The 72,089-nt window shown below is 38.3% G+C and overlaps 4 non-coding genes across 4 annotated transcripts; 3 read left to right on the top strand and 1 right to left on the bottom strand.

Annotated features, from left to right (window-relative positions):
- Positions 1-29,808: 29,808 nt before the first annotated feature.
- Positions 29,809-29,916, bottom strand: LOC112730814 (small nucleolar RNA R71). Its single transcript, XR_003166622.1, has one exon. It is a non-coding gene; the product is annotated as a small nucleolar RNA R71 (small nucleolar RNA).
- Positions 29,917-40,877: 10,961 nt separating this feature from the next.
- On the top strand, positions 40,878-40,981 carry LOC112731222 (small nucleolar RNA R71). The gene has a single exon (XR_003167010.1). It is a non-coding gene; the product is annotated as a small nucleolar RNA R71 (small nucleolar RNA).
- A 9,041-nt stretch (positions 40,982-50,022) lies between these two features.
- Positions 50,023-50,129, top strand: LOC112730844 (small nucleolar RNA R71). Its single transcript, XR_003166650.1, has one exon. It is a non-coding gene; the product is annotated as a small nucleolar RNA R71 (small nucleolar RNA).
- A 14,595-nt stretch (positions 50,130-64,724) lies between these two features.
- Positions 64,725-64,832, top strand: LOC112731897 (small nucleolar RNA R71). Its single transcript, XR_003167647.1, has one exon. It is a non-coding gene; the product is annotated as a small nucleolar RNA R71 (small nucleolar RNA).
- The last annotated feature ends 7,257 nt before the right edge of the window (positions 64,833-72,089 follow it).

Genomic DNA, 72,089 nt, shown 5'->3' with positions numbered 1-72,089 from the left:
TATTGTTGATGATTTTGTGGAAGTTGTTGAACCTTCTTCCAATGAGCTTGAATTTGGTGTTGAGGAGGATAATGCGCAACCTCCTAAGCATATAATAAATGATGAAGAATTGGAAGAAGGTGAGCAAATAACAAATCTTCCTCTTGGAGATGAGCCCACACCAACACATGATCCTTTGTATTTGAGGAATCTTCTCCTCTTGAAATTGAGGTGGATGTTGAGACAAGTTCCACAATACCTCCAAGTTATGATATGAAGAATGGAGAAGAGCTAGAAAAGGTTGGTGAGGAAGTAATTGGACATGAAGAGCCTTGTCAAGAGGTGAAGGTGGAAGAAGCTTACCAAGAGGTGGAGGTATTCAAAGAAGAGCACAAGGGAATGGAACTTACAAGACCATTGGAGACGTCCCTTCCTAAGTCACCATCCAACATAACATTCAAGTGGGTAAAATTCTTATCTCTAGTCTTTACTTTCCCACTTGAATATGGTTTGATTGAGACGGATGGGCAACTTAGAGCTCTTTGTGGGGTTAAGAGCAAAAAAGAATTTATTAGTGGGTGGAAATGCCAATCAAGGTTCCTTATGGTTGGAAACTCAAAGTCTAAGTGCAATGGTTGGTATAGTTCTCAACTAAAGGTGTCTTGGAAGATGCTTTGGTGTTTACTTGAGAATTCGGATCACTTCTCACCCAATTGGAATTGTGATGATCAACTTGAAGATGGGTGTAGAAACAAGATTTGGGATCCAGAAATATATGAAGATCAATTTTGGAAGCCCTTAGCTTGTGTAGAACTTCATCAAAGCTTGGTGCCATTGCTTTTGAATTTTGGAGCTTACTTGAAGTCCAAGCATTGGTGGAAGTTTTAAGATGAGTACAAGCATAAGCCACCATGACAAGGAGCTTCCCAAATGTCCAACTTAAGGACTTAAAATAAAAGTGCTAGGTGGGAGACACCCCACCATGGTAACCTCTTTCCATTCTCTTGTATATATAATCAATGAAGGAATTGAGTTGCCATTGTAGGTAGTTTTTGTTATTTTCTATACTTTTATACATTTTTCTTTGATTGATTAGTTGTTTCTTAGTTTGTTTTGATTAGTTTAGTTGTTGTTGAATTGCATTTTGCTTGTAGTATAAGTTTTGTTTTTTTAGTGTGTTTTGAAAATTTTTCAAAAAAAAAAAAAAACCAAAAAGATTTGTTGTTGAATTTTAACTTTAATTGTTTTAGAATGCTTGTAGATTAGGAGAGTGCACTGTTTCTCTAAAAAAAAAAAAGGGCATCCGCACTCGCGTCGGTGGTGCACTTCACACTCCTGCTACAAAAACCAGAGAGTTGTACCAAAGTTGTGCCTATTCTGCGCCGCGACCTGACGCGCAAGCGTACATGACGTGTTCGCGTCGGTCGCCATCTTCACATCCACGCATATGCATGCTATGCGCGTACGCGTCGCTTGTCCTGCCTACCCACCCACGCGCACGCATGCTGTGCGCGTACGCGTCGCCCTCCACGCCCTGTTTTTCCCCTGTTCTACCCTGTTTTCTTTCTTCCTTCTTCTCTTCTTGTCCTTCTAGTTTCTTCCTCTTTCTTTCTTCTTCTTTCTTCCTTTCTTACTTTCTTTTCAAATTTTTACTCTTTATTTTTCTTATTTTCATCTTCTTTTACATGTTGCATTTTCATATTATCATTCATTGCATTTTAATTTTGTTTTTATAGCTTGTTCGTATTTTCTTTTCTAAGTTTCTTGTTTTAAAAATGGTGTTGAATTCTCTTACTCAATTGTTGAGACTTTCTTGGTCAGTATTGGTGCTCTGTGACTTGTTGCATTCATTGTAATATTTGCTCTACACAACAAGATTAGTGCTTTAGTCCTTCTTGATTCATGATCCCTTGTTTTTATACCTCATCATCATTGAGTTAGGATGGGACCAAATGCTCTCATGCTTATTACTAATCTTGTTTGTGTCAATTATTGATTAAGCTTGATGCAACATGCTCTTCATGTCATGTACCCATGCTTTAACTTACTCTTGCATCAAGTATTAGTTGATATGCCCTTTGCCTATATTGCTTTCTCACTCACATGCATAGCTAACATGTAGTGAGAACCTTACTCTTATTTGGCATTAGCCCCCACCTATGTTCTAATTGCTTTGATATCTTTGTTGTAGGCTTAATTTTCTTTCTTTTTCTTTCCTTTTAGGTTGGCCACCTAGGAGGAAAGGAAAAGCAAAGCTTCTAAATGGGGCAACAAACAAGTTCACCTGCACAACCTTTTGAAGGAGCTCATCAATTGTAGCAACCCGTCCACCTTGCTCTTCTTTGCATGCAACGAGGACGGTGCAAATTTCTAAGTGTGGGGAGGTTCTCCGACCGATCTCCATAGATAACAATTTCTTTCTTTCAACACCAATTCTTGATTTTCTTTGCTAGTTAGTTGTTGCATTGCATGATAGGTTGCATGCCAGTTAGAATTTGTATATATTTTTACCACTTTCTTTTTATGTTAGGACTACTTGGTTAGGGTGATGATTTCTTTTCCAAGAAACTGTTTTTAGAGTACCCTAACAATTCGAAAATTTTTTTTTATGAACTTGCTTGAAGAATTTATTTTGGAACATAGTTTTTGAGCTAAGAACACAATCATGTGAGTTTTGAGCCTAATTGTGTGGTTACATCTTATAACTACTTATTTTCATTCTTGTGTGCATCATCTCTTCCTATGATTGTGATCTTTGATTTGTTTGATTCTTTATGTCCATTGTTCCATGTATACATGCATTTATATGATTGAGGCCATCATTTCATTTAGCTCACTTACCCAAATATCCTACCTTTCATCAACCATTGTTAGCCACTTTTGGGCCTATTTAATCCCTTTTGTTCTTAATTGTAGCACATCACTACCCATAAGCGAAAAACAATAAATGTCCTTAATTTGGATCTTTGATTAGCTTAGGCTAGTGAGGGTGTGTATCAATTGGGTATGGAAAACTTGGGACATTGGTTGAGGTAAAAGTGTAATTTTTTATTTTTGTTAAAAATATTGGGAATTGGGTACATATTCATGCACTATACATAAAACTATATGCATTGATACGTTTGTATATGCTTTAGAAAAAAAATAAGAAAGAAAAAAAAACATATATATGTATATAAAAGAAAAAAAATATAGAAAAAGAAAAAAAGAGAAAAAGAAATAAAAAGGGGATAAAATGCCCCAAAGTAAAGTTCAATAAAAAAAATTAATGCATATGGAATGTTAATTAAAGAGAATGCATGAGTATGTGAAAAAGTGGGAATCATGGGTAGCTAGTTTGTGTATTAGAATTGTATAGGTTGTTACATGTGTTAGGTGAGAGCTTAGGCTAATCAAAGATACAAATTTCAAGCTCACTTGACCATATGCATCCTTACCTTTACCATAGCCCCATTACAACCTATGAATAAGTCCTCATGATGAATGTATGCATGCATTGAATAATTGTTGATTGTTAGAAGAAAAACAAATCTTGAAAAGCATGATTAGAGGAGAATTGAGTGAATCGACCCTATACACTTGAGCGACTAGAGCGGATACACTTCTGGTGAGGGTTCGATGCTCAATTTCTTGTTCCCGGCTTTCATGAGCTTTTCTTCTTGCAAGTCTATTTGAACTTCATTTTGATATTTGAATTGGTAGAGTTTGTGAGTCGTCATATGACCTTTGCCCTACTTGCTTATACATGTTATTGGAGATTGATTTACTTTTGACCAAGTAGGTAGAATCATTTTGCATTTAGTTGCATTCATATAGATAGGTGCATATAGTTTCTTTACATTGAATAAATGTTCATACCCCATTTCTTATCCTTCTTTATTCTTAGCATGAGGACATGCTTAGTTTAAGTGTGGGGAGATTTGATAAACCCCGATTTTGTGGTTTATCTTGTGCTTAATTTGGGGGATTTTATCAACTTTTCTCACATTTATTCAATGAAATAGCATGGTTTTGCAATTCTCCCTGAATTTGTGCTTAAGTGTGAAAATATGCTTTTTAGGCCTTAAAATAGCTAAATTTAACTCACTTTAATTCCATTCGATGCCTTGATATGTTTGTTGAGTGATTTCAGGTTCATAAGGCAAGTATTGGATGGAAGAAGTGAGGAGAAAAGCATGCAAAGTGGGAGAACTCATGAAGAAATGAAAGAACCGTAAAGCTATCAAGGCTGACCTCTTCGCACTCAATCGACCATAACGTGAGCTACAAAGGTTCAAATGAGGCGGTTCTAGTTGTGTTTGAAAGCTAACATCCGGGGCTTCAAAATGATATAAAATTTACCATAGTTTCCTGACGTATAGAGGCGCACACGCACCATTTACGCGTGCGCACCGATGGAGCACTTGGTTCACTAAAGTGAAATCGTGGCCAGCGATTTTGTAGCTCATTTTGGGCCCAATCCAACTCATTTCCGATGCTATTGAACCCAAGGATTGAGGGGGGAATGAACCAAGTAGTCATAGTTTAGTTTTCATCATGTTTTAGGGTAGAATTCTATCCTCTCTCTAGATTTAGGATAGAAATTAGGGTAAAGTTAGGTTAATCACTCTCAATTTTCTCTTTCAATTCTTGTTTTGATTTCAATTCTCTTTACATTTTAGTGTTCTATTGTCTTAATCTTCTTAGTTTCTCTTGTTAGTTTCTTGTTTTGCTCTCTTTTATGTTGATGAACCATTGTTGGATCTTGATTTCTTTTAATGCAATTTTATGTTTCCATGTCTCTTTTATGTTGATCTTGATTGTTGTTATTGATTTCTTGCTTATGTTAATTGTGGGTTTCCTTTAATTCTTTCATTTGGTGATGTTTACTTTTCTTGCACGTTAGGTGTTTGATGGAATGTTTCCTTTAGTTTTTTAGTAGTTTTCTTTACTCTTGGCCTAGGCTAAGGGAATTGAGTGACCTTGAGTCATTGGGTCTCAATGATTTGGTGATTTGAGAACCCTTAGTGATTAATTTGATACTCATTGACACCAACCCACTACTGATCTAATTAGTAGATAGGTTGGGACTTATGGATTGATGTTATCAAGCCTATTTGACATACTTCATGTAACTATCCAACATCCAGAACGTCATGATCGTACCGAAAGTAAGGCGTTACTAACCTGCTTTCCTGTATTAACTATTTACTATGGAGCCTTTAGTTTGATATTGCGTTTCAGTTTTTAAGAAAATTCCAAAAAATTTTGTTTTCATTTCATTAAAGTCATATATTAAAGATCACCAAGTAATAATAATCACATAAGTATTAATAATAATATCTGTCATACAAAAGATTTCAAATAAAACTCAGATACAAATTCTATCCCTCTGTATAAAATAAAAATTTTAAGCAATAAGGGCGAGGGAACTCTATGAAGCAAATTAACTCACACTTAACTCATAAATAAATTCTATAATCGCCCGCAACTTCACACTGTGTCCTCGAACCTGTGTCACTGAAAAGGTGGAAGATTTTGGGGTGAGAACAAACCATAAGTTCTCAGTAGGGAATGGAAATGCCATAAAAGTAATGAAATAAAATGCAAATAATTAACATACTCAAGAAAACTATATTTAATCAAACCTTTTGAATATACTCTTAGCTTTACTTTAACTAATTGATCACCTCTTCCTAAACTCAAAACAGATCTCAATGACAAGATTAATTATATCAATCATTTCAGTCACTTAATTAATTCTCAATCACAACGTCAATTATTAATCTCTTTAAAACATTCAGAAACTAAAAGTACAAGCAAGAGATTTAATTCAACATACAAACAAATTACAACAAGACAAGCAGCACAGTTACAAAGAAATAAGACAAGCAGACATAATCAAATGTAGATGTGCAAATAAGGATGATGCATGTCTAGCCCTAGTGCAGGTAATGAGCTCATTTGTCAGTTACATACCCGCTCCCGACGTTACCCAACAACCTCTGTCTGGATAAGGCTTTCCTGCTGGCAATACCTACTGCAAGCAACCTTTGTCTTGCAGGGCAGCACTTATTAGCCGATATACGCCCAATACACTCACTGTAAGCAACCTCTGTCTTACAGGAGCACACTAATCTTGATACCTCTGTAAGCAACCTCTGTCTTACAGAAAAGCATTATAGCAAGGTATCCCAGGAAAGCACTCTCAGTGGTTGTACCACCATCTATCTGACTGCCTTCATGCAGCAGATCATCACATAATCATTCTCATTATCATCATTCATTATCACTTTCACATTCTTAGGGAGTACCTCTTTCGTTCTCTGTTCAATTATACTATACAAACTCAATCATACTATACAAACTTCACATCTTTCACTTTTACAACATCTTAGCTCAAACAATTTCTCTTTATCATTTGGATTCAAATATTATAAAATTCACCAAACTCCTGAAAAGTAATCCTCTATTTCAAGCCCAAAGCATAACTCTTTTCATATTAAATTGAATTCAAAACATAATTCCTTTCTTAAATAATTCAAACTTGAAACATAAACCTTTCCTTGATAATTCCAAATTCTAAATAGTATAATTCTTCTCTTATTTAGATAAAACGCAAATAATATAATTTTTCAAGTTCAAATCTTTTAAAATGACTTTTCGAATAAAACCTCGGATTTTTATAAAATTTTGACAGCACCTCCCCTAAAACCCAGACTTAACCACCCTTACGGGTTCCCTCTTTCTCAACATCTCATCAAACTTTTCTCAACAATTGTCACAACAATATATCCTCAAAAATATTTGATAATAGTATAGAAAATCTATTTCTCAAATTCCATATCCAAGTAATCACCAAAACAACATCAGTAGTCTAATTTCAGTTTTATTTTTAAAATATCAAACGAATTCGTAATTACGATAACCTTGTATCCATGTGACCGTCTCGGATTAAGCTTTCTATTAAATCAAAAATCACAATTTTTTGCTGGCTCTAGCTTCGGGAATATAAGCAAAACCGTGACTGCTCTGTAGTGCCTTAAATCCAGAAGACAGCAGCAGCGTACAACATTCGAAATTTCATATAAAATCCAAATTAAATCCAAACACCTTCAAAATTAATGTGTTTAAACATAACTTATCCAAATTTCTTTTTCAATTGATTCCAGGGTCATACCATTTTTAATGAAGGAGTTACGTAGCTTGGAAGTTAGGTAATTTTCTGCTGAAGTCTGTTTTACAAATCATTGAACACAACCTCTTCCAAGTCCCATAACTCACTTATTAAAACATGGAAAACTCTGAAATTTAAATCATATATACTGAACATACTCAACTTTCACCTCCAATTGGTTTCATCTCAATATCATTCCAGAATTAAAAATTATAAAGTCTCAAAGTTACTGACTTAGAAAACAAAACCTGATTTTTACTGCATAATACATCTTACTTCAAAAATCCATATCTTTAAAACCACATCTCTAAAAATTCTAAATTTTTATGAAATTAAAGTATTAGGAACAGAGTTTCATTTAAAATTAGTTTCATTTCAAAATTCAAACTGGTGAATTTCTAATAGAAGAAACAAGTTGCTGCTGTGTTAAGCGTTCTGCAGAAAACCAGATTTGACATTCATAATTCAAAAATTCACCATAAATCATAAACTTAATGAAAAAGTCTCAAATTCACCAGTCCAGCTTCCTATAATCCCAAGCTTAAGCCAGACTTGGTCTCACGCAATTCCGATCATCACAAAATTAGTTATAGATTTTCAAAGTCTCCAGCTTCATTTAAAAGTAATGCAGAAAATTAAGTTTTACATTTTAACTTTGAAAAATCATAACTAGTTCTATAGTTAATTCAAACTTCTCAAAATTGAATCCCAACAACAACTTTTATTACAGTTTACTCAGCCTTTACTCTCATATCATTTCGATTATCGTTGAATAACTGATTCACTTCTAAAGTCATCTTTTAATTTCAAAAATCAGATTTTCAGCAACTAGTTCAACATTTTAAGATTCAGTCTTCCAATTATTCCTTAAGCCCAACTTCAATTAATCACTAACTAAGTCCATTACAGTAAACCAACTCAATAGCAACAATTTTAATTTGACCCATCAAAATACCGAAATCACAATAATCTCTCATCAAACAATTTATAATTCAATTTCACAAAATCAACGAATTCAACCAAAGTTCCAATAAAAATCTCAATCATTCCAATCATAATTTCAGCCACAAAACTCAACTAATTCAGTATAATCACATAGAGTCAGAACTTTGCAACAATTCCATCAATATCAGAGAAAACAATATTAATTACAGCTTCAAACACTCACAACAAAGCCCAAAGACACTCACAGCCATAACCTGAATTCAATAATCCAATTGAAGCACTAAAACAACATCAAACTTAGTCCAAATTTCACAACCTTAAACAAAGCTTATTCCTATCAAATAATCATATTTATGAATTATTTGCAATTACTCACTAAACCTCATTGGCATTCATAAGTTAAAACTGTTAATTTTGAAATAAATCCCCTACCTCAAGGTCGAAACTCACAGAAATCACTAAACCCAGCAGCTCCATTGGTAGTTCTAACACCCGTTCCGCTCTCTTGGCAGCTACCATTATGATTCTGGGCAGCTCCAGTGATGGTGAAAGGTCTCAGCATCAGCAAAACAGCGGCAGTAACGGTTCAGAGTGGAGCCAGAGCAGGGCCAGAGAAACAGCAACAGCAACGGTAGCTCCAGCAGCGGCAATGGCTTTCTGGTCAGATTCCAGAAACTAGAAGCAGAGGTAGAACTGGCGAGCGCTCCTCCTCCAGCGGCGGCTTGGTGAGATGCGGCAGCAGCAGATTGCGACAACGGTGGCGCCGCAGCTCAGTAAGGGCGACGCGGTGGCAGCTCGTAGGGATGGCGACGGCAACCCGCGGCGCTGACGGTGACAAGGCTGGTCGCGGGCTTCTCTTCGTGCGTCTCTCTCTTTGCGATTATGTCCCCTCGACGACGGCTTGTGGACGGATCGACAGTAACGCAAGCTTGTGGCTCCATGGACGGGACGGCGCCGTGAAGCAGCTCGACGGCGAGCTCCAGGGCGGCGACAGTGACGGCAGTGCGAAACACTCCCTTCTCTCTCGCGCCTTCGCTCTCTCTCTCTCACTCCACTTCGAACCTCTGTTTCCCTCAGCTCGATGGTGACGGCGGCGAGGCCCCCCAGCCAGCGCCGTCTCCTTTCTCCTCTTTCTCTTCCCTTCCCGCATCTCCTCTGTCTCCCTCTGTGTTCAGTGTGCGTGTGTATTGGGTGAAGGGTTAGGGTTTCTGATTCGGGCAAAAATGAGCGAATTAAAAATTGTTAAAATATATACATTGCAAGTATAGTTCTTAACTCACCAGAAATCTGCCTATCAATTTAAAAAGGTGTCACAGAGAAAATTTAAATTAAAATACTGGGAGTATGAGTCCCAGGTCGTCTCCCAACGAGTTGCAGAAAAGTGTGCTATTTTATTAATCAGAGGTTTTCAAAAAAGTTTGAGTTGAGTAAACAGTAAATTAAATTGGTGAATTTGAATAATGTAAATAAAAGCCTTGACTGGGAGTTGATTAGTTGGAATCCCTATTATTGTTAGAATACTCTCAAGATTAATTGACAATTAAAGGTTGTCCTGTTTAGTTATCCTTTACTAGGTAAGGAAAAGTCAAACAAGTTAGAATGCTACGTCTGTTCACAAGTTGCAATCCACTTAATTAAAAGAGATTGGTGTTAGTGACTAGAAGGCAATCCAACCATAAACCCAATTACAATCTTTCTTTTAAGCTTCCCAACTCAAGGGTTCCTTTCAATCAACTCCCCATCAAGTTAGGGAACTACTCACTCATTGTGAACATAAAATTCATAGCATATGAAAAGGAATTAAAGAAAGACATTGTAAATAAAAATTAAAATAGTCTATTAAAAATAAAAGTGATCCTTGTATTAAATGATCCTAAAAATATTCCAATGGTAAAATTAAACAAAGCAAAGAACATGGAAGAGTAAAGCCAAGTAAAGAAAACGAACTAGAATGACGAAGTCTTGATGAGGTAATAACTCTTCTCAGTGTTCCAATGCCAAAAAGTAAGAGAAAATTAAATCCTAAGAACTATGAATGTGTAGAGAGAAAACCTAGGGGAGGAGTAAAAACTAGATCTAAAACTAAAACTGTGTAGAATGAATGTTCTCCCTGATTTCTGCATGTTCTCTGGCTCTATTCTACTTTTCTGGGCCGAAAACTGGGTCAAAATAGGGCCCGAAATCGCCCCCAGTGATTCTGCAAATTATGCAGATCATGTATGTCACGTGATCGCGTCGCTCATGCGGACACGTCATTCGGCGTTCTGCTTTGCCACGCGGTCGCGTCATCCATGAGGCCGCGTCACTGCGATTTGCTCTTCTCCGCGCGGTCGCGTCATCCATGCGGCCGCGTCGCTTCTCGCTGGTCATCTCCTCAATTCCTTGTGTTCCTTCCATTTTTGCAGGCTTCCTTTCCAATCTCCAACTCATTCATGCCCTATAAAGCCTGAAACACTTTAACACACAGATCACGGTATCGAACGGAATAAAGGAGAAATAAAATACATAATTAAAAGTCTCTAGGAAGCAAGTTTTCAATCATGTAATAACTTCAGGAAGGAAATATAAATGCATGCTAAATTAACGAATAAGTGGGTAAGGATCATGATAAAACCACACAATTAAACACAATATAAACCATAAAATAGTGGTTTATCAACCTCCCCACACTTAAACATTAGCATGTCCTCATGCTTAATTGAAGGAGATAAAATAAATAAGTATGAACATGTAGAAACTCATGCAATGCAATGCAATCCTATATATATGAATGCAACTATATGATTCTTGTCCACTTGATCAAAAGTAAATAAGCTCTTCAAAACAATTGCAAATCAAATTCCACTAATTCTATCATTATACAGTAAGACAGATAAAAGTGTAAAAAGATAGCTCATGAAAGCAGGGAACATGGAAATTCAAGCATTGAACCCTCACTGATGATGTATGTACGCTCTAATCTCTCTAGTGTATAGGGTAATCACTCTATCCTTCTCTAGTCATGCTCTCTAACTTTTGTTCTTCTCCTAACCAATCAACAACAGTTAATATACCAATGCAAATATCATGAGGTCTTTCCAAGGTTGTAATGGGGCCAAGGTAGAGGTAGGGATACATATATGGTTAAGTGAGCTTATAAATTGAATCTTTAATTAACCCAAACTTTAACCTAACCTATGTATTTAGTGTAACCTTAGAATTCATACCTAGCTACCTAGAATTCCCTTTTACATTCCATACTCATGTGTCAACTTTTTATTTTAATTTTATCATATGTGCATTGATCTTTGAATTCTTAATTCAGCATTGGGGTAATTTTGTCCCCTTATTTATTTATTGATTGATTTTTTTTATATAGACATAAAAATAAACATAGCTTATCAATGCACATAGATTTTTAATTCTTATAGTTTCACATGAGTAGGTATCCAAATTCCCATTGTATTATCATGACACATTCCCTTAATAACTTTTGTTCCCACAATTTCCCATACTTAACTGGCACACACAATTCTATCTTAAGCTAACCAAAGATTCAATTTGGGATATACAATTGTTTTTCCGCTTAAGGCTAGTTATGTGGTGAAATATAAAACAAATGGGATTTAAAGGCTCAAAGTGGTTAACAAAGGTAATTGAAAAGGGTAGGCTTAATTTGGATAAGTGAGTTTAAACAAATAATGGCCTCAATCATATGCAAGCATACAAATATAATAAATATTGGACATATAGGATGAAACAAAATATAGATTACAATCATAGAGAAGTAAACACACAAGAATAAAATATTTATGGTTAAATAATGTAACCATGCATAAAGGCTCAAATCCTCACAGGTTGTGTGTTCTTTAGCTCAAAAATCATGTTCCAAATACAACTTCAAGCAGATTTATCATAAAAAATTTTAAGAATTAGTGAAATTTTGTTCCAAAGATAGAGTCTTAGAAGAAACTTATTGTCTTTTCAATCAAGTAGAGCATGCATGCAACTAACCTATTACTATGCAATTTATCCTATTCTATAAAAGAAAGAAAATCTAACTAAAATATCCTAATTTATTGGTGCTAGGGAAGAGAAATTACCTCCGGGAGTCAGGTACTGACCGACCTCCCCACACTTAAGGCTTTGCACCGTCCTCGGTGCCATCTGTCAGGAACAGGGTGTAGAACCTATGCACAATTACTCAAGAGGGGGGGTGAATTGAGTATTTCAACAACAATGAATCTTTTTGCGAAAGTTAAAGACAATATACAAAAGTGTTATTGTACTAGTATTTTTCCAAGAGCTTAACTCAATTGCTAAGCATTTATAAGGAGCTTTTACTTTCCAATAGACACCAACTCAAATAAATTGATCAAGCTTTTCACCAATCGGACTTAAGCTATTTCTTAAGTACTTACGAAGCTACTTTTCAATCACAATTTATTTGCTCAAAGGTAAAAGACAATAATATAGAAGAGATGAGTTTGGAGAGATGCAAACGCTATTTAGAGTGGTTCGGCACAATCCTTGTCCTACGTCCACTTTCTTTCTCAATCGCTATTGAGAAGTTCCACTATTGCCAAGCTTCAAGGTGCTCGCGCAAAACCTTTACAATCCGAGTCCTTAGTTTCTAAGACCTCACGGTATATGATCACCACTCGTATACTAACCCACTCCACTTAGAGACTCCTTCTCTAAGATTTGCCTTGAGTACTTAGTATACTTCTTTGGTATCCTCACCGACTATAGTGTTTATAACTCTTGACTCAACCTTGGAGATCACACTCCAATTTACAAAGTGTTACAAGAAAACAATTCTCAAAGAATTGTTGAGATGAAATGAGTACTCTCTAGAAGAGTGTATGATTACAAGTTTAGCACTATTGAACCAATTGATATTGCTCTCTCAAATTGTGTATTATAACACCTTTAAAATGTGTAGAATGAAAGAATATGAACAAGATAGTTTGCAAATACTCACATGTTTGAAATAAGGCTTTAATCCATCTATTTATAGACTTCCCAAACCTTAGAAACGTTTGGGAGTTAATGGGATGGAGCCGTTTTGTTAAAACTAGCCGTTTTTTTATGTTTTTGAATCATTTGCATCGATGCATAACACTTTGCATCGATGCAAATGTGTCTTTGAAGCTGAAATTTGAATTTTCAGCTAGGTTGCATCGATGCAAACATCTTTGCATCGATGCAACAAGTCGTTGCATGCTTTGCATCGATGCAAGATGAGTGTGCATCGATGCAAACCTTAAAGAATGGCTTAAAATCACTTCAAACTACTTAGGATTGATCTCAAACTTGTTGGAGTCAATTCCTATGCTTTTGTACCTTTGAAAACAAGTTTTTAAACCATTTGGCTAGCATCGAATTGCAAGATGTGCATCAAAACATTTTGTGAGTGTGTGTTGAGAGATTTAGCAATTGGTTCTTAACAAGAAGTTACCTAAGTCCTAAGACACTATACTTGTCTTCAAATGTTGTGGACTTGAGTTTCTTGTTGTTGTTGTGTTGCTTTCAACTCTTCATTCCTCAACGTTGAATGTTGGTTGATCTTTCAATATGCTTGTTCATTCAAGTTGTTTGTTGGTTTGTCTTTCATGTCGTTTGTTGGTTTGTCATTCATCAAAACCTATGAATACAAACTTCGCATACAAGCAACATGATTTACAATTTCCCCCTTTTTGATAATGACAAACCAATTTTGAGGATATGCATTTATAAATGATTTTGAAAGCAACAATAATGCACTTTGTTTTATAGAAAGCTTTGGAGAAGACTTCACAAAAAAAAAATTTGCAGGAGTTCCCCCTAAATATGTGCATTTGTTCCCTTAATGGGCGTTTATCAAAGAAAACAATTTAGATATCAAAGTTTTTGCTTAGCGGAAGTCTTTTTGAAAAAATTGTTTCGCAAACTTATTTCTTCTTTTCAAATCCTTAAACTTCTTCTTTTTTAAAAGTTTAAAATTTCAAATATCCTCAAACTTCTCTTCCCCCTTTTGATATTATCAAAAAGAAAGGATTTTGAAATGTGTCATAGAAGCATGCATAAAACAATGAAAATAGATATTTCCCCCTTTCAAAAAGAATTTGATTTCCTCTTTTTATATATAAAACGAGCATGCATAATTCCCCCTAAATAAGTGAAATATATTAAAGCATGCTCATTAACTTAAAATAGGGGTACCAAGCCTATTTTGAGTTATTCACCAAATAAGCATACAAGCATTAATCATTAAACAAAATTATGAAGAGCATATCAAAATATTAAAATCATAATAGAAATCCTTAGCTTACTAGGAGTTAGTTTAACAATTCATATAATGAAATAAACATAAAGCAATAAAAAGTGACTTGATGAAGAGGAGACAATCAATCTTGGTCTTCATCATCATCAGTGTCCTCTTCATATGGTAGGTGGATCCCGAAATGCTCATATAAGTCATCAATACGACGATCCAAGCGACCCGTGCGACGATCTACACGAGACACACGACGATTAAGTGCTTCAAGTTGCCTACCATGCTCTACGTCAATCCTTTGGATGTTTTGGTTGATGGATTGTAATTCTCTCATTATATCAACCAAGGAGGGTGGTTCCTGAGCTTGAGGTGCTTGTGGAGGAGCTTCCTCTTGAGGACCTTGTTCATCAACATTTCTTCTTCCCATTTTGTTGAGAATATGAGTGTTGATACAAGATTGAGGAGGTACTTCCTTGGTAATCTCATTTGATACATCAATACCAACATAATCAAAGACTTTAGACCATAGGCAAAGGAATCCTAATCCACCATTCCTATCCTTCATCTTGAGCCTAACCATATGTTGTATTATAAAGTATGGCCAATTAATCTTAATTCCATTCATCATAGCCCACATGACAATCAAATCTTCATCATTTACATTCGCATGCCCGGATATTCTAGGTTGCAATACATAGGTGACTAGATATAACAAAGTTCTATGTTCCGCACTCATTGAATTGCAACTAATTTTGGAATGAGCTCCTTGTACAAGATTGAACAAATGCATGGCATTGTCCTTTGAATAACCCCATTCATCAATTGGGGTTTTACCACCTTGAAACAAGTCACCTTGATTTGGCAGTTCCCAAATGGTGGCTAACTCATCACCATCTAGCCTATAATCCTTTCTTCCTATCTTGAAGAATAATGTGAAACTTGATTCATCTTCCTCATCAATCTCAATCATGAGTGTACTATAGGCTATGGCAACTAAATCCGGATAAAATTTACTCTTAATTTGAACAAAATCCATGAGACCTTGATGAACTAGAATAGCCTTAAGAGTATCAAAGTTATGAATGACAAGAAGGGTCGGATCCAAATACCTCGGAGGAATTTCCTTTCTTCCGGCGAGCCTTGCCTCATAGAATTGAAGATCTTCATTAGAAACAAAGTACCTTGCCAAAGGATGATTATTTGGAGGTGGAACCACACTTGAAGAACCTTTTGACTTCTTGACGGTTCTCTTGATTCTAGGCATTGTGGTTGATTTTGTTTTATGGGTTTTGTAGAGGAGAATGTGGGGACTTCAAATATGTAATTTGTTTGTAGTGGGTATCTAAGTTTTGTGAGTTGTATGAAGCTATATGTGAGCTTGTTTTGGAGGTAATGGAGGTTTGGAGGTGGAGATATGAGTTGTGAGGTTGAAGATGATGAAAAAAGGGGGTTTTGTTGCACAAAAATGCCAAATTTACGTGTTTTTATGCAATTTGGTCTTGTTTGCATCGATGCAATGGGCTTTGCATCGATGCACATAGCACGTCGTGTGCTTTGCATCGATGCAAAGCTTGGTTGCATCGATGCAACATGCATCATTTTGCCCAAAATCACCAAATTTTCATCCTTTGGTGGTTCTTTCTTCAATCCTTTGAGTTCCATCATGTATATACTCATTTAAACTATTATAAACTTCAATTTGTTGATCCTCCATTGTTTATAATCTTCAAATTCTTCAATCTACCTCAAGATTAATCACTCATTCATCAACTCATAAACCTACAAAACAATGGCTAATTGGATATCTCCAATGCTTAAGTTAGTAAGAGATAAAATAGCAATATAAATACAATGAATTCAAACAAATCATATTAGATTAGAATCCAAGATACCAAGTTTCATTATTTTTACTAACAAGGCATTTCACATCATTTGAGGAAACTTCATCTAGATTAATCATGTATACATTGTCAACACGGTGTCCAATTAGCACAATTTCATTAGTGTCTTGCCTTTTTATCAAACAACATTTTGAATCAAAGGTAACTAAGTTTCCTTTGTCACAAAGTTGGCTAACACTAATGAGATTATGTTTGAGACCTTTGACAAGTATAACATTATCTATGGAGGTAGAAGAATTTTTACCAACTTTTCCAACGCCGATTACTTTGCCGGTGTTGTTGTCTCCATAGATCACATTTCCTCCGTTTGTAGGCTCTATTGCGGTGAACTTTGATTCATCGCCGGTCATGTGTTTGGAGCATCCACTATCAACATACCAATTTGTATCCTTAGCTCCAACACGTACCTACAAAACAATTAAAATTGGGATTTAGGTACCCAAGTGAATTTGGGTCCTTGATGGTTAGTATGAGCATAATGCCCATAAGGTGCCCATCTCGTATCTTGACTACGAAAGTTTATATGTTTAATTCTTGTAAAGCATACGGGTGCTATATGACCTACTTTATTGCAATAATGACATATGACATTTGGATTATGCATCCTATGCATGTTTCTAAATGGTTGCCTAGGTTGTTTCCTAAATGCAACATCTTTTGATCTATATGCATTGTGATTATAATTTCTAAATGAAGCATGTTGAGGAGGATGTTTAAAGGCTTCATTCCTTTTAGGCATGCTTGCCTTTTGGGCTTGCGGTTGCCTAATAGGAGTTTTAGTATTTTTAAATTTTCCTTTTTCAAAACCTAAACCTTCCTTATTATGAACATGCTTTTGATTTTTCAACATTTTATCTAAGTTCTTTGAAGATTCATTGAACTTAGCTAAAGTGTTCTTAAGATTTGTAATTTCATTTTCATGCATTTTACAAGATTTGTATGGATCACTACTTGTGCTACACTTATCTTTTCCAAGATTGATATTCTCATTTTTCAACATCTCATTTTGTTTTAAAAGATCCATATTCTTTTTCTTTAGGAGAGAATAATCTTGGGTAAGTTTTGTGTACACCTCAAGTAAGGCATCATATTCATCTTGTAAATTAAAAGAAGTGGAGTTGTCATTACTAACCTTTTCTTCGCTTGCCATTAAGCAAAGATTTGCAACCTCGTCGTCATCGGAGTCGGATTCATCCTCGTTCTCCCATGATATGTATGCTTTCTCCTTCTTCTTAAATTTCTTGTTTTTGTCCTCCTTTTGAAGTTTTGGACAATTGGGTTTAATGTGTCCAACTTCTCCACACTCATAGCATTTTGGTACCTTTGTTTTGCTCTTGAAGTTTTTCTTCATTGCAAACTTATTGAATCTTTTTAATAAGAGTGCAAATTCTTCATCTCCTTCTTCTTCATTATCATCACTCTCTTCTTGTAGTGATGTTGTTTTAAGGGCGAGACTTTTCTTCTTGCTTTCTTCACCTTTTTGTCTATTTAGCATAGTCATCTCATAGGTGAGAAGATTACCTCGTAGTTGATCAAATGTAAGTTGATCATAGAGCCTTCCTTCCACAATGGCGTTCACTTTGGAGTTCCATTTTGGTGTAAGGCTTGTAAGCACCTTGGTCACAATTTGTTTATTATTGTATTTTGTGCCAAGCATGCTTAGGTTGTTGAAGATCTTGGAGAGTCTTTCAAGAGCTTCTTCAATGCTCTCTTCATCTTTCATTTTAAAATTTTCCCATTCATGAACCAACATAAATACCTTTGATTCTTTAACATGGTCGGTTCCTTCGTAAGTGATTTGGAGTTTATCCCAAATCTCTTTAGCGGTTTCACATGTAGAGATCTTCATATAATCATGCTCGTTAAGTGCACAATGGATGAAGTTGATGGCTTTATCATTCATTGCCACTTTCTTCCAATCATCGTCACTATATTCATTTTCTCCTTTCGGTACTTGCTTTAAGACGGAGACTTCTCCTTCTTTAGCACTTGTTGTCTTTGTTGGAATGTGATTTCCATTCTCAATAACTTTCCAAATTCTCACATCTTGAGAACGGATCCAAATTCTCATCTTATTTTTCCAATAAGAGTAATTTGTTCCGCTAAAAAGAGGAGGTCTAGCGGTTGAGTTACCTTCACTAGTGTTGTTGTTGTTAAAGCTTGTGCTTGCCATGATCTTTTCCCTTAAACGGTTAAGTCTTTCAAAGGGTTAAGCTCTGATGCCACTTGTAGAACCTATGCACAATTACTCAAGAGGGGGGGTGAATTGAGTATTTCAACAACAATGAATCTTTTTGCGAAAGTTAAAGACAATATACAAAAGTGTTATTGTACTAGTATTTTTCCAAGAGCTTAACTCAATTGCTAAGCATTTATAAGGAGCTTTTACTTTCCAATAGACACCAACTCAAATAAATTGATCAAGCTTTTCACCAATCGGACTTAAGCTATTTCTTAAGTACTTACGAAGCTACTTTTCAATCACAATTTATTTGCTCAAAGGTAAAAGACAATAATATAGAAGAGATGAGTTTGGAGAGATGCAAACGCTATTTAGAGTGGTTCGGCACAATCCTTGTCCTACGTCCACTTTCTTTCTCAATCGCTATTGAGAAGTTCCACTATTGCCAAGCTTCAAGGTGCTCGCGCAAAACCTTTACAATCCGAGTCCTTAGTTTCTAACACCTCACGGTATATGATCACCACTCGTATACTAACCCACTCCACTTAGAGACTCCTTCTCTAAGATTTGCCTTGAGTACTTAGTATACTTCTTTGGTATCCTCACCGACTATAGTGTTTATAACTCTTGACTCAACCTTGGAGATCACACTCCAATTTACAAAGTGTTACAAGAAAACAATTCTCAAAGAATTGTTGAGATGAAATGAGTACTCTCTAGAAGAGTGTATGATTACAAGTTTAGCACTATTGAACCAATTGATATTGCTCTCTCAAATTGTGTATTATAACACCTTTAAAATGTGTAGAATGAAAGAATATGAACAAGATAGTTTGCAAATACTCACATGTTTGAAATAAGGCTTTAATCCATCTATTTATAGACTTCCCAAACCTTAGAAACGTTTGGGAGTTAATGGGATGGAGCCGTTTTGTTAAAACTAGCCGTTTTTTTATGTTTTTGAATCATTTGCATCGATGCATAACACTTTGCATCGATGCAAATGTGTCTTTGAAGCTGAAATTTGAATTTTCAGCTAGGTTGCATCGATGCAAACATCTTTGCATCGATGCAACAAGTCGTTGCATGCTTTGCATCGATGCAAGATGAGTGTGCATCGATGCAAACCTTAAAGAATGGCTTAAAATCACTTCAAACTACTTAGGATTGATCTCAAACTTGTTGGAGTCAATTCCTATGCTTTTGTACCTTTGAAAACAAGTTTTTAAACCATTTGGCTAGCATCGAATTGCAAGATGTGCATCAAAACATTTTGTGAGTGTGTGTTGAGAGATTTAGCAATTGGTTCTTAACAAGAAGTTACCTAAGTCCTAAGACACTATACTTGTCTTCAAATGTTGTGGACTTGAGTTTCTTGTTGTTGTTGTGTTGCTTTCAACTCTTCATTCCTCAACGTTGAATGTTGGTTGATCTTTCAATATGCTTGTTCATTCAAGTTGTTTGTTGGTTTGTCTTTCATGTCGTTTGTTGGTTTGTCATTCATCAAAACCTATGAATACAAACTTCGCATACAAGCAACATGATTTACACAGGGGTGGGCTGGTAGCAGTATCTCCACAGTCGGGACCATCATGGCTCCCTGTGCTGGTAAAAGAAGTGGAGTCCGGGGTGTCTGAGTCCTTGAAGTGTCCCTTGAGTAGCTCCTTGAGGTGTTTGAATCAGCGCTCGTTACAGCGCTCTCTTAACTTCGCTTTCTGTTCTTGCCGATCCAACCTTTCGATTATCTGCTGGAGCAGTTCATCTGTTATAGGTGCTTGTGGTGTTGAAGAAGGAATGTCTTCAACCGGTGCAGTAGGAAGGCTTGTAGTGGCTGCTGGAAGTCTGAGGTATTTCCCGTTAGGGACATACTGATCATCCTGTGGAAGCATGGCTTTGGTGTCCCCAGCTCTGTAGGAGACTCCGGCTGCTGAGACAAGATCTGAGACCAAAGCGGGAAAAGATAAGTTGCTCGCAATTTGTACGTGTCCTATGACATTCCGGATATGTCTTGGTAGATTCAGAGGTTGGTCTGTAAGGATGCACCATAGTAGAACGGCCATGTCCACAGAGAAGGAAGACTCGTGAGTGCTCGAAAAGACATAATGGGACATGATCTGTGCCCATACGCGAGCCTCCAAGGTAAGTGATGAAGCCGATATTCCCTTAGGGCAGGTACGATGGTATCCGTAGATCCAACGGCTGCCAGGTAGTGTGATAACTCTGAGAACAGCTTCCCAGTCAAATTGGTACACCTGGCGCTTGAGTGTGGCTTCTTGAAAGGCGTTCAATCCTTCTGGAATAGGGGGAAGACCTAAAGCTTTTTGAATAGCCTCTTCTTTAATGGGGACTTGCTTCTGGCGGATAAAGACAGACTGCAGGGTAGGCAGGTAGAAGTTAGAGTAGAACTCAACTACCCAAGAAAGATTGACCTGCCTTGGTTGTCTCTGTAGGAAACCCCATTGTCTTCGTTCAATTTGCGGCTCAACAAAAGTAGCAATATGGGGCGGGAGGATAAGAAGGTGTTCGTTGTTGTAGCTCCTTTCAGCGAGGATGGGAAACATCTGCTCACAGTAGCGATTGGGAAATCGCGCAGTGTCCTTTGCTTGAAAGGCTTTCTCCTTTTCATCAACCTTTATGATCCTCTTAACTCTCTTTGTTGAGGGCTTGACTGCAGTTGAAGAAGGCTCTGCCACTAGTGTTCTTTTAGTTCCTCTTCTTCCTGGTGGTTTGGGAGTAGCTTTCTCTTTTCCTTTCTTGGTGGCCATCCTGAAAAAGGGAAGGGAAAGTAAATTAAATTCAAAGAGATAGAGCAATGAAGAGAATGGAAAATGATGGTTATAAATGCACATTAAAAGGTAAATGACGTTAACACGCGCTCATGAGTACATGTGAAAAATCATTAATGGAAAACAGTTAGTGCATATGATGACAAGTGAATGCAAGGTGTTTATTGGCATGCCGGAAAAGGGCATGAGTAGCATAGATCAAGCATCACTTTGTAGCAAACCATTACGTTTGTATTGACAATTAAATTTAATTAATAAAATAGTAGAGGGAGTTTATGAAAAGCAAGCATTGAATAGTAGAATAGAATAATGTAGAGAGGTGCATAATGCGATATGGGCTTTTTCACAAACACATAGCATGCATGGTGAATAAGGTATAGAAAGTATTAAAGTGAACATGCAAGCAACCCTTTAAAGAAAATAATATATAATTGCCAAACAATTTACAACAATCTACAAGCATATAATGAAAAATAATGACTCAAATAAAATTCTAACACCATGTAAAAAGGAAAGAAGAAGAAGGAAAATATAAATAATGAAAAGAAAAAGAAAAGAAAAGAAAATAACATATAAAATAAGAAGAATGGTAAAAAAGCAAAAAGTGAAGAAGAAAATAAAACCTTGTTAATGGAGGTGAAAGAGAGAGAGAGAGAGAGAGAGAGAAGATAGAAGGAAGAAGGGAGAAGGAAGAAATAAGGAGGGAAAAGAGAAATTAGGATTTGGAGAAGAGGAAGATAAGATAGTTTGGCAATTAAGTTTGAGATGTGCGGCGTAGGCGAAACGGCCGCGTGGGGCACGCGTTCGTGCGATTGCTCTGCAAGTAAGGTGACGCGGTCGCGTCGGTCATGCGGTCGCGTGACCCATGTTGTGCTTCTGGTGCAAGTACAGCTTCGTGCCTGCACAACTCTCTGTTCGAATTGATATTTTTGCCAAATTTAGGGTTACGCGATCGCGTGGGACACGCGATCGTGTGAGTGGGCTTCAGAAAGGAATGACGCGGACGCGTGGGCCATGCGTCCGCGTGGGTAGAGTTGTGCGTTCAGCACCAATCCAGCACCACTCTCGCACAATAATTCGTTGTGCACCCTTTTTACATCGAAAATCAGGGCATGCGGCCGCGTGAGTCACGCAGTCGCGTGGGAGGCCATTATGCCCATACAACACGGACGCGTCAGCGACGCAGTCGCGTGGGTCGATTTGTGCCACTGGCACGCCTCCAGCCATGCTCCAGCGTGACTCTCTGTTCGCTTTTATTTTTCTCCCCTCTCCTTGCGACGCGGACGCGTCGTTGATGCGGTCGCGTCGCGTGGCATTTTTTTTTTAATTAAGAATATGCAAATGCAGATGTACGAAAGTACTGATAAAGAGAAGAGTTATTGAATATGAAAAACTAAAAATAAAGAAAAGAACGATCATACCATGGTGGGTTGTCTCCCACCTAGCACTTTGCTTTAATGTCTGTAAGTTGGACGCTCCACTAGCTCAATCTTCTGCTATGTGGGGATCTTCCAAGGGGAAGATCTCAAGCTCCTTGTTTTTTTGCATCTTCTCGCCATGGTATAGCTTCAGACGTTGTCCATTAACCTTGATAAGTTCAGAGCTTGAAGGATGGCTTAGGTGATAAACTCCGTACGGTTCGGCCTTTTCTACACTGTATGGACCTTCCCATCTTGATCTCAACTTGCCTGGCATGAGCCTCAGTCGAGATTTGTAAAGGAGGACTAAATCCCCAGGTTGGAACTCTTTCCTCTTGATGTGCTGATCATGTGCAGCCTTCATCTTCTCCTTGTATAGTCTTGAGTTCTCATAAGCTTCTAAGTGAAGGCTCTCCAGTTCTTGCAGTTGCAACTTCCTTTCAGCTCCGGCTTTCTCCATTCCCATGTTGCACTCCTTGACTGTCCAAAAGGCTCTGTGCTCTACTTCAACTGGGAGATGACAAGCTTTTCCATAAACTAAGCGGAAAGGACTCATCCCAATGGGTGTTTTGTATGCTGTTCTATATGCCCAGAGTGCATCTTGTAGCCTGGTGCTCCAGTCTTTTCTATGAGGTTTGACTATATTCTGTAAGATACGCTTTATTTCTCTGTTTGACACCTCGGCTTGCCCATTGGTCTGAGGATGGTATGTTGTCGCAACCTTATGAATTATCCCATGCTTCTTCATTAATCCTGTTAGTCTCCTGTTACAAAAATGGGTGCCTTGATCGCTCACGATTGCTCGTGGTGATCCAAAGCGACAAATAATATGGTTTCTCACAAAGGAAACAACAGTGTTAGAATCATCAGTGCGGGTAGAAATTGCTTCCACCCATTTGGAAACGTAATCCACAACTAACAATATATAAAAATAACCATTAGAATTTGGAAAAGGACCCATGAAGTCAATGCCCCAAACATCAAAAATTTCACAAAAAAGCATAATTTGTTGAGGCATCTCATCCCTCCTGGATATATTACAAAATTTTTGGCATGGGAGACAAGATTTACAAAACTTAGCAGCGTCTCTAAAAAGAGTAGGCCACCAGAATCCACAGTCTAAGATCTTTCTTGCTGTTCGTTGAGGGCCAAATTGCCCTCCACTCTCAGATGAGTGACAGGCCTCTAAAATGGACTGGAATTCTGATTGAGACACACAACGTCTAATTACCTAATCAGCGCCACATCTCCATAAATATGGATCATCCCATATATAATATTTAGACTCGCTTTTCAGCTTGTCTCTTTGATGCTTAGAAAAGTTTGGAGGAAATGTGCGGCTAACTAGATAATTAGCTACAGGTGCATACCAAGGGAATACCTCAGATACTGCTTGCAAGTTATTAAATGGAAAATTATCATCTATAAGAGTAGAATCATCCTTAATGTGCTCAAGGCGACTCAAGTGGTCTGCCACTAAATTCTGGTTACCATTCCTATCCTTTATTTCTAAATCAAATTCTTGTAATAGCAGTATCCAACGTATAAGCCTTGGTTTGGACTCCTTTTTAGCTAATAGATACTTTAAAGCTGCATGGTCCGAATACACCACTATTCTAGTACCAAGTAAATAAGCTCGGAATTTATCCAGAGCAAAAACAATAGCAAGAAGCTCTTTCTCAGTAGTAGTATAATTGGACTGGGCAGCGTCTAAAGTCTTAGATGTATAAGCAATAACAAAAGGATCCTTACCTTCACGCTGAGCCAGCGCTGCTCCTACTGCATGGTTGGAAGCATCGCACATGATTTCAAACGGCTGGCTCCAGTCTGGTCCTCTCACAATTGGGGCTTGAGTCAGGGCGGCCTTCAGCTTATCAAACGCTTGTTTGCAATTTTCACTGAACTTGAACTCAATATCCTTCTGCAGTAATCTGGATAAGGGAAGTGCTACCTTACTAAAGTCCTTAATAAATCTCCTGTAAAAACCTGCATGGCCAAGGAACGAACGGACTTCCCTCACAGAGGAGGGATAAGGTAAACTAGAAATAACATTCACCTTTGCTGGGTCTACAGAAATGCCATTATTAGATACCACATGTCCTAATACAATCCCTTGTTTTACCATAAAATGACATTTTTCAAAATTTAATACAAGGTTTGTATTAACACCTCTATCTAATACTCTAGATAATCCATCTAAGCAAAGGCTAAAAGAATCACCATAAATGCTAAAATCATCCATAAAAACCTCCATACAGTCCTCAATAAGATCAGAGAAAAGACTCATCATACACCTTTGGAAAGTAGCTGGTGCATTGCACAAACCAAAGGGCATTCTCTTGTAAGCATAAGTCCCAAAAGGACATGTAAAAGTGGTCTTTTCCTGATCCTCAGGAGCTATATGAATCTGGAAATAACATGTGTAACCATCTAAAAAGCAATAATGTGATTTACCTGACAGGCGATCCAGCATTTGATCAACGAATGGAAGTGGGTAGTGATCCTTACGGGTGGCTTGGTTGAGACGCCTGTAATTAATGCAGACTCTCCAAGCATTCTGAACTCTAGTTGCTATGAGCTCTCCATGCTCATTCTTCACTGTAGTGATTCCAGACTTCTTGGGCACCACTTGTACTGGGCTAACCCATTCACTATCTGAAATGGGATAGATGATACCTGCTTCCAATAGTCTGGTCACTTCCTTTTTGACAACTTCCAAGATAGTGGGATTCAATCTTCTTTGGGGTTGACGGACAGGTCTTGCTCCCTCTTCTAAAAATATTCTGTGTTCACATACTTGAGGGTTGATGCCTACTATGTTTGCCAAACTCCACCCAATTACCTTCTTGTGCCTCCTCAGTACATCAAGTAACTACTCTTCTTGTTGAGAAGTGAGTTCCCTTGCAATGATAACTAGAAACTTCTGCTCATCTTCAAGATAAGCATATTTGAGATGTGGAGGGAGAGGTTTTAATTCCAACTTCTGATCATGGGCAGGCTCTGGATTGTCTGGAGCTTGTGAAAATGCCGAAGTGCCCTCATTGTCAGTCAAGAAGGTCCCCACACTTGGACCTTGTCCAGTGTGTGATGAGCGGATAATTTATACGCTTTTTGGCATTATTTTTAGTATGTTTTTAGTAGAATCTAGTTACTTTTAGGGATGTTTTTATTAGTTTTTATGTTAAATTCACATTTCTAGACTTTACTATGAGTTTGTGTGTTTTTCTGTGATTTCAGGTATTTTCTGGCTGAAATTGAGGGACTTGAGCAAAAATCAGATTCAGAGGTTGAAGAAGGACTGCTGATGCTGTTGGATTCTGACCTCCCTACACTCAAAGTGGCTTTTCTGGAGCTACAGAACTCAAAATGGCGCGCTTCCAATTGCGTTGGAAAGTATACATCCAGGCTTTCCAGCAATATATAATAGTCTATACTTTCGCCGAGTTTAGATGACATAAAAGGGCGTTGAACGCCAGTTCTACGCTGCTGTCTGGAGTTAAACGCCAGAAACACGTCACAAGCCAGGGTTGAACACCAGAAATACGTTACAAACTGGCGTTCAACTCCAAGATTGACCTCTACACGTGTAACATTCAAGCTCAGCCCAAGCACACACCAAGTGGGGCCCGGAAGTGGATTTATACATCAATTACTTACTTCTGTAAACCCTAGTAACTAGTTTATTATAAATAGGACTTTTTACTATTGTATTAGAGATCTTTGATCAGTTTTATGCTATCTTAGACTTTCATGGGGGCTGGCCATTCGGCCATGCCTGAACCATTATCACTTATGTATTTTCATACGGTAGAGTTTCTGCACTCCATAGATTAAGGTGTGGAGCTCAGCTGTTCCTCAAAGATTAATGCAAAGTACTACTGTTTTTCTATTCAATTCAACTTATTCTGCTTCTAAGATATTCATTCGCACTTCAACCTGAATGTGATGAACGTGACAATCATCATCATTCCCCCACAAACGCGTGCCTGACAACCACTTCCGTTCCACCTTAGATTGAATGAGTATCTCTTGGATCTCTTAATCAGAATCTTTGTGGTATAAGCTAGATTGATGGCGGCATTCATGAGAGTCCAGAAAGTCTAAACCTTGTCTGTGGTATTCCGAGTAGGACTCTGGGATTGAATGACTATGACGAACTTCAAACTCGCGAGTGCTGGGCGTAGTGACAGACGCAAAAGGAGGGTGAATCCTATTCCAGTATGATCGAGAACCTCAGATGATTAGCCGTGCTGTGACAAAGCATTTGGACCATTTTCACAAGAGGATAGGATGCAGCCATTGACAAGGGTGATGCCTCCAGACGATTAGCCATGCAGTGAAAGCGCATCGGACCATTTTCCAGAGAGGATAAAAAGTAGCCATTGACAACGGTGATGTCCTTACATAAAGCCAGCCATGGAAAGGAGTAAGCCTGATTGGATGAAGACAGCAGGAAAACAGAGGTTCAGAGGAACGAAAGTATCTCTATACACTTATCTGAAATTCTCACCAATGATATACATAAGTGTTTCTATCCTTATTTTCTATCTAATTATTATTTATGTTCGAAAACTCCATAACTATTTTATATCCGCCTGACTGAGATTTACAAGGTGACCATAGCTTGCTTCATACTAACAATCTCCGTGGGATCGACCCTTACTCACGTAAGGTTTATTACTTGGACGACCCTGTGCACTTGCTGGTTAGTTGTATCGAAGTTGTGAATGAAAAACAATTTATTAAGACGTGCGTACATAGTTTTTGGCGCCGTTGCCTGAGATCACAATTTCGTGCACTAAGTTTTTGGCGCCGTTGCCGGGGATTGTTCGAGTTTGAACTACTGACAGTTCATCTTGTTGCTCAGATTAGGTAATTTCTTTTTGTTTTATTTTCAAAAATTTTTCAAAAACCTTTCAAAAATTTCTCATCTATTTTCAAAAAAAAAATAAATCTTTTCAAAAATATATTTTTCTTCAGAATTTTTAAGAATGAATTCTAGAGTTTCATGAAGCATGTTGAAGCCTGGCTGGCTGTAAAGCCATGCCTAATTCTTTTGGATAAGGGCTTCCAACCATCAGCATAGAGGCAAGTTAATTGGAATGTCAGCCGTGGCATGTCTGAGTTACATACTAAAGCTTGGCTGGCTATTAAGCCATGCCTAACCCTCAGATTGGAGCTTTAGACTAAGAATACAAGATTCCTGGGATTCATATTAAAAAATTTTGAAATCCTTATTTTCTTTTTCCTATATGTTTTTTCGAAAAAAATATACAAAAATCCAAAAAAAAAAATCATAAAAATAAAAAATGTTTCATGTTTCTTGTTTGAGTCTTGAGTCAAGTTGAAAGTTTGGTGTCAATTGCATATTCATCTTGCATTTTTCGAAAAATTCATGCATTCATAGTGTTCTTCATGATCTTCAAGTTGTTCTTGGTAAGTCTTCTTGTTTGATCCTGATGTTTTCATGTTTTGTGTCTTTTCTTGTTTTTCATATGCATTCTTGCATTCATAGTGTCTATACATGAAAAATTTCTAAGTTTGGTGTCTTGCATGTTTTCTTTGCATATAAAAATTTTCAAAAATAAGTTCTTGATGTTCATCTTGACATTCAAAGTGTTCTTGGTGTTCATCTTGACATTCATAGCATTCTTGCATGCATTCATTGTTTTGATCCAAAATTTTCATGCATTGCATCATTTTCATGTTTTTCTCTCTCATCATTAAAAATTCAAAAATCAAAAAAATATCTTCCCCATTTTCTCTCTTAAAATTTCGAAAATTAGATTTGACTTTTTCAAAAATTTTTAAAATCTAGTTGTTTTTATGTGTCAAATCAAATTTTCAATTTAAAAATCTTATCTTTTTCAAAATCTTTTTCAAAAATCAAATCTTTTTCATTTTTCTTATCCATTTTCGAAAATTTAAAAAAAAAATATTTTTCAAAAATATTTTTCTTATCTTTATCTCCTAATTTTCGAAAATAACATCATCAATTAATGTTTTGATTCAAAAAAATTCAAGTTTGTTACTTGCTTGTTAAGAAAGATTCAAACTTTGAGTTCTAGAATCATATCTTGTGATTTCTTGTGAATCAAGTCATTAATTGTGATTTTAAAAATCAAATCTTTTTCAAAACTAATTTTAATCATATCTTTTCAAAAATATCTCTTTATCTTATCTTTTTCAAAATTTGATTTTAAAATATCCTTTCTAACTTCTTATCATCTTATCTTTTCAAAATTGATTTTCAAATTTGTTTCAACTAACTAACTAACTTTTTGTTTGGTTCTTATCTTTTTCAAAACTACCTAACTAACCCTCTCTCTAATTTTTGAAAATATCTTCCCTCTTTTTCAAAATTTCTTTTTAAATAACTAATTATTTTAATTTTTTATTTTAATTTTCGAAAAATTACTAACCTTTTTCAAAAACTATTTTCGAAAATCACTAACTCTTTTTCAAAAATAATTTTCGAAAATTCTCTCTCTCTCTTATCTCCTTCTATTTGTTTATTCATCTACTAACACTTCATCTCACCCAAATTCGAACCCCCTCTTCCATCTGTGTTCGAATTTTTTCTTCTTCTTTTCTTCTACTCACACAGGGACCTCAATACTATGGTAAAAAGACCCCTATTATTATTATTTTTCTGTCCCTCTTTTTCGTATGAGCAGGAGCAAGGACAAAAACATTCTTGTTGAAGCAGATCCAGAACCTGAAAGGACTCTGAAGAGGAAACTAAGAGAAGCTAAATTACAACAATCCAGCAAGCACCTTTCAGAAATTTTCGAACAAGAAGAGGAGATGGCAGCCGAAAATAATAATAATGCAAGGAGGATGCTTGGTGACTTTACTGCACCTAATTCCAATTTACATGGAAGAAGCATCTCCATTCCTGCCATTGGAGCAAACAATTTTGAGCTTAAACCTCAATTAGTTTCTCTGATGCAGCAGAACTGCAAGTTTCATGGACTTCCATCTGAAGATCCTTTTCAGTTCTTAACTGAATTCTTGCAGATATATGATACTGTTAAGACTAATGGAGTAGATCCTGAAGTCTACAGTCTCATGCTTTTCCCTTTTGCTATGAGAGACAGAGCTAGAATATGGTTGGACTCTCAACCTAAGGATAGCCTGAACTCTTGGGATAAGCTGGTCAAGGCTTTCTTAGCCAAGTTCTTTCCTCGTCAAAAGCTGAGTAAGCTTAGAGTGGATGTTCAGACCTTCAGACAGAAAGAAGGTGAATCCCTCTATGAAGCTTGGGAGAGATACAAAGAGCTGACCAAAAAGTGTCCTTCAGACATGCTTTCAGAATGGACCATCCTGGACATATTCTATGATGGTCTGTCTGAATTAGCTAAAATGTCATTGGATACCTCTGCAGGTGAATCCATTCACTTAAACAAAATGCCTGCAGAAGCTCAAGAACTCATTAACATGGTTGCTAATAACCAGTTCATGTACACTTCTGAGAGGAATCCTGTGAGTAATGGGATGCCTATGAATAAGGGAGTTCTTGAAATTGATACTCTGAATGCCATATTGGCTCAGAATAAAATATTGACTCAGCAAGTCAATATGATTTCTCAGAGTCTGAATGGAATGCAAGCTGCATCCAACAGTACTCAAGAGGTATCTTCTGAAGAAGAAGCTTATGATCCTGAAAATCCTGCAATAGCAGAGGTGAATTACATGGGTGAACCTTATGGAAACACCTATAACCCCTCATGGAGAAATCACTCAAATCTCTCATGGAAGGATCAACAAAAGCCTCAACAAGGCTTTAATAATGGTGGAAGAAATAGGTTTAACAATAGTAAACCTTTTCCATCATCCACTCAGCAACAGACAGAGAACTCTGAATAAAATACCTCTAATTTAGCAAACTTAGTCTCTGATCTATCTAAGGCCACTGTAAGTTTCATGAATGAAACAAGGTCCTCCATTAGAAATTTGGAGGCACAAGTGGGCCAGCTGAGTAAAAGGATCACTGAAATCCCTCCTAGTACTCTCCCAAGCAATACAGAAGATAATCCAAAAGGAGAGTGCAAGGCCATTGACATAGTCAACACGGCCGAACCTGGAGAGGAAGGGGAAGACGTAAATCCCAGTGAGGAAGACCTCCTAGGACGTCCAGTGATCAATAAGGAGTTTCTCTTTGAGGTACCAAAGGAATCTGAGACTCATCTAGAGACCATAGAGATTCCATTGAACCTCCTTATGCCCTTCATGAGCTCTGACGAGTATTCATCTTCTGAAGAGAATGAGGATGCTACTGAAGAGCAAGTTACCAAGTACCTTGGTACAATCATGAAGCTGAATGCCAAATTATTTGGTATTGAGACTTGGAAAGATGAACCTCCCTTGTTCACCAATGAACTAAGTGATTTGAATCAACTGACATTGCCTCAGAAGAAATAGGATCCTGGAAAGTTCGTAATACCTTGTACCATAGGCAACATGATCTTCGAAAAGGCTCTGTGTGACCTTGGTTCAGGGATAAACCTCATGCCCCTCTCTGTAATAGAGAAACTGAGAATCTTTGGGGTGTAAGCTACTAAAATCTCATTAGAGATGGCAGACAATTCAAGAAAACAGGCTTATGGACAAGTAGAGGATATGTTAGTAACGGTTGAAGGCCTTTACATCCCTGCTGATTTCATAATCCTTGATATTGGGAAGGATGAGGATGAATCCATCATCCTTGGAAGACCTTTCCTAGCCACAGCAAGAGCTGTGATTGATGTTGACAGAGGTGAATTAGTCCTTCAATTGAATGAGGACTCCCTTGTGTTTACAACTCAAGGTTACCCTTCTGTAAACATAGAAAAGAGGCACAGTAAGCTTCTCTCAAAACAGAGTCAACCAGAGCCCCCACAGTCAAACTCTAAGTTTGGTGTTGGGAAGTCTCAACAATGTTCTGAACATCTGTGAGGCTCCATGAGAGTCCACTGTCAAGCTAGTGACATTAAAGAAGCGCTTGTTGGGAGGCAACCCAATTTTTATTTATCTAATTTTATTTTTCTTGTTCTTTCATGTTTTATTAGGTTCATGATCATGTGGAGTCACAAAATAAATATAAAAATTGAAAACGGAATCAAAAACAGCAGAAGAAAAATCACACCCTGGGGAAAGACCTTACTGGTGTTTAAACGCCAGTAAGAAGCATCTAGCTGGCGTTCAACGCCAGAACAGAGTATGGTTCTGGCGCTGAACGCCCAAAATGGGCAGCATCTGGGCGTTTGAACTCCAGAATTGCACCCTGGAGAAGAGCTGGCGCTGAACGCCCAGAACAAGCATGGTTCTGGCGTTCAACGCCAGAAATGGGCAACAAATGGGCGTTCAATGCCCAGAACAAGCACCAATCTGGCGCTGAACACCCAGAGTTGTGTGCAAGGGCATTTTGCATGCCTAATTTGGTGCAAGGTTGTAAATCCTTGAACACCTCAGGATCTATGAACCCCACAGGATCACCTCAGGATCCGTGGACCCCACAGGATCACCTCAGGATCTGTGGACCCCACAGGATCCCCACCTACCTCTACTCACTTCTTCTCACCCCTCTTTCACACAATCCCATAAACACTCTTCCCCAAAACTCTTCACCAATCACCTCAATATCTCTTCCCTATAACCACTTCACCACTCACATCCATCCACTCTTCGCCATAAACCTACCTCATAAACCCCACCTACCTTCAAAATTCAAAATCAATTTCCCACCCAAAACCCACCCTTATGGCCAAACCTTACCTGATGCGCATAAACTTGTTATGCTACGATTTAGGAAATTGCACGATCGGCAAAATTCCTTCCGGCAAGTACACCGGTTATCGTCAAGTAAAAACTCACAATAGAGTGAGGTCGAATCCCACAAGGATTGGTTGAGTGAGCAATTCGGATTAGAAGTATGTTCTAGTTGAGCGGAATCAAGATTTAGATGAGAATTGCAGAATGTAAAATTGCATGAATTAAAGAGCGAGAAGCTAAATTGCTAAAATTAAAAGGGATGGGGGTGATTGCATGAATTTAATTGCAGAATGTAAAGAGAAAGTGGTAAATCAGAAATGGGGAGTTCATTGGGTGTTAGGAGATATTGAGATCTCCGAATCAAAACAACTTTTATCCCTTCCTCAACCAATGCATTCATTGAATTTTGCTTGGCAATCTTATATGATTGGATCCCAATCCCTTGGCTCACCAATTCTCTCTAAAAACAAACAAATTCCCAATCCCTTGGTTTAAATGTTCATAAGAAGAGATGATGCTCGATCACTGATTATACCACACAGTTTCATGAACCACAATTTGGTAGGATTACATGTCACAATATCCATCCAAACCCCAATCCAATTCACTGTGAGAAAGCTTCTCTAGCATGAATCCTCCATTCCTTTCCCAAGGTTCCGAAGGATTCCAATTATGGGCAGTTTCTTTCCCAAGACAACTACCCAATGGAATTAGATCGAGAAGCTTTCTAACAAAATTCAAGAGAAAAGATTGAAGAAGAAGATAAAACTATTATTGATTCATTGAATTACAATAGAGCTCCCTAACCCAATGAAAGGGGTTTAGTGAGTCATAGCTCTGAATTCAATTACAAAACTAAAGGAAAATGATCCAAAGTTCTCTGTGTGTAAAAACTTCTCCTAACTAACTTAAATTCTATCCTATTTATACACTTTCTAAATTGAGCTTCTGTTGTGTTTCTTGGGCTTTGAGGCCTTTCCCTGATTTCCTTTTGCTTTGGGTTTATGGTCCATAATCCTGATGAGGCTGTGATCCAATTCTGTAACATTCATTGAGCAAACTTAGTGATAAACAAGTAATGACACAAGACTCAACAAATTGAAGCTCCAGACTTATCAATCCTTCAGGCCCAATCCCATAAACCATGACATTCAATTGGGTTTCATACCATAATATGTTCAAGTTAATGTTTGTGCTCAAATGCTACTTAAACTTCAATATATTTGGCCCAGAAACCCCTTTCAAAAAGTGGCGTTTAAGTTGAAGTTTAAGTTTCAGTTTAAGGTTAAACTGAAACTTAAACGTGGAAATGGAAGAAAGCAACCCAGGAGTGTGAAATGTCGAACACGTTTAAGCTTCAGTTTAAGGTTAAACTGAAGCTTAAACGTGGAAATGAAGAAAGCAACCCTGGAGGAGCAATTGGGTCGAACACGTTTAAGCTTCAGTTTAAGGTTAAACTGAAGCTTAAACGTGGAAATGAGAAAGCAACCCTGGAGGAGGGAAATAGTCGAACACGTTTAAGCTCCAGTTTAAGGTTAAACTGGAGCTTAAACGTGGAAATGCTCCTGGTGCCTTTCTTACTTCTGGCGTTTAACCTCCAGTTTAAGGTTAAACTGGAGGTTAAACGTGGAAATGCTTCCTGGTGAGAAATTGTGTCGAACATGTTTAAGCTCCAGTTTAAGGTTAAACTGGAGCTTAAACGTGGAAATGCTCTCTTGGTGAAATTCTCATTCTGGCATTTAACTTCCAGTTTAAGGTTAAACTGGAGGTTAAACGCCAGTTTCAGCATTTCTTAGCCTTCATGATTCTGGCGTTTAAGCTCCAGTTTAGGCTTAAACTGGAACTTAAACTCCACATGTGATATTCAAGCTTCCTTTATTGATTTTGTTGCTTCCTTGCCTAGCCTCTTCTTCCCTGAAATCATCCAAACAATTGCATCAAAGTCTTGCAAAATTTCATGAGAAATCTTCCATTCATAGCATTCAAGTAATATAACTAAAACTCATGGATTTTGCATCAAAATCATACTGTTTGGATGGTTCATTGCTTTGTTATTCATTTAACCATTCTTGGTTACTTTAAGCTCAAGAAAATGCATAAGACAACTAAAACTAACAGAAAAATGCTAGTGAAACTAGCCTAAGATGCCTTGGCATCACAACACCAAACTTAATACTTGATTGTCCCTAAGCAAGTCCTGAGTTATTTGAGAAGAAAGTATGAAACAGAAAGCAATTACATTGGCTATATTAGCAAGCATTTGAAGTTCATCAGAAGGGTTTTATGCAGAAAGTTGCAGTATCACTTTTTCATTCTTATCAGGTAAGATTATCACTTTTTCATTGCATCCATCAAACACTGCTATGGCCTCTTGTTATTCTTATGTCCTTGGCACTTTTCTCTTCTTTGTTTTTCTTTTCTTTTTCTTAGAGCTCCTTTGCTCCTTATTTGCTTAGTGTCATGTGTTGCACAAGCCTTTGGCATTTTCTTTTTCTTATCAGTGCACTACACATATCCACTCCAGGCATTTTAGTTCACATTTCTTCTTGAGACATTGGTGCCCAGCACCTCTTTGTGTGACTAAATGTTTTGTATTTAGGTTGCTCTTGATAATGGACTTTTGGTTGATAATCCCGGGTTAGTTAACCCAAGTTACCAAGTGTTGAAACACTCCTCAGAACCTATTCATCCAAGCATATCCTTAATACATAAACACCACAGGCATTTGTCTCAGAAGTTCAAACCATTGGTGCCTAGCTTATTTTCTCAATTTTTTTTGCTTTTTGGTTGCCCTTTTTCAGTGGCTTTTTCTTCTTCTTTTTCTTTCTTTTTCATGGCCAAAGACATTTATTCATTAAGATCCATAGACAGTTTTCAATTTCTACACAAAAAATGATAATTCTACACTCTATTTCCAGTGATCTGACTAAACAATCAAGCATGCATACCACCACTTAATTCTACTTGATTTGTCACTAATTGAGCCAAGTTACTTTTGTTCAAACTTTTCTTTTATTTTTGGAAACAGAACAAGCATGGCAAGAATTTGTTTAAGAAGGTGAAGTTATATCCAAACATCTAGGTATTCACTTTATTCAAAGCAGTAAACAGACACTCATACTAAAAACTTCACATTCCAGAAAGATTCAACAATTACAGTTTAAACCAGAACAAGCATGCTTTTGTTTGCCTTTTAAAGAATGGTCAAGGAACACCACCACCTTGTGAAATTTCTTGTTTTCTCTTTGTTGCCAGGAAACAATTTGATTTCTCTTTCTTCTCCTAATTGTTGCTTCATGTTCTTTCTCAGATCCTTGTTTTCTTTCCTGCAAAGAGTGATGAAGTTGCTTGCTTCTCAAGCACTTGAGTGGTTAGCTCAACTATGTATGGGCAAGTGTCTGAGTCTTAAGTTGGTGTGTGAACACCAAACTTAGTCTCCTACTTACTCCTCTGTTCTTTGAATCCTTGAGTTCTCCTTGGAATGAAGTTGCTGCTAAGGGTTTTAAGCATTTCTGTGACTGCTTAGAATGGTTGTTCCTTCCATATAATTCAAAGGTTGTTGTGTTCAGTTGATCTTTATGGTGGAACACCAAACTTAGAGTCACACATTCCCCTTTGAATTATTGATCCACAAATTCATTGTTTGGTGTGAAACACCAAACTTAATTCTTTGCAATGCACAGAAACTACTTCACCCTTTTTATTGAAACAAATAAAAGAAACAGCAAAGGGGTATTACCTCAGGTTGGGTTGCCTCCCAACAAGCGCTTCTTTAACGTCACTAGCTTGACGGTCAGCTTCCTCAGTTGAGGTGATACTTAACTTTGTCCTTCTCCTCCACATCTCCCAAGTAATGTTTGAGTCTTTGACCATTCACAGTGAAGGTTCGTTGTGACTTTTCTTCCATGATTTCTACTTGTCCATATTGGGAGACCTTGGTGACAAGGAATGGTCCAGACCACCTTGATTTTAGCTTCCCTGGAAATAGCTTCAGCCTAGAATTGTAGAGCAATACTTTTTGTCCTTCTTCAAATTTCCTTGGGGCTATGTTGCTGTCATGCTTCTTCTTTGCTCTTTCTTTGTAAATTTTGGCATTCTCATAAGCTTCAGCTCTGAATTCTTCCAACTCTTGAATTTGCAACATCCTTCTTTCTCCAGCAGCTTTGCTATCCAAGTTCAAGAGTTTCAAGGCCCAGAATGCCTTGTGCTCCAACTCCAGTGGCAAATGGCAAGCTTTTCCATATACTAGTTGGTAAGGAGACATTCCAATTGGTGTTTTGAAAGCTGTCCTATATGCCCAAAGAGCATCATCTAGCTTAATCGACCAGTCCTTCCTTGAAGTTCCCACAGTCTTTTCCAGGATTCTTTTGAGTTCCCTATTAGATATTTCGGCTTGCCCACTTGTCTGTGGATGGTATGGTGTGGCTACCTTGTGTTTGACTCCATATTTTAGAAGCAATGTCTCTAATGGTTTGTTGCAGAAGTGGCTTCCTCCATCACTGATGATTGTTCTTGGAACCCCAAAACGGCAAAAAATGTGTTTTCTGAGGAAGTTCATGACTACCTTATTATCATTGGTTGGAGTTGCTATTGCTTCAACCCATTTGGAGACATAGTCTACTGCCACAAGAATGTAATTATTTGAGTATGAGGTGGGAAAGGGTCCCATGAAATCTATCCCCCATACATCAAACAATTCAAGTTCCAGAATGAATTGTTGTGGCATTTCATTTTTTCTTGGCAGGTTCCCCGCTTTCTGGCATTCATGGCAGTGCTTCACTAGTTCCTTTGCATCTTTGAAGATAGTGGGCCAATAAAAACCACACTGCAACACCTTAGCTGCTGTTCTTTCTCCTGCAAAATGTCCTCCATAAGTGGAGCCATGGCAGTCCCATAAGACTTCCCTTCCTTCTTCCTCTGATATGCATCTTCTGAGTATGCCATCCGAACATTTTTTGAACAAGTATGGTTCGTCCCAGATGAAGTATTTGGCATCATTTACCAATTTCTTCCTTTGATGCTTGTTAAATTCCAACGGCAAACTCCCAGTGGCCTTGAAGTTTGCTATGTCTGCAAACCAGGGTGCTTTGTGAATCACCATGAGTTGTTCATCAGGAAAGCACTCATTTATATGTGTGCTTTGTGCGCTTCCTTCTTCACATGGTATCCTTGATAAATGGTCTGCCACCTTGTTCTCTACACCCTTCTTGTCTTTGATTTCTATGTCAAATTCCTGCAACAAAAGAACCCATCTAATAAGTCTTGGTTTGGATTCTTGTTTAGCAAGTAAGTGTTTTAAAGCTGAATGATCAGTGAAGACAATGACTTTAGATCCAATGAGATAGGATCTAAATTTGTCAAATGCAAAGACTATTGCCAAGAGTTCTTTTTCAGTGGTTGTGTAATTCTTTTGGTTATCATTCAAGACTTTACTGGCATAATAAATCACATGTACCAAATTGTCTTTCCTTTGTCCTAACACTGCCCCAATAGCAAGGTTTGATGCATCACACATCAGTTCAAAAGGTAAGTTCCAATCAGGTGGGGCAATGATAGGTGCAGAGGAAAGTTTTTGCTTCAAAAGTTCATAGGCTAGCATGCAATTTTTATCAAATACAAAGGGTGTATCAGAGACAAGCAAGTTACTCAAAGGTTTGGCTATTTTAGAAAAGTCTCTAATAAACCTTCTGTAAAAGCCAACATGTCCCAAAAAACTCCTAACTGCCTTGACATTACTCGGTGGAGGTAGTTTTTCAATGAGTTCCACCTTAGCTCTGTCCACCTCAATGCCTCTATTAGAGATTTTGTGGCCAAGGACTATTCCTTCTGTGACCATGAAATGACACTTTTCCCAGTTTAATACTACGTTGGTCTCTTGGCATCTCTTAAGCACCAAGGCAAGGTGGTGTAGGCAGCTAGGAAAAGAATCTCCAAACACAGAAAAATCATCCATGAAAACCTCAATAAATTTTTCAATCATGTCCGAAAAGATGGACAGCATGCATCTTTGGAAAGTGGCAGGTGCATTGCACAATCCAAAGGGCATGCGTCTATAAGCAAAAACTCCATATGGACAAACAAATGATGTTTTCTCTTGATCTCTAGGATCAACTACTATCTGATTATAGCCTGAGTATCCATCCAGAAAGCAATAGTAAGCATGTCCTGCAAGCCTTTCAAGCATCTGATCCAAGAATGGGAGTGGGAAATGATCTTTTCTGGTGGCCTCATTGAGCTTCCTGTAGTCTATGCACATCCTCCACCCAGTGACAGTTCTTGTGGGTATGAGTTCGTTCCTCTCATTTGGCACCACAGTTATGCCACCTTTCTTGGGAACTACATGGATGGGACTAACCCATGGGCTATCAGAAATGGGGTAGATTACCCCTGCCTGCCATAACTTCATGACCTCCTTTTGTACCACTTCTTTCATGACGGGATTCAATCTTCTCTGAGCTTGAATGGCGGGTCTAGCATCCTCTTCTAACAAGATTTTATGCATGCATATGGATGAACTTATCCCCTTCAAATCAGCTAGGGTCCATCCAATGGCATCTTGATGAGTTTGTAGCACCTTGATCAATTCTTCTTCCTGTTCTTGGCTCAGGGCAGAGCTAATGATAACAGGATGGCTCTCATCACTACCCAAGTATGCATACTTGAGATTAGGGGGCAATGCTTTGAGCTCAGGTTTTGGTGCTTCCTTCTCTTCTTTCACTCTCTCTGGCATGCTTGGCATGGTTGTTTCAGCAGCGTTGATGTCACTAACTTCAATATCCTTGGTGAACTTCTCCTCTGCCACTACCTTTGTTGTTTCCTCAAAGGTTTCTTGTATTGCAATGTCCACTACATCCACCCTCATGCATTCCTTTAGTGATTCTGATGGATAGCTCATTGCCTTGAATACGTGAAACACCAATTTCTCGTCATGTAGTCTAAGAGTGAGTTCACCCTTTTGTACATCTATGATGGCTCCAGCAGTAGCCAGGAAGGGTCTTCCCAGAATTATTGAAGCTTTGGCTTCTTCCTCCATATCTAACACCACAAAATCAGCAGGAAATATAAAATCTCCCACTTTCACCAACAAATCCTCAACTATCCCATGAGGGAATTTAAAAGTTCGATCTGCCAATTGGAGGGCCATTCTTGTTGGTTTGGCTTCCTCAATCTTCATTCTTCTCATCATTGTTAGAGACATCAAATTGATACTGGCCCCTAAGTCACACAAGGCCTTCTCCACCATAACTTCTCCTATGATGCAGGGGATTTGGAAACTGCCTGGATCCTTCAATTTCTGAGGCAATTTGTGTTGAATGATGGCACTGCATTCTTCAGTCAACAACACAGTTTCCTCATTTCTCCAGCTTCTCTTCTTGGTCATTAATTCCTTTAAGAATTTTGCATAGAGTGGCATTTGCTCTATTGCCTCAGCAAACGGAATGTTGATTTGAAGCTTCTTGAAAACCTCCAAGAACCTGGAGAATTGGCCATCCTTTTCACTTTTCATCAAACGTTAAGGATATGGTGCTTTAGGTGTATAAGGCTTCAGGACCTCTTTTTCTTTTTCTTTTGTTGCAGACGGTGTAAAAGATTGTCCTTGTTCCTTGTCTCTCACATTTTCCTTTGCTTCATCCTCTGTGGTTTCCTTTGAGATCTCCTTTAGATTCTTTCCACTTCTGAGGGTTATGGCCTTACATTCTTCCCTTGCAATAGCCTTGGCAGCATGAGAAACGCTTGGCCCAGGGGTTTGCTTAGACAAATACACAATTTGATTTTCTAGCTTCTGGATGGCAGCTCCTTGGTTTTGCAGGTTAGAATTTACTTCTTCCTTAAAGGCTTTCAATTCGGTTATGTCTTGACTCATGGTCGCAAGCATTCCTTCTATCCTGTTTAATTGATCTTGAAATTGTTGGTTCGGATTAGGTTGGGTAGGTTGATTATTTTGGCCATGATATGATGGTTGGGAGTAGGTGTTTTGTGTGGCTTGGTATGATCTTTGGTTGGAGTTTTGGTATGTGGAATTGTTGTGTTGGTTATGGTTGTAAGGTTTGTGGTTTTGTGGTTGGGTTTGTTGGTTCCCCCACCCAAAGTTTGGGTGGTTTTTCCATCCTGGGTTGTAAGTGTTGGAATGTGAATCATATGATTGCCTTTGTTGGTTTCCCACATAGTTGGCCTCTTCCCAATCACCTCCTTCAGTGCTTACTTCCTCTTGATCTTGTGTGTGTATTGCAGCCACTTGCTTTATTTCTAATTTCCTGGTGAGCTCTGCTAGTTGCTTGGCAAACACCTTGTTTTGGGCTAAAATTGTATCAACATGGTTCAGCTCCATGACTCCCTTAGTGTTGTGTCTCTCTGAAGCATAGTAGTACTCATTCTCAGCCACTGTCTCAATCACTTCAATGGCTTCTTCCACAGTCTTTTTCCTGTTCAATGAACCTCCTGATGAATGGTCTACAGCCTTCCTTGATTCATAAGAAAGTCCATCATAGAAAATATGCAATTGCACCCAGTCATGGAACATGTCTGGTGGGCATTTCCTTGTCAAATCCTTGAATCTCTCCCATGCCTCGTAGAGAGTTTCACCATCTTGTTGTCTAAAAGTCTGAACCTCAGATCGAAGCCTATTGACCTTTTGTGGGGGGTAGAAACGTGCCAGAAACTTGCTTTCCACCTCATCCCAGGTTGTTAGGCTCCCCCTTGGGAATGATTCCAGCCACTTAGCTGCCTTGTCCCTAAGTGAAAATGGGAACAAGAGCAGTTTATAGGTATCTTCCTGGACTCCATTGGACTTCACAGTGTCGCAAATTCTCAGGAATTTTGTGAGATGTTGGTTTGGATCTTCATTAGCACTCCCACCAAATGAACAATGATCCTCCACAAGTGATATTAGCTGTGGTTTGAGTTCAAAATTGTTGGCCTGAATGGGTGGTTTCTGAATGCTGCTACCACAATTCCCAGAGGTTGGGTTTATGTATGAACCAAGAACTCTCCTCTCAGGAATGGCATTGTTTCCATCAGCCCTCTCATGGTTGTGAACTTCTCTATCCATGTTGAGATCTAAAGCTTCCTCAAAATTGTCCTCAAATTCTCCTTCAGATTCCTCTTCTCTCAGTACTCTCTTCCCTCTTGCTTCCCTTCTAATTCTATGAAGGGTCCTCTCTGGTTCGGTATATGGAGGAGTTGATGTCTCTCCTCTCCTACCTGTCATACAAGAACACAGCACAGGCACCAAACAAGTGAAATACTCTTGGTTAATGGAAGAGTATGGTTAGAGCAGTTGAGGAATTAATTCAAATAGTTAGTGAGTCAGTGAGTTAGTTGCTTGAATTTAAAGGCATAAAGAAAGAAAGCATGTAACAGAGTGCAGAAATTAAAATTCAACAAGTAACTTGAACTGAATTAACAAGGCAAGAAAAATGCTCAATCTAGTTAACTTCCAATTTGAGAATTGTCAATCGAAAACCAATCCCCGGCAACGGCGCCATAAACTTGATGCGCATAAACTTGTTATGCTACGATTTAGGAAATTGCACGATCGGCAAAATTCCTTCCGGCAAGTGCACCGGTTATCGTCAAGTAAAAACTCACAATAGAGTGAGGTCGAATCCCACAAGGATTGGTTGAGTGAGCAATTCGGATTAGAAGTATGTTCTAGTTGAGTGGAATCAAGATTTAGATGAGAATTGCGGAATGTAAAATTGCATGAATTAAAGAGCGAGAAGCTAAATTGCTAAAATTAAAAGGGATGGGGGTGATTGCATGAATTTAATTGCAGAATGTAAAGAGAAAGTGGTAAATCAGAAATGGGGAGTTCATTGGGTGTTAGGAGCTATTGAGATCTCCGAATCAAAACAACTTTTATCCCTTCCTCAACCAATGCATTCATTGAATTTTGCTTGGCAATCTTATATGATTGGATCCCAATCCCTTGGCTCACCAATTCTCTCTAAAAACAAACAAATTCCCAATCCCTTGGTTTAAATGTTTATAAGAAGAGATGATGCTCGATCACTGATTATACCACACAGTTTCATGAACCACAATTTGGTAGGATTACATGTCACAATATCCATCCAAACCCCAATCCAATTCACTGTGAGAAAGCTTCTCTAGCATGAATCCTCCATTCCTTTCCCAAGGTTCCGAAGGATTCCAATTATGGGCAGTTTCTTTCCCAAGACAACTACCCAATGGAATTAGATCGAGAAGCTTTCTAACAAAATTCAAGAGAAAAGATTGAAGAAGAAGATAAAACTATTATTGATTCATTGAATTACAATAGAGCTCCCTAACCCAATGAAAGGGGTTTAGTGAGTCATAGCTCTGAATTCAATTACAAAACTAAAGGAAAATGATCCAAAGTTCTCTGTGTGTAAAAACTTCTCCTAACTAACTTAAATTCTATCCTATTTATACACTTTCTAAATTGAGCTTCTGTTGTGTTTCTTGGGCTTTGAGGCCTTTCCCTGATTTCCTTTTGCTTTGGGTTTATGGTCCATAATCCTGATGAGGCTGTGATCCAATTCTGTAACATTCATTGAGCAAACTTAGTGATAAACAAGTAATGACACAAGACTCAACAAATTGAAGCTCTCATCAATCCATAAACCATGACATTCAATTGGGTTTCATACCATAATATGTTCAAGTTAATGTTTGTGCTCAAATGCTACTTAAACTTCAATATATTTGGCCCAGAAACCCCTTTCAAAAAGTGGCGTTTAAGTTGAAGTTTAAGTTTCAGTTTAAGGTTAAACTGAAACTTAAACATGGAAATGGAAGAAAGCAACCCAGGAGTGTGAAATGTCGAACACGTTTAAGCTTCAGTTTAAGGTTAAACTGAAGCTTAAACGTGGAAATGAAGAAAGCAACCCTGGAGGAGCAATTGGGTCGAACACGTTTAAGCTTCAGTTTAAGGTTAAACTGAAGCTTAAACGTGGAAATGAGAAAGCAACCCTGGAGGAGGGAAATAGTCGAACACGTTTAAGCTCCAGTTTAAGGTTAAACTGGAGCTTAAACGTGGAAATGCTCCTGGTGCCTTTCTTACTTCTGGCGTTTAACCTCCAGTTTAAGGTTAAACTGGAGGTTAAACGTGGAAATGCTTCCTGGTGAGAAATTGTGTCGAACACGTTTAAGCTCCAGTTTAAGGTTAAACTGGAGCTTAAACGTGGAAATGCTCTCTTGGTGAAATTCTCATTCTGGCGTTTAACTTCCAGTTTAAGGTTAAACTAGAGGTTAAACGCCAGTTCCAGCATTTCTTAGCCTTCATGATTCTGGCGTTTAAGCTCCAGTTTAGGCTTAAACTGGAACTTAAACTCCACATGTGATATTCAAGCTTCCTTTATTGATTTTGTTGCTTCCTTGCCTAGCCTCTTCTTCCCTGAAATCATCCAAACAATTGCATCAAAGTCTTGCAAAATTTCATGAGAAATCTTCCATTCATAGCATTCAAGTAATATAACTAAAACTCATGGATTTTGCATCAAAATCATACTGTTTGGATGGTTCATTGCTTTGTTATTCATTTAACCATTCTTGGTTACTTTAAGCTCAAGAAAATGCATAAGACAACTAAAACTAACAGAAAAATGCTAGTGAAACTAGCCTAAGATGCCTTGGCATCATTACCCCCCCTCCCTTCCCTATATAAAGCCCTCCATTCTTCTTCATTTTCACACAACACAACCCTCTCTTCCCCTTCTTGGCCGAATACACCCCTCCCCCCTCTCCTCCATATTTTCTTCTTCTTCTTCATCTATTCTTTCTTCTCTTGCTCGAGGGCAAGCAATATTCTAAGTTTGGTGTGGAAAAAGCATAAGATTTTTGTTTTTCCATTACCATTGATGGCACCCAAGACCGGAGAATCCTCTAGAAAAGGGAAAGGGAAGACAAAAGCTTCCACCTTCGAGTCATGGGAGATGGAAAGATTCATCTCCAAAGCTCATCAAGACCACTTCTATGATGTTGTGGCCAAGAAGAAGGTGATCCCCGAGGTCCCTTTCAAGCTCAAGAAGAATGAGTATCCGGAGATCCGACATGAAATCCAAAGAAGAGGTTGGAAAGTTCTAACAAACCCCATCCAACAAGTTGGCATCCTAATGGTTCAAGAGTTCTATGCCAATGCATGGATCACTAGGAACCATGATCAAAGTAAGAACCCAAACCCAAAGAATTATATTACAATGGCTCGGGGGAAATACTTAGATTTTAGTCCGGAAAATGTGAGGTTGGCGTTTAACTTGCCTATGATGCAAGGAGATGCACGCCCCTACACTAGAAGGGTCAACTTTAATCAAAGGTTGGACCAAGTCCTCATGGACATATGTGTGGAAGGAGCTCAATAGAAGATTGACTCCAAAGGCAAGCCGGTTCAATTAAGAAGACTGTACCTCAAGCCTGTGGCTAGAGGATGGCTGGAGTTCATCCAACGCTCCATCATCTCCACTAGCAACCGATCTGAAGTTACTGTGGATCGGGCCATCATGATCCATAGCATCATGACTGGAGAAGAAGTAGAGGTTCATGAAGTTATCTCCCTTGAACTCTACAAAATAGCCGAAAAGCCCTCTCGTGGGGCAAGGCTAGCTTTTCCTCATCTTATTTGCCATCTATGTTACTCAGCTGGAGCTTTCATAGAAGGAGACATTCTCATTGTGGAAGAGAAGCCCATCACTAAGAAAAGGATGGAGCAAGCAAGAGAGCCCATTCATGGATCTCAAGAGACGCATGAAGCTCATCACCATGAGATCCCGAAGATGCCTCAAATGCATTTTCCTCCACAAAACTATTGGGAGCAAATCAACACCTCCCTAGGAGAATTAAGTTCCAACATGGGACAATTAAGGGTGGAACATCAAGAGCACTCCATCATCCTTCATGAAATAAGAGAAGATCAAAAAGCAATGAGGGAGGAGCAACAAAGACAAGGAAGAGACATAGAAGAGCTCAAGGACATCATTGGTTCCTAAAGAAGGAAACGCCACAATCACTAAGGTGGACTCATTCCTTGTTCTTATTTTCTGTTTTTCGTTTTCTTAATGATAAGTGCTTATCCATGTTTGTGTCTTCATTACATGATCATTAGTATTTAGTAACTTTGTCTTAAAGTTATGAATGTCCTATGAATCCAACACCTCTCTTAAATGAAAACTGTTTTAATTCAAAAGAACAAGAAGTACATGAGTTTCGAATTTATCCTTGAACTTAGTTTAATTATATTGATGTGGTGACAATGCTTCTTGTTTTCTGAATGAATGTTTGAACAGTGCATATGTGTTTTGAAGTTGTTGTTTAAGAATGTTAAATATGTTGGCTCTTGAAAGAATGATGATAAGGAGACATGTTATTTGATAATCTGAAAAATCATAAAAATGATTCTTGAAGCAAGAAAAAGCAGCAAAAAACAAGGCTTGCAGAAAAAAAAAAGAAAAAAATATATAGGCGAAAAAAAAAAAAGAGAAAAAGCAAGCAGAAAAAGCCAAAAGCTCTTAAAACCAAGAGGCAAGAGCAAAAAGCCAATAACCCTTAAAACCAAAAGGCAAGGGTAAATAAAAAGGATTCCAAGGCTTTGAGCATCAGTGGATAGGAGGGCCTAAAGGAATAAAATCCTGGCCTAAGCGGCTAAACCAAGCTGTCCCTAACCATGTGCTTGTGGCGTGAAGGTGTCAAGTGAAAACTTGAGACTGAGCGGTTAAAGTCAAGGTCCAAAGCAAAAAAAGAGTGTGCTTAAGAACCCTGGACACCTCTAATTGGGGACTTTAGCAAAGCTGAGTCACAATCTGAAAAGGTTCACCCAATTATGTGTTTGTGGCATTTATGTATCCGGTGGTAATACTGGAAAACAAAGTGCTTAGGGCCACGGCCAAGACTCATAAAATAGCTGTGTTCAAGAATCATCATACTGAACTAGGAGAATCAATAACACTATCTGAACTCTGAATTCCTATAGATGCCAATCATTCTGAACCTCAATGGATAAAGTGAGATGCCAAAACTATTCAAGAGGCAAAAAGCTACAAGTCCCGCTCATCTGATTGGAGCTATGTTTCATTGATAGTTTGGAATTTATAGTATATTCTCTTCTTTTTATCCTATTTGATTTTTAGTTGCTTGGGGACAAGCAACAATTTAAGTTTGGTGTTGTGATGAGCAGATAATTTATACGCTTTTTGGCATTGTTTTTAGTATGTTTTTAGTAGAATCTAGTTACTTTTAGGGATGCTTTTATTAGTTTTTATGTTAAATTCACATTTCTAGACTTTACTATGAGTTTTTGTATTTTTCTGTGATTTCAGGTATTTTCTGGCTGAAATTGAGGGACTTGAGCAAAAATCAGATTCAGAGGTTGAAGAAGGACTGCTGATGCTGTTGGATTCTGACCTCCCTGCACTCAAAGTGGATTTTCTGGAGCTACTGAACTCAAAATGGCACGCTTCCAATTGCGTTCGAAAGTAGACATCCAGGGCTTTCCAGCAATATATAATAGTTCATACTTTGGCCGAGTTTAGATGATGTCAAAGGGCGTTGAACGCCAGTTCTACGCTGCTGTCTGGAGTTAAACGCCAGAAATACGTCACAAGCCAGGGTTGAACGCCAGAAATACGTTACAAACTGGTGTTCAACTCCAAGATTGACCTCTACACGTGTAACATTCAAGCTCAGCCCAAGCACACACCAAGTGGGCCCCGGAAGTGGATTTATACATCAATTACTTACTTCTGTAAACCCTAGTAACTAGTTTATTATAAATAGGACTTTTTACTATTGTATTAGAGATCTTTGATAAGTTTTATGCTATCTTAGACTTTCATGGGGGCTGGCCATTCGGCCATGCCTGAACCATTATCACTTATGTATTTTCATACGGTAGAGTTTCTGCACTCCATAGATTAAGGTGTGGAGCTCTGCTGTTCCTCAAAGATTAATGCAAAGTACTACTGTTTTTCTATTCAATTCAACTTATTCCGCTTCTAAGATATTCATTCGCACTTCAACCTGAATGTGATGAACGTGACAATCATCATCATTCCCCCACGAACGCGTGCCTGACAACCACTTCCGTTCCACCTTAGATTGAATGAGTATCTCTTAGATGTCTTAATCAGAATCTTCGTGGTATAAGCTAGATTGATGGCGGCATTCATGAGAGTCCGGAAAGTCTAAACCTTGTCTGTGGTATTCCGAGTAGGACTCTGGGATTGAATGACTGTGACGAACTTCAAACTCGCGAGTGCTGGGCGTAGTGACAGACACAAAAGGAGGGTGAATCCTATTCTAGTATGATCGAGAACCTCAAATGATTAGCCGTGCTGTGACAGAGCATTTGGACCATTTTCACAAGAGGATAGGATGCAGCCATTGACAAGGGTGATGCCTCCAGACGATTAGCCATGTAGTGACAGCGCATCGGACCATTTTTCAGAGAGGATAAAAAGTAACCATTGACAACGGTGATGTCCTTACATAAAGCCAGCCATGGAAAGGAGTAAGACTGATTGGATGAAGACAGCAGGAAAGCAGAGGTTCAGAGGAACGAAAGCATCTCTATACACTTATCTGAAATTCTCACCAATGATATACATAAGTGTTTCTATCCTTATTTTCTATCTATTTATTATTTATGTTCGAAAACTCCATAACTATTTTATATCCGCCTGACGGAGATTTACAAGGTGACCATAGCTTGCTTCATACCAACAATCTCCGTGGAATCGACCCTTACTCACGTAAGGTTTATTACTTGGACGACCCAGTGCACTTGCTGGTTAGTTGTATCGAAGTTGTGAATGAAAAACAATTTATTAAGACGTTCGTACATAGTTTTTGGCGCCGTTGCCTGAGATCCCAATTTCGTGCACCAGTGTGCCTCTCTTCTAATTCTTTCTTGTGAACTTCAGCTACAATTTCATCTATGACTTCACACTGGAAGATAGAATGATCTTCTGGAGGGTTGTTTATGACTCCATTCAGATTGAAGATTACTATTCGGCCATCTATTTCAAAAGAGTATGTTCTTGAAAAAGCATCCAATTTGAATTTTGATGTCTTCAGGAATGGTCTTCCAAGTAAGATTGATGATGGCTTATCTGAGTCATTATGGGGAATCTCCAAGATATAAAAATCAGTGGGAAATGTAAGCCCTTTAATGTTCACTAAAACATCTTCAGCAACTTCAGCCACTGTAATAATGCTTTTATCTGCTAACACAAAACGAGCTGCCGACCTTTTTAAGGGAGGGAGCCTCAAAATATCATATATAGACAAAGGCATTATACTAACACATGCTCCTAAATCACATATACAATCATAAATTACTACACCACCATTAGTACAACTAACTATACAAGGACCTGGGTCACTACACTTTTCAGGCAATCCTCCCATTAAAGTAGATATGGAACTACCTAAAGGAATAGTTTCTAATTCATTAATTTTATCCTTATGTATACATAAATCTTTTAGAAACTTTGCATACTTAGGTACCTGTTGAATAACATCAAAAAGAGGAACAGTTACCTCAACCTTTTTGAATATTTCTACCATTTTGGGATCAGGTTCCAGCTGCTTCCTGGGCTTCCTTGCAAGTTGTGGAAATGGAATGAGAGTGGTGTTTTCTGCAGTGTCTGTGCCTTTTGATGCTTCCTCCTGTGGTTGGGCTTCTTCTTTTTCAGTTATGTCCTGTATGTCCTCTTCCTCTTCAACATCTTCTATCTCTACTACCTCTTCAGCTGAAGCGTGTTCTGGTGAGCTTAGCTCCTCCTGATTCCTCTCTTGCAGTGTGGTTCCGGACCTTAGGGTGATGGTTAAGAGGGGATTCCAGTGGAGCTCGAAGGTTGGTTACTGGAATTTCGCATTGATCCAATCTGTGAGACAAGAGCTTGTAAAGTAGAGGCCAGACCATTCAGACTGGCATTAATGTTATTCATAATATTATTTTCCATGGTCTGTTCTCTTCGCTCAAAAGATTGTAGTAACTCTTCATTAGGAGATGAAGAAAGATGAGTAAATTGAGAGGTCTGCTGTTGGGTATTCTGTGGTTCTTGGGATTGCCTTAAGTGAGGTGCTCTGTAAGGTTGATTCTGCTGCCTGTTGTTGTTATTATTCCACCTCTGATTTCCCTGATTATCTCTGCCTCCTCTATTACTGTTGTCCCTCAAATTCTGGTTAGAATTATCCTGCCATCCATGGTTATGATTTTCACCTTGATTGTACCCTTGGTTGGGGCGGTCATAGAAGTTATGAGTGGATGCCACCATGTTGTCTTCCTGCTGGAGCTGTGGGCATTCATCAGTATAATGGCTATAATCAGCACAAATTCTACAAACTCTCTGTGGGACTAATTGTTGGCTTTGCTGTGGTGGAGAAGGTTGAGCTTGCTGAACTTGTTGTTGATTCAATTGCATTTGCTTCAGCAAGTTGGTCATTTCACAGATACTCTGAGCTAGAGCAGCAGTCTCTCTGCTAGAGGATACTTCTGCAACGGCTTTTGAATGGCCTTGTTTCTGCCTGTGGTTCCTAGTAGATTCAGCTAAGTCGCTAATCAATTGCCATGCCTCATCAGTGGTTTTGTACTTCTTCATAGACCCATTGCTAGCACTTTCCAATGTGGTCTTATCTTGGGGCCTCATACCCTGTGTGATATAGATGAGTAACACTATCTTGTCAATCCTGTGGTGGGGGCATGCTTTCAGAAGATTATTGAAGCGCTCCCAGTATTCAAAGAGAGTCTCGTTGTCATCTTGAACAATCGTGGAAATGTCTTTTCTCAGTTTATCAGTAACCTCAGATGGAAAGAATTTTTCCAAAAATTCTTTTCTGAGTGTATCCCAGTTGGATACATTCGCTAGGGGTTGAGTGTAGTACCACTCTGTTGCTTTTCCCTCAAGAGAAAACGGGAAAGCTTTCAGCAAAATTGATGTTTCATCTGCACCATCATGCCTGACAGTAGAACAGGCTGCCTGGAAATCTCTCAGGTGCTTGATAGGCTCTTGAGCAGGTAAGCCATGAAACTTGGGCATCAAATTGAGCAGTGCGGTCTTTATTTCAAAATCTATAGCCACCGCTGGGTGATGCGCTTGAAACAGTTGCATTGTAAAATCAGGGGCTCCTTCCTCCTGGATAGTAACTCTTCTGGCTGCCGCCATGTTACCTGTACGTAAATCAACCAAATCAGTAGAACGGGAGCTGGTTTCTTCCTCAAATGGGATTTCAAATCCGCCCTCAGAGAGGACTAACCGACGCCGAGCTCTCCTTATTCGTGAGATGGTTCTTTCAATCTCAGGATCGAATACTGGCAAGCTTGGATCAGGAAGTGAACGCGTCATCTAGCGAAAGAAACAAGCAGCTCATAGTAGAAAAATAAAATAAAATACAAATAAATAAATAAAAATCCAATTAATAACTTTAGCACTCTATTGCAACTCCCCGGCAACGGCGCCAAAAATTGATGTGGGCAGAAATTAGCGAATTAAAAATTGTTAAAATATATATGTTGCAAGTATAGTTCTTAACTCACCAGAAATCTGCCTATCAATTTAAAAAGGTGTCACAGAGAAAATTTAAATTAAAATACTGGGAGTATGAGTCCCAGGTTGTCTCCCAACGAGTTGCAGAAAAGTGTGCTATTTTATTAATCAGAGGTTTTCAAAAAAGTTTGAGTTGAGTAAACAGGAAATTAAATTGGTGAATTTGAATAATGTAAATAAAATCCTTGACTGGGATTTGATTAGTTGGAATCCCTATTATTGTTGGAATACTCTCAAGATTAATTGACAATTAAAGGTTGTCCTGTTTAGTTATCCTTTACTAGGTAAGGGAAAGTCAAACAAGTTGGAATGCTACGTCTGTTCACAAGTTGCAATCCACTTAATTAAAAGAGATTGGTGTTAGTGACTAGAAGGCAATCCAACCATAAACCCAATTACAATCTTTCTTTTAAGTTTCACAACTCAAGGGTTCCTTTCAATCAACTCCCCATCAAGTTAGGGAATGACTCACTCATTGTGAATATAAAATTCATAGCATATGAAAAGGAATTAAAGAAAGACATTGTAAATAAAAATTAAAATAGTCAATTAAAAATAAAAGTGATCCTTGTATTAAATTATCCTAAAAATATTCCAATGGTAAAATTAAACAAAGCAAAGAACATGGAAGAGTAAAGCCAAGTAAAGAAAACGAACTAGAATGACGAAGTCTTAATGAGGTAATAACTCTTCTCAGTGTTCCAATGCCAAAAAGTAAGAGAAAATTAAATCCTAAGAACTATGAATGTGTAGAGAGAAAACCTAGGGGAGGAGTAAAAACTAGATCTAAAACTAAAACTGTGTAGAATGAATGTTCTCCCTGATTTCTGCATATTCTCTGGCTCTAGTCTGCTTTTCTGGGCCAAAAACTGGGTCAAAATAGGGCCCAAAATCGCCCTCAGCGATTCTGCAGATTATGCAGATCGCGTATGTCACGCGATCGCGTCGCTCATTCGGACGCGTCATTTGGCGTTCTGCTTTGCTACGCGGTCGCGTCATCCATGCGGCCGCGTCACTGCGATTTGCTCTTCTCCGCGCGGTTGCGTCATCCATGCGGCCGCGTCGCTTCTCGCTGGTCATCTCCTCAATTCCTTGTGTTCCTTCCATTTTTGCAGGCTTCCTTTCCAATCTCCAACTCATTCATGCCCTATAAAGCCTGAAACACTTTAACACACAGATCACGGCATCGAATGGAATAAAGGAGAAATAAAATACATAATTAAAAGTCTCTAGGAAGTAAGTTTTCAATCATGTAATAACTTTAGGAAGGAAATATAAATGCATGCTAAATTAACGAATAAGTGGGTAAGGATCATGATAAAATCACACAATTAAACACAATATAAACCATAAAATAGTGGTTTATCAGTTTCTCAATTAATTTGGGAATTAGGTTTCTGATTCAATTTGAGAATTAGGGTTAGAAATTAGGATTTTATAAAAGAATAAAGGATAGCTATGAATTGATATTTTGATAAAATTGAAGGGTAGGATAATTTTAAAACCAAATATACTCTTAAAAATATTTAGGAACATTATTTATCAACATATTGCTAAGTTCAATCAATTATTTCTAATTTACATTATAAAATAAATATATTAATCACGTTTTTTATAAAATATGGTTTAGCTCAATATTAGTTATTCAAATTAAATGATATAACTTTTCATTATTTTTCTATCTCCAAAACTTTAATTTCAATTTACAAAATAATTAATTATAATAAAATTGTACATAAATATTAATTGACTTAAACTTAAAGTATTTATAAATATCAATCTAATCATTTCTAATAAAATAATTTCTAGGAGTTCAAATTAATAACATAATTCATTCAAAATAGAATTTATTTAAATTAAATTATACAATTCTTCTTATTTTTCAATTATCAAAATTATAATTTTAATTATACCAAATATCTAATAAAGTTTATATAAAAATTCTAGTTAATTTAAACTTCAATTATTATGAAACTCCATTTAATTACCTTTTGTAAAATAATTTTCTTAAAATAAAATTATCAACAAATAAAATAAATCACAAATAACTAATTATTTGATTTTCAAAAACTAGGGTTGTTACACTTCAAGCTTAGGAGTAGATATTAAGTACTTAAAGCTTTTGGAGGTAGACTTAACAGGTTGGACTCTCATAATTATCAATATATAGTTTGTAGACAAGGATGGTGATATTAGTTCTTGTTATTTTACTTTCATGTCATTTATTCTCTTGCAAAAATATAAAATCAAAACCCCCTTGAATTTTCATACCTAATAATTGACCATTTCATTGCAATTCCTTGTGAGACGACTCGGAGTTCAAATACTCCAGTTAATTTTCATTTGGGGTTTGTTACATGTGACAACCAAATTTTTGATTGGGAGAATTGTTTGTTGGTGTAGAACTATACTTGCAACGAGAATTCATTTTGTGTGAAATTCTATACCGACACGACAATTTTCTTAAATCACCAGCCTCCAAACGTGTTCAATCGGTTCCAAAGAGGGTCGAAAAACTTTTTTTAAAATAAATATCTAAAAGTAGTTTTTATACTAGACTAGTAACCTAGGGTTACAGAAAATGAGTAACTAAGTGCAGATAGTGTAGAAATCCACTTCCGGTGCCCACTTGGGGTGTGCTTGGGCTGAGCATTGAAGCTTTTTCGTACATAGGCTATTCCTGGAGTTAAACGCCAGCTTTGGTGCCAGTTTGGGCATTTAACTCCAATTCTGGTGCTAGTTTGGGAGTTTTACGCCAAGATGTTTTAGGCTGACTTTGAACACCAGTTTAGGCCATCAAATCTCGAGCAAAATATGAAGTATTATATATTGCTGGAAAGACCAGGAAGTCTACGTTCCAACGCAGTTGAGAGGGCGCCAATTGGGCTTCTGTAGCTCCAGAAAATCCACTTCGAGTGCAGGGAGGTCAGAATCCAACAGCATCTGCAGTCCTTTTTCAGCGTCTGAATCAGATTTTTGCTCAGGTCCCTCAATTTCAGCCAGAAAATACTTGAAATCACAGAAAAATACACAAACTCATAGTAAAGTCCAGAAATGTGATTTTTGAATAAAAACTAATAAAAATATAGTAAAAAGTAACTAAAATATACTAAAAACTATATAAAAATACTGCCAAAAAGGGTATAAATTATCCGCTCATCACAACACCAAACTTAAATTGTTGCTTGTCCCCAAGCAACTAAAAACAAAATAGGATAAAAAGAAGAGAAAATACAATGAATTCCAAACTTATCAATGAAAATTAGTTTCAATTAAATGAGCGAGACTTGTAGCCTTTTTGCTTCTGAACAGTTTTGGCATCTCACTTTATCCTTTGAAGTTCAGAATGATTGGCATCCATAGGAACTCAGAATTCAGATAGTGTTATTGATTTTCTTAGTTCAGTATGTTGATTCTTGAACACAACTACTTTATGAGTCTTGATCGTGACCCTAAGCATTTTGTTTTCTAGTATTACCACCGGATACATAAATGCCACAGACACACAACTGGGTGAACCTTTTCAGATTGTGACCCAGCTTTGCTAAAGTCCCCAGTTAGAGGTGCCAAGAGCTCTTAAGCACACTCTTTTTTTTGGTTTGGACCACGACTTTAACTGCTCAGTCTCAAGCTCTTCACTTGACACCTTCACGCCACAAGTACATGGTTAGGGACAGCTTGGTCTAGCCGATTAGGCCAGGATTTTTTCCCTTTGGGCCCTCCTATCCATTAATGCTCAAAGCCTTAGATCTTTTTACCCTTGCCTTTTGGTTTAAAGGGCTACTGGCTTTTTCTGCTTGCTTTTTCTTTTTCTTTCTTTCTCTTTTTTTTCTTTTTTTTTGCCATTTTTTTCTTTTTTTCTGCAAGCTTTTCACTGCTTTTTCTTTCTTCAAGAATAAATTTTATAATTTTTCAGATTATCAATAACATTTCTCCTTTTTCATTATTCTTTCAAGAGCCAACAATTTTAACATTCATAAACAACAAATTCAAAAAAATGCATTGTTCAAGAATTCATTCAAAAAACAAAAAGTAGTGCCACCACATCAAAATAATTAAACTAATTTCAAGATAGAATTCGAAATCATGTATTTCTAGTTCTTTTGCAATTAAAAACATTTTTTCATTTAAGAAAGGTGAAGAATTCATAGGACATTCATAGCTTTAAGACATAGACACTAGAAACTAATGATCATGTAATAAAGACACAAACATAGATAAAACATAAAGCCTAATTTTTGAAATACATAAAAATAAGAACAAGAAAATTAAAGAACGGGTCCACCTTAGTGATGGCGGCTAGTTCTTCCTCTTGAAGATCTTATGGAGTGCTTGAGCTCCTCTATGTCTTTTCCTTGCCTTTGTTTCTCCTCCCTCATGGCTCTTTGGTCTTCTCTAATTTCATGGAGGAGGATGGAATGCTCTTGGTGCTCCATCCTTAGTTGCCCCATGTTGGAACTCAATTCTCCAATGGAGGTGTTGATTTTCTCCCAATAGTTTTGTGGAGGAAAATGCATCCCTTGAGGCATCTCAGGGATTTCTAGATGAGGAACTTCCTCATGCTCTTGTTGAGGTCCTGAGTGGGCTCTCTTGTTTGCTCCATCCTTTTCTTAGTGATGGGCTTGTCTCCTTCAATGAGGACGTCTCCCTCTATGGCAATTCCAACTGAATTACATAGGGTACAGATGAGATGAGGGAAGACTAATCTTGCCAAAGTAGAGGACTTGTCTGCCACCTTGTAGAGTTCTAGGGATATGATCTCATGAACTTCTACTTCCTCTCTATTCATGATGCTATGGATCATGATAGCCCGGTCTATTGTAACTTCAGACCGGTTGCTAGTAGGAATGACAGAGCGTTGGATGAACTCCAACCATCCCCTAGCCACGGGTTTGAGGTCAAGCCTTCTTAGTTGAACTGGCTTGCCTCTTGAGTCTCTCTTCCATTGAGCACCTTCCACACAAATGTCCCTAAGGACTTGGTCCAACCTTTGATCAAAGTTGACCCTTCTAATGAAAGGGTGAGGGTCTCCTTGCATCATTGACAAGTTGAATGCTAACTTCACATTTTCTGGACTGAAATCCAAGTAATTCCCCCGAACCATTGTGTGCCAATTCTTTGGGTTCGGATTCATACTTTGATCATGGTTCTTAGTGATCCATGTATTAGCATAGAACTCTTAAACGATTAATATTCTGACTTGTTGAATGGGGGTTGGTGAGAGTTTTCCAACCTCTTCTTTGAATCTCATGTCGGATCTCCAGATATTCACTCCTTTTGAGCTTGAAGGGGACCTCGGGGATCACCTTTTTCTTGGCCACAACTTCATAGAAGTGGTCTTGATAGACCTTTGAGATGAATCTTTCCATCTTCCATGACTCTGATGTGGAAGCAATTGCCTTCCCTTTCCTCTTTCTAGAGGTTTCTCCGGTCTTAGGTGCCATTGATGATTATGAAAAAAAAAAAGCTTAGCTTTTCCCACACCAAACTTAGAAGGTTTGCTTGTCCTTGAGCAAAAGGGGAAAGAAAGGAGTAGAAGAAGAAGAAATAGAGGAGATGGAGGGTAGTGAAGGTTTCGGCCAAGGGGGGTAGTAGTGTGTATGATGTGTGAAATGAAAGGTAGTGAGGAGCGGTATTTATAGGGTAGGGGAGAGAGGGAATCTGTGTGAGAATGGGTGGGTTTGGGAGGGAAATGGTTTGAATTTGAATGGTGAGGTAGGTGGGGTTTATGATGGATAGATGTGAGTGGTGAAGAGATTATGGAGAAGAGTGTAAGATTTGATAGGTGAGGGGTATTTGGGGAAGAGTTATTAATGAGATTGGTCAAGGGTATTTGGGGAAGAGTGTTATGGAAAGGTGTGAAGAGGAGAGAAGAAGAGGTGGGGTAGGTGGGGATCCTGTGGGGTCCACAGATCCTGAGGTGTCAAGGAATTCTACTTCCTACACCATTCTAGCGTTCAAACGCCCATTCTATGCCAATTCTGGCATTTAACGCCAGCTCTGCTACCTTTCCTGGCGTTAAACGCCAGTCTGCTGCCTATTTCTGGCGTTAAAGGCCAGCCATATGCCCATTTCTGGCGTTTAACACCAGCTAGATGCCAGACAGCCCTTTCTAGCGTTAAACGCCCAGAGTGCTGCCCATTCTGGCGTTTAACGCCCAGAATGCTACCAGGCTTGGCGTTAAATGCCCATTCTGCTATCCTTACTGGCGTTTAAACGCCAGTAAGCCTGTCCTCCAGGGTGTGCTATTTTTTATGCTGTTTTTCATTCTGTTTTTGATTTTTCAGTTGTTTTTATGACTTCACATGATCATCAACCTAAAGAAAACATAAAATAGCAAAGGAATATAAATAAATATAATTAAATAATATTGGGTTGCTGGTGCACGAAGTTGTGATCATCAACAATGGCGCCAAAGGACTTGGAGCTCTTAAACATGAATCACACTTTGTCACAATTCTGCACAACTAACCAGCAAGTGCACTAGGTCGTCCAAGTAATAAACCTTACGTGAGTAAAGGTCGATCCCATGGAGACTGTCGGCTTGAAGCAAGCTATGGTCATCTTGTAAATCTCAGTCAGGCGGATTCAAATGGTTATGGAGTTTAAGCTGATGAAAATAAACATAAAGTAAAGATAGAGATACTTATGTAAATCATTGGTGGATTTCAGATAAGCGTATGAAGATGCTTTGTTCCCCTTGAACCTCTGCTTTCCTATTGCCTTCTTCCAATCATTCATACTCCTTTCCATGGTAAGGTTTATGTCTGGCATCACTGTTGTCAATGGCTACTTCCCGTCCTCTCAGTGAAAATGGTCCTGATGCTCTGTCACAACATCGGCTAATCAGCTGTCGGTTCTCGATCATGTCGGAATAGGATCCATTGATCCTTTTGCGTCTGTTACACGCCCCACAATTGCGAGTTTGAAGCTCGTCACAGTCATCCCTTCCCATATCCTATTTAGAATACCACAGACAAGGTTTAGACGTTCCGGATCTCAGGAATGGCCGCCAATAATTCTAGTCTATACCACGAAGGTTCCAATCTTAGATTAGAAACCCAAGAGATATGCATTCAAGCCATTGCTAGTAGAACAGAGGTGGTTGTCAGGCACATGTTCATAGGTGAGAATGATGATGAGTGTCACAGATCATCACATTCATCAAGTTGAAGAACGAATGAATATCTTGGAGAAGAAATAGACTTGAGTTGAATAGAAAAACAATATTACTTTGTATTAATTCATGAAGAACAGCAGAGCTCCACACCTTAATCTATGGTGTGTAGAAATTCCACTGTTGAAAATACATAAGAACAAGGTCTAGGCATGGCCGAATGGCCAGCCTCCAAATGTGTCTAAGATAGCATAAGACTTATCAAAGATGAAAATACAATAGTATAAGGTCCTATTTATAGAGAACTAGTAGCCTAGGGTTTACAGAAATCAGTAATTAATGCAGAAATCTTCTTCCGGACTCACTTGGTGTGTGCTTAGGCTGAGCATGGAAGCTTCCATGTGTAGAGGCTTTTCTTGGAGTTAAACGCCAGCTTTTGTGCCAGTTTGGGCGTTTAACTCCAGCTTTTGTGCCAGTTTTGGAGTTAAACGCCAAAATTCTTGAGCTGACTTAGTATGCCTGTTTGGGACATCAAATCTCGAGCAAAGTATGGACTATTATATATTAATGGAAATCCCAGGATGTCTACTTTCCAACGCAATTGAGAGCGCGCCAATTGGGCTTCTGTAGCTCCAGAAAATCCACTTTGAGTGCAGGGAGGTCAGAATCCAACAGCACCTGCAGTCCTTTTTCAGCCTCTGAATCAGATTTTTGCTCAGGTCCCTCAATTTCAGCCAGAAAATACCTGAAATCACAGAAAAACACACAAACTCATAGTAAAGTCCAAAAGAGTGATTTTTATTTAAAAACTAATAAAAACTAATTAAAATATACTAAAAACATACTAAAAACAATGCCAAAAAGCGTATAAATTATCCGCTCATCACAACACCAAACTTAAAGTGTTGCTTGTCCCCAAGCAACTAAAAATCAAATAGGATAAAAAGAAGAGAATATACAATGAATTCCCCAAATAAGAACATACCTCCCTGTAGTTCCTTGAGAAGACGACCCGAGGTTTGAATACTTCGGTTAACAATTTAAAAAGGGGTTTGTTACTTGTGACAACCAAAACTTTTGTAAGAAAGGTTGATTTCTTGGTTTAGTAACTATACTTACAATGAGAGTTTCTATAACCTCTAAACCATCAATCTTCAGTTCTTCAAAATGGCGCCATTGCCGGGGAACTGCTAACGTGTGCCTTATTATTAGTTATTGTAAATATTTCTTGGTACGCGGAATCGTGATTACACTTTAAGTATGTAAAATTCATCGCTCTTTCTTTCCCTGGTAATGGCGCCAAAAACATGATGCCAAGACCACGGTTCACAACTCCGTGTAACTGACCAGCAAGTGCACTGGGTCGTCCAAGTAATACCTTACGTGAGTAAGGGTCGAATCCCACGGAGATTGTTGGTATGAAGCAAGCTATGGTCACCTTGCAAATCTCAGTTAGGCAGATATAAATTGATAATGGTGTTTTCGAATAATAATTAATAGAATAGGGATAGAGGTACTTATGTAAATCATTGGTAGGAATTTCAGATAAGCGAATGGAGATGCTTTTCGTTCCTCTGAACCTCTGCTTTCCTGCTATCTTCATCCAATCAGTCTTACTCCTTTCCATGGCTGGCTTTATGTGATACATCACCATTGTCAACGGCTACTTTCGGTCATCTCTCGGGAAAATGATCCAATGCCCTGTCACGGCACGGCTAATCGTCTAGAGGCATCACCCTTGTCAATGGCTTCATCTTATCCTCTCAGTGAAAATGATCAACACACCCTGTCATGGCACGGCTATTCATTTGTCGGTTCTCGATCATGCTGGAATAGGATTTACTATCCTTTTGCGTCTGTCACTAACGCCCCGCAATCGCGAGTTTGGAGCTCGTCACAGTCATTCATTCATTGAATCCTACTCCGAATACCACAGACAAGGTTTAGACTTTCCGGATTCTCTTGAATGCCGCCATCATTCTAGCTTACGCCACGAAGATTCTGATTAAGAGATCTAAGAGATACTCATTCAATTCTAATGTAGAACGGAAGTGGTTGTCAGGCACGCGTTCATAGGGAATGATGATGATTGTCACGTTCATCACATTCAAGTTGAAGTACGAATGAATATCTTAGAAGCGAAATAAGATGAATTGAATAGAAAACAGTAGTACTTTGCATTAATCTTTGAGGAACAGTAGAGCTCCACACCTTAATCTATGGAGTGTAGAAACTCTACCGTTGAAAATACATAAGTGAAAGGTCCAGGCATGGCCGAGATGGCCAGCCCCTCTGATCTAAGAACCATGCGTCCAAAGATGGTCAAAAAGACTAGTAAAAGGTCCTATTTATAATAAACTAGTCACTAGGGTTTACATGAGTAAGTAATTGATGCATAAATTCACTTCCGGGGCCCACTTGGTGTGTGCTTGGGCTGAGCTTTAACTTTCCACGTGCAGAGGCCATTTGTGGAGTTGAACGCCAGGTTTTGATCCATTTCTGGCGTTCAACTCTGGTTTTGGATCCTTTTCTAGCGCTGGACGCCAGAATTGGGCAGAGAGCTGGCGTTGAACGCCAGTTTGCGTCATCTATTCTTGGCCAAAGAATAGACTATTATATATTGCTGGAAAGCCCTGGATGTCTACTTTCCAATGCAATTGGTAGCGCGCCATTTCAACTTCTTTAGCTCCAGAAAATCCACTTTGAGTGTAGGGAGGTCAGAATCCAACAGCATCAGCAGTCCTTCTTCAACCTCTGAATCTGATTTCTGCTCAAGTCCCTCAATTTCAGCCAGAAAATACCTGAAATCACAGAAAAACACATAAACTCATAGTAAAGTCCAGAAAAGTGAATTTAACATAAAAACTAATGAAAACATCCCTAAAAGTAACTAGATCCTACTAAAAACATACTAAAAACAATGTCAAAAAGCGTATAAATTATCCGCTCATCACAACACCAAACTTAAACTGTTGCTTGTCCCCAAGCAACTGAAAATCAAATAGGATAAAAAGAAGAGAATATACTATAAATTCCAAACTATCAATGAAACATAGCTCCAATCAAATGAGCGGGACTTATAGCTTTTTGCCTCTTGAATAGTTTTGGCATCTCACTTTATCCATTGAGGTTCAGAATGATTGGCATCTATAGGAACTCAGAGTTCAGATAGTGTTATTGACTCTCCTAGTTCAGTATGATGATTCTTGAACACAGCTTCTTTATGAGTCTTGGTCGTGGCCCTAAGCACTTTGTTTTCCAGTATTACCACCGGATACATAAATGCCACAAACACATAATTGGGTGAACCTTTTCAGATTGTGACTCAGCTTTGCTAAAGTCCCCAATTGGAGGTGTCCAGGGTTCTTAAGCACACTCTTTTTTTGCTTTGGACCTTGACTTTAACCGCTCAGTCTCAAGTTTTCACTTGACACCTACACGCCACAAGCACATGGTTAGGGACAGCTTGGTTTAGCCGCTTAGACCAGGATTTTATTCCTTTAGGTCCTCCTATCCACTGATGCTCAAAGCCTTGGGATCCTTTTTATTTGCCCTTGCCTTTTGGTTTTAAGGGTTATTGGCTTTTTGCTCTTGCCTCTTGGTTTTAAGAGCTTTGGCTTTTTCTGCTTGCTTTTTCTTTTTTTCTATTTTTTTTTCGCCTATTTTTTTCTGCAAGCTTTGTTCTTTGCTGCTTTTTCTTGCTTCAAGAATCATTTTTATGATTTTTCAGATTATCAAATAACATGTCTCCTAGTCATCATTCTTTCAAGAGCCAACATATTTAACATTCTTAAACAACAACTTCAAAAGACATATGCACTGTTCAAGCATTCATTCAGAAAACAAGAAGCATTGTCACCACATCAATATAATTAAGCTAAGTTCAAGGATAAATTCGAAACTCATGTACTTCTTGTTCTTTTGAATTAAAACATTTTTCATTTTAAGAGAGGTGATAGATTCATAGGACATTCATAACTTTAAGACAAAGTTACTAACTACTAATGATCATGTAAAGAAGACACAAACATAGATAAGCACATAACATAGAAAACGAAAAACAGAGAAAGTAAGAACAAGGAATGAATCCACCTTAGTGATGGTGGCGTTTCCTTCTTGAGGAACCAATGATGTCCTTGAGCTCTTTTATGTCTCTTCCTTGTCTTTGTTGCTCCTCCCTCATTGCTTTTTGATTTTCTCTAATTTCATGAAGGATGATGGAGTGCTCTTGATGTTCCACCCTTAGTTGCTTCCAATAATTGTGTGGAAGAAAATGTATCCCCTGAGGTATCTCAGGGATCTCTTGATTTGCAGTCAAATGTTCTACCACTGAGCTATAAACCCTTGATGGAAGCTTTTGTCTTCCCTTTCCTCTTTCTAGAGGTTTCTCTGGCCTTAGGTGCCATCAATGGTTATGGAAAAAAACAAAAAAGCTATGATTTTACCACACCAAACTTAGAATGTTACTCGCCCTCGAGCAAAAGAAGAAAGAATAGAAGAAGAAGAAGAAGATATGGAGGAGATGGATAGGAGTGTGTATTCGGCCATATGGGTGGGATTGGGTGGGAGAGAGATGTTGAATTTTGAAGGTAGTGGGTGTATGGATGTGAGTGGTAAATGGAAAACAGAAGGGATGATCATGAATGGAAAGAGAGATGATGAGGTAGGTGGGGATCCTGTGGGGTCCACAGATCCTGAGATGATCCTGTGGGATCCACAGATCCTTAGGTGTCAAGGCATTTACATCTCTGCACCAATTTAGGCATGTAAAATGCCCTTGCACACAACTCTGGGCGTTCAGCGCCAGGTTGGTGCCCATTTTGGGTGTTCAACGCCCATTTGCTGCCATTTCTGGCGTTGAACGCCAGAACCATGCTTGTTCTGGGCGTTTGAACGCCAGACAGATGCTCCTCCAGGGTGTGATTTTTCTTCTGCTGTTTTTGATTCCGTTTTTGATTTTTTTTTGTTTGTTTTGTAACTCCACATGATCATGAACCTATAAAGACATATAACTAAGAAAAATATAGTTAGATAAATAAAAATTGGGTTGCTCCCAACAAGCGCTTCTTTAATGTCAATAGCTTGACAGTGGGCTCTCATGGAGCCTCACGGATGTTCAGAGCATTGTTGAGACTCTCCAACACCAAACTTAGAGTTTGACTGTGGGGCTTTGTTTGACTCTGCTTTGAGAGAAGCTTCTTCTGCTTCCTCTCTATGGATGCAGAGAGATATCCTTGAGTTGTAAACACAAGGTTGTCCTCATTCAATTGAAGGATCAATTCTCCTCTGTCCACATCAATCACAGCTCTTGCTGTGGACAGGAAAGGTCTTCCTAGGATGATGGATTCATCCTCTTCCTTTCCAGTATCCAAGACTATGAAATCAGCAGGGGTGTAAAGGCCTTCAACCTTTACTAACACGTCCTCTACTTGTCCATAAGCCTGTTTTCTTGAATTGTCTGCCATCTCTAATGAGATTTTAGCAGCTTGCACCCCATAGATTCCTAGTTTCTCTATTACAGAGAGGGGTATGAGGTTTATTCCTGAACCAAGGTCACACAGAGCCTTAAAGATCATGGTGCCTATGGTACAAGGTATTATGAACTTCCCAGGATCCTGTCTCTTCTGAGGCAATGTCAGTTGATCCAGGTCACTTAGTTCATTGATGAACAAGGGAGGTTCAACTTCCCAAGTATCAATGCCAAATAATTTGGCATTCAGCTTCATGATTGCACCAAGAAACTTGGCAGTTTGCTCTTCAGTAACATCCTCATTCTCTTCAGAAGAGGAATACTCATCAGAGCTCATGAAGGGCATAAGGAGGTTCAATGGAATCTCTATGGTCTCTAGATGAGCCTCAGAGTCCTTTGGTTCCTCAGAGGGAAGCTCCTTATTGATCACTGGACGTCCCAGGAGGTCTTCCTCCTTGGGATTCACGTCCTCCACTCCCTCTTTGGGTTCGGCCATTTTGGTTATGTCAATGGCCTTGCACTCTCCTTTTGGATTTTCTTTTGTATTGCTTGGGAGAGTGCTAGGAGGGATTTCAGTTATCCTTTTACTCAGCTGGCCCACTTTTGCTTCCAAATTTCTAATGGAAGACCTTGTTTCATTCATGAAACTCACAGTGGCCTTAGATAGATCAGAGATTAAGTTTGCTAAGCTAGATGGGTTCTGCTCAGAATTCTCTGTCTGTTGCTGAGTGGATGATGGAAAAGGCTTGCTATTGCTAAACCTGTTTCTTCCCCCATTATTAAAGCCTTGTTGAGGCTTTTGATCCTTCCATGAGAAATTTGGATGATTTCTCCATGTTGAGTTATAGGTGTTTCCATAAGGTTCACCTAAGTAATTTACCTCTGCTATTGCAGGGTTCTTAGGATCATAAGCTTCTTCTTCAGGAGAAGCCTCTTGAGTACTGTTGGATGCAGCTTGCATTCCATTCAGACTCTGAGAAATCATATTGACTTGCTGAGTCAATATTTTATTCTGAGCCAATATGGCATTCAGAGTATCAATTTCAAGAACTCCCTTCTTCATAGGCGTCCCATTATTCACAGGATTCCTTTTAGAAGTGTACATGAACTGGTTATTTGCAACCTTGTCAATGAGTTCTTGAGCTTCTGCAGGTGTTTTCTTTAGGTGAATGGATCCACCTGCAGAAGTATCCAATGACATCTTTGATAACTCAGATAAACCATCATAGAATATATCCAGGATGGTCCATTCTGAAAGCATGTCAGAAGGACACTTTTTGGTCAGTCCTTTGTATCTCTCCCAAGCTTCATAGAGGGATTCACCTTCTTTCTGTCTGAAGGTTTGAACATCCACTCTAAGCTTGCTCAGCTTTTGAGGAGGAAGGAACTTGGCTAAGAAAGCCTTGACCAGCTTATCCCAAGAGTTCAGGCTATCCTTGGGTTGAGAATCCAACCACACTCTAGCTCTGTCTCTTACAGCAAAAGGGAAAAGTATGAGCCTGTAGACTTCAGGATCTACTCCATTAGTCTTAACAGTATCACATATCTGCAAGAATCCAGTTAAGAACTGAAAAGGATCTTCAGATGGAAGTCCATGAAACTTGCAGTTCTGCTGCATCAGAGAAACTAATTGAAGTTTCAACTCAAAGTTGTTTGCTCCAATGGCAGGAATGGAGATGCTTCTTCCATGTAAATTGGAATTAGGTGCAGTAAAGTCACCAAGCATCCTCCTTGCATTGTTGTTGGGTTCGGCTGCCATCTTCTTTACTTGTTCGAAATTTTCAATCAAGTTGTCTCTGGATTGTTGTAATTTAGCTTCTCTTAATTTTCTCTTCAGAGTCCTTTCAGGTTCTGGATCAGCTTCAACAAGAATGCCTTTTTCTCTATCCCTGCTCATAAGAAAGAGGAGAGAAAAAGAAAAGAAGAGGAATCCTCTTGTCACAGTATAGGGATCCCTTTGTGAGTGGAAGAAAAGAGGGAGATAAAGAATATAATGTAATGGAAGAAACACAACTGTGAGGAGGGTAGAGATGTGAGATGAGATGTTAGTAGATGAATAAATAAATAGAAGGAGATGAGAGAGAAGGAATTTTCGAAAATAATTTTTGAAAAAGAGTTAGTGATTTTTGAAAATAGTTTTTGAAAAAATGTTAGTAATTTTCGAAAATTAAGAGAAAAAAATTGAAATAATTAATAAATTAAAAAAGAAATTTTGAAAAAGGGGGAAGATATTTTCGAAAATGAGAGAGAGAGAGTTAGTTAGGTGGTTTTGAAAAAGATAAGAAATAAACAAAAAGTTAGTTAGTTAGTTGAAACAAATTTTTGAAAAGATAAGAAGTTAGGAAGTTAGAAAAGATATTTTGAAATCATATTTTGAAAAAGATAAGATAAGAAGATATTTTTGAAAAGGTATGATAGAAATTAGTTTTTGAAAAAGATTTGATTTTTAAAATCACAATTAATGACTTGATTCACAAGAAATCACAAGATATGATTCTAGAACTTAAAGTTTGAATCTTTCTTAACAAGCAAGTAACAAACTTGAAATTTTTGAATCAAAACATTAATTGTCATTGTTATTTTCGAAAATTTGATATAAAATTAAGAAAAAGATTTTTGAAAAATATTTTTAGAATTTTTCGAAAATAACTAAGAAATTTGAAAAAGATTTGATTTTTGAAAAAAGATTTTGAAAGAGATTAGATTTTCAAATTGAAAATTTGATTTGACTCATAAGAAACAACTTGATTTTAAAAATTTTTGAAAAAGTCAACTCAAATTTTTGAATTTGATGAGAGAAAAGAGGGAAAGATATTTTTTTGATTTTTGAATTTTTATTATGAGAGAGAAAAACATGAAAATTATGTAATGCATGAAATTTTTAGATCAAAACAATGAATGCAATCAAGAATGCTATGAATGTCAAGATGAACACCAAGAACATATTTTTGAAAAATTTTTAATGTAAAGAAAACATGCAATACACCAAACTTAGAATTCTTTAATGCTTAGGCACTAAGAATTCAAGAATGCATATGAAAAACACTAAACAACACAAAACAAAAAATCATCAAGATCAAACAAGAAGACTTACCAAGAACAACTTGAAGATCATGAAGAACACTATGAATGCATGAAATTTTCGAAAAATGCAAGATGCATATGCAATTGACACCAAACTTATAACATGACACATGACTCAAACAAGAAACACAAAAAATATTTTTGATTTTTATGATTTTCTAATTTTTTTGGATTTTTTTTTTTCAAAAATTATTTGAAAAACAAAAATAAGGATTTCAAAATCTTTAATGTGAATTCCAGGAATCTTTGTGCTTTAAAGCTCCAATCAAAGGGTCAGGCATGGCTTAATAGCCAGCCAAGCTTTAGTATGTAACTCAGACATGACACGCCCAACATACTCATTCCAAAGGAATTAGACATGGCTTTACAGCCAGCCAGGCTTCAACATGCTTCATGAAACACTAGAATTCATTCTTAAAAATTCTGAAGACAAATAGATTTTTGAAAACATTTTTATTTAAATTTTTTTTTCGAAAACAGATGAGAAAATTTTGAAATATTTTTGAAAAATTTTTGAAAAGAAAACAAAAAGAAAATTACCTAATCTGAGCAACAAGATGAACCGTCAGTTGTCCAAACTCGAACAATCCCTGGCAACGGCGCCATAAACTTGGTACGCGGAATCGTGATTACACTTTAAGTATGTAAAATTCATCGCTCTTTCTTTCCCTGGTAATGGCGCCAAAAACATGATGCCAAGACCACGGTTCACAACTCCGTGTAACTGACCAGCAAGTGCACTGGGTCGTCCAAGTAATACCTTACGTGAGTAAGGGTCGAATCCCACGGAGATTGTTGGTATGAAGCAAGCTATGGTCACCTTGCAAATCTCAGTTAGGCAGATATAAATTGATAATGGTGTTTTCGAAAAATAATTAATAGAATAGGGATAAAGGTACTTATGTAAATCATTGGTAGGAATTTCAGATAAGCAAATGGAGATGCTTTTCATTCTTCTGAACCTCTGCTTTCCTGCTATCTTCATCCAATCAGTCTTACTCCTTTCCATGGCTGGCTTTATGTGATACATCACCATTGTCAACGGCTACTTTCGGTCATCTCTCGGGAAAATGATCCAACGCCCTGTCACGGCACGGCTAATCGTCTGGAGGCATCACCCTTGTCAATGGCTTCATCTTATCCTCTCAGTGAAAATGATCAACGCACCCTGTCACGGCACGGCTATTCATCTGTCGGTTCTCGATCATGCTGGAATAGGATTTACTATCCTTTTGCGTCTGTCACTAACGCCCCACAATCGCGAGTTTGGAGCTCGTCACAGTCATTCATTCATTGAATCCTACTCGGAATACCACAGACAAGGTTTAGACTTTCCGGATTCTCTTGAATGCCGCCATCATTCTAGCTTACGCCACGAAGATTCTGATTAAGAGATCTAAGAGATACTCATTCAATTCTAATGTAAAACGGAAGTGGTTGTCAGGCACGCGTTCATAGGGAATGATGATGATTGTCACGTTCATCACATTCAGGTTGAAGTACGAATGAATATCTTAGAAGCGAAATAAGATGAATTGAATAGAAAACAGTAGTACTTTGCATTAATCTTTGAGGAACAGCAGAGCTCCACACCTTAATCTATGGAGTGTAGAAACTCTACCGTTGAAAATACATAAGTGAAAGGTCCAGGCATGGCCGAGATGGCCAGCCCCTCTGATCGAAGAACCATGCATCCAAAGATGGTCAAAAAGACTAGTAAAATGTCCTATTTATAATAAACTAGTCACTAGGGTCTACATGAGTAAGTAATTGATGCATAAATTCACTTCCGGGGCCCACTTGGTGTGTGCTTGGGCTGAGCTTTAACTTTCCACGTGCAGAGGCCATTTGTGGAGTTGAACGCCAGGTTTTGATCCATTTCTGGCGTTCAACTCTGGTTTTGGATCCTTTTCTGGCGCTGGACGCCAGAATTGGACAGAGAGCTGGCGTTGAACGCCAGTTTGCGTCGTCTATTCTTGGCCAAAGTATGGACTATTATATATTGCTGGAAAGCCCTGGATGTCTACTTTCCAATGCAATTGGAAGCGCGCTATTTCGAGTTCTGTAGCTCCAGAAAATTCTCTTTGAGTGCAGGGAGGTCAGAATCCAACAGCATCAGCAGTCCTTCTTCAACCTCTAAATCTGATTTCTGCTCAAGTCCCTCAATTTCAGCCAGAAAATACCTGAAATCACAGAAAAACACACAAACTCATAGTAAAGTCCAGAAATGTGAATTTAACATAAAAACTAATGAAAACATCCCTAAAAGTAACTAGATCCTACTAAAAACATACTAAAAACAATGTCAAAAAGCGTATAAATTATCCGCTCATCATTTCTCTTTTACTTGTTTATTTGTTTATTTTTATTTTTATTTGCATTAGCTACTATGAATTCTCACCCCCCTCGCTTTGAGTTTAGTTCTAACTTTGTTGAAGGAAATAGAAGTTACAGCAGGAATATGCATCAAGGTTAGACCAGTCAAGGATGGGTGGAGCCAAGAAGATCTAATCAACCCTTTAGGCAACAACACCCTCCAAGATATCATGGACAATGACCATTCTACAATGCATACCCAGCTAATAGATATGGTAGACAACTTTGTAACTACCAACAAGCCCCACTTCGTGCCTATAGACCATCCTCTCAACATAACCTCGAACCACCACACTCACAAGCTTCTCTTCACCATTCGCCACCACATGATCCCTATTTACCCCAGTTCCAATCCAATCACTCCCAAGCACCACCACTTTTCTATGTATCATGTCCAAATCCATCACCCAGAGAATCAGAGGTTCGCCTTAAGGAAACAGTAAATAAGCTTCAAACAACCATTCGACAACTGGAGCAAGCAATAATTCAATTAGCTTCTAGACGTTCGAATATTCAAGGACCAACCACAGCCCCATGTGGACAATCTGATGAAAAGCGTAGCATGAAGGAGATACTAGAAACTCCAGTGGACAAGACAGAGAGTGAATTCGTACTAGAACAAATAGAAGAAGCTGTCATTGTACAAGAAGAAGAGTTGGTTGAAGATCTAGGAGACGCTGAACCTCCATGGGAATCTAGAGCTGAGGAGAACTCCGTCAAGGACGTTACAGTTGATGCTAAGGAGGATAGTTTACAATCCCCAAGGCAAGTCGTTTATGAAGAACTAGACGGAATAACCCAGGACACAAATTCCCTTGATGATGATAGTCACAAGTCAAGTTCTCTTAGTAATGGACTTGCATCCGCAAGTGAATCCTCTGAGATCGAAGAATCTTCCCCAGATGAATACGAAGATGATGCAGAGGTACACTTCTCTCAACCTCCAATCTATGACTCGAGTGATGAGGAAGACATAGAAGACTTTGACCAGGGTGATGATGCATTTGAAGATCCTTACAAAAAAGTGGAGGAATTCACAGAAGATTACCAGGGAGCAGAACTTACAGAACCACTGGAAACACCTATCCCAAGGCCATTACCACCTAATACAAGCTTCAAGTGGGTACAATCCTTAACCTTTAACTTTACTTTTTCACTCGAATATGGTTTGCTTGAAACAGATGGCCAGCTTAGAGCTCTCTGCGGCTTTAAGAGTAAGCGGGAAATGGCACGTGCTCAGAGCTGGTGCACAAGGTTCAATAAGGTTCCGCGCTTCAACTTGAAGTGCACGGATTGGTATCATGTTCAATCGAATGGATCTCGGAAAATGTTTGGTCACCATGGTGAGAATTTACTTTTTAAACCACCCGGATGGAAACATGTAGATCAAGACGGAGGCGGATTTAAAAACAAGACTTGTGATCCTGGAATCCATTCTGACATTCGTCATTCCGGGAGCCTGAAAATCTGTTTAAAGCTGCTCAGAAGCTTTACATACCTAGTTTGGGACCCCGGAGGCTATTAGCATTCCAAGCACTGGTGGAGATTTCTAGATGAATTTAAACACAAGCCACCATAACACGAAGCTCTTCCAATGTCCAACTTAAGGACTTTAACTAAAAGTGCTAGGCGGGAGACAACCCACCATGGTATGATCGTTCCTTTCGTACTTTCAATTTTATTTACTCTTGTTTATTTTTGAGTTTTATTTTATTTCATTATTAAACCTGGAATCATGCATAGCATTCACATTAAGCATTGCATTCTGTACAAAAAAAAGGTGCGCGACGCGACCGCATCATCCATGCGATCGCGTCAAATGGCGAAATACACTTCCCACGCGACCACGTCATCCACGCGGCCGCGTGACCTGGAGATCGGCGTAAATATCCAACGTCCAGAAAGTTAGGCTGGAATCGTGCGGCCATTGTGCGTCTAGCACAAAATGACCCACGCGATCGCGTGCCTGACGCGATCACGTCACATGCACACAATCAATCCCACACGACCGCGTGAGCGACGCGATCGCGTCGCATGGATTGCACAAATCCCAAAAGGAGACAGAGAGTTGGTGTTACACCCTAACTACCAAAGCTCACGCTTCCGGCTGCGCAACTCTGATAGCTCGGACATTATGACGACACTTATACTATTTAATACTAAAATATGAGCCTGTTTAAAACTTTAAACCGCAATACCGCTCCCAAAATTACTTTCGTTCGATAACGTACATCCATAGATACCATACAACATACAAAAACTCATAAAAAGTACATTCATATATATATATATATATATATATATATATATACATAGATATAAATAATATCACAAGCATTATCTAATACAATTCCTACCCCTCTTACAAAATAAATCGAGATAAAGGCGAGGGTACAAAAATAATAATCTGAAGCAATACAGAACATCTCAACAACAAATAAATAAACTCTTCGTGACTTCAGCGCCCATATCCTGAAAGGGAAAAAATGTAGGGGGTGAGAACATCATCCTCAAAAGGGTTCTCAGTAGAGGGTTTTTGGGAATTACTGTAATAGGATACATGAAGATAAACCGTACCAGTGATTAATAACCGTCTTATGCCTCTTTTCAAAAACAACGGTTTACACTAAAAGTAAAGTCGGAAATCTTTTCTGAAAGAGGAACCGTTCAATTTTCAAAACATCAAAAGCCTTTCAAAATGGTTTATCTATGCTGAACCAAAATAGCCTTTCATATTTTATTTCAAACCAGAAACACAAAACCGAGACTAACCGTCAGTCCATCTCAATCCAACCACGGCCCTAGGCCCAATCAATCCAACCATCAACCAAATCATCACAATCCAACAGAGTCCTAGTTGCAAACACAGATAGGGAGTTCAAGCACAAACAAATAGTTACAGCAAGTAAAACATTTAGCAGTTAATCACATAGGCAAACCAAGTACAAGATGCACACCCAAACAATGTCACATAGATGCATATGATGCATGCCTGTCCCTAGTGGCTGATGATATCATCTGTCGGTTATATAGCCAACCCGACACGTCCTAGTAGCTAACCATGGACAGAAACACCCATCGCGGAGCAAGTAGGTTTGAGCTACAACCCCATTGCTACTACCCGCTCAACCCAGAGCCAGTGGAATAACCACTACTGCGG

The sequence above is a fragment of the Arachis hypogaea genome, chromosome 12, assembly GCF_003086295.3.
Source record: "Arachis hypogaea cultivar Tifrunner chromosome 12, arahy.Tifrunner.gnm2.J5K5, whole genome shotgun sequence".
Classification (NCBI taxonomy): domain Eukaryota; kingdom Viridiplantae; phylum Streptophyta; class Magnoliopsida; order Fabales; family Fabaceae; genus Arachis; species Arachis hypogaea.
The sequence above is the reverse complement of the archived record's forward strand: the minus strand, read 5'-3'. Positions and strand labels throughout refer to the sequence as shown.